Source organism: Lutra lutra, chromosome 8, assembly GCF_902655055.1.
Source record: "Lutra lutra chromosome 8, mLutLut1.2, whole genome shotgun sequence".
NCBI classification, from domain to species: domain Eukaryota; kingdom Metazoa; phylum Chordata; class Mammalia; order Carnivora; family Mustelidae; genus Lutra; species Lutra lutra.
The window spans coordinates 52,866,700-52,936,725 of record NC_062285.1 but is presented as its reverse complement, the minus strand read 5'-3'; the positions used below and the strand labels follow the sequence as shown (position 1 = coordinate 52,936,725).

At 36.1% G+C, this 70,026-nt stretch overlaps 3 protein-coding genes across 3 annotated transcripts; 1 reads left to right on the top strand and 2 right to left on the bottom strand.

Moving 5' to 3' along the window:
* Window positions 1–10,041: 10,041 nt before the first annotated feature.
* LOC125107197 (olfactory receptor 6C70-like) lies at window positions 10,042–10,980 on the top strand. The gene has a single exon (XM_047742027.1). The coding sequence runs from the start codon at window positions 10,042–10,044 to the stop codon at window positions 10,978–10,980; it is 939 nt and encodes a 312-aa protein (XP_047597983.1).
* Window positions 10,981–27,242: 16,262 nt separating this feature from the next.
* Window positions 27,243–28,190, bottom strand: LOC125106881 (olfactory receptor 6C2). Its single transcript, XM_047741481.1, has one exon. The coding sequence runs from the start codon at window positions 28,188–28,190 to the stop codon at window positions 27,243–27,245; it is 948 nt and encodes a 315-aa protein (XP_047597437.1).
* Window positions 28,191–61,997: 33,807 nt separating this feature from the next.
* LOC125106711 (olfactory receptor 6C76-like) lies at window positions 61,998–62,933 on the bottom strand. The gene has a single exon (XM_047741174.1). It carries the CDS (start codon window positions 62,931–62,933, stop codon window positions 61,998–62,000), a length of 936 nt encoding a protein of 311 aa, XP_047597130.1.
* Window positions 62,934–70,026: the final 7,093 nt, after the last annotated feature.

Below are 70,026 nucleotides of genomic sequence, written 5' to 3'. Positions count from 1 at the left end.
TGCTACTCTAACCTTGAGTTATTTCATCATTGTGTTTTCTTCCTAAAATTTTTCAAACTTAAAAATTTAAAGTGTCATACTTAGTTTTCTGATAGTAATTCATAGCTTCTGTCGACAATTTCACCAAAAATGTCTTTAGGTCCCTTGTGCAAGTAAAAGTCAAAATGGAAGGTTTTATTCCATTTTTTAAATTTAAATTCGATTAGCCAAGGTATAGTACATCATTAGTTCTTGACATAATGTTCAATGATTTATTAGTTGAATATAACACTCAGTGCTCATCATATCACATGCCCTTTTTAATTCCCATCATTTTTTAAAATTTCCTTTCAGCGTAACAGTATTCATTGTTTTTGCACCACAACCAGTGCTCCACGCAATACGTGCCCTCCCTAATAGCTAGCACCTTTTCCCCCCAACCTCCCACCCCCCGCCCCTTTAAGACCCTCAGGTTGTTTTTCAGAGTCCATAGTCTCTCATGGTTCACCTCCCCTTCCAATTTCCCTCAACTCCCTTCTCCTCTCCATCTCCCCATGTCCTCCATGTTATTTGTTATGCTCCACAAATAAGTGAAACCATAATAATTGAACCAAGATGCCCTTCAACGGATGAATGGATAAGGAAGATGTGGTCCATATACACTATGGAGTATTATGCCTCTATCAGAAAGGAAGAATACCCAACTTTTGTAGCAACATGGACGGGACTGGAAGAGATTATGCTGAGTGAAATAAGTCAAGCAGAGAGAGTCAATTCCCATTATTTTTAGTAGAGATGTATATAGTGACGATGTGTTTTCAGAAACCCACATTCACAAAAGCCCTGACAATGCAGAGATCTTAAAAATGTTTTATTCAGAGGCAATCACTAGATATTGTTTCCCATTGCAAAGTTGGGAAATAACTTCTTTGCATTTAGTAGTTTAAGGAAAAGTAAACACTGACACTGAGGCAAATGAATACCAAAAACGGATTATGGAAGAGTTGATGGCCTGATCTTTTCTAGACATGGAGATAGGGTGCCCTATAATTTTTAAACTATCAATGACTTCTATTATATTTGTTGAATATGCTATGGGTGCATAAGAATCAAGTGAAATAAAAAAAGGAAGAGGGTCCTTTGTGATTACTGTATAAAAGCTGGTAATGAATCTTTTAATGAACTCTGACACACACAAAAATACATACAGCAGTGGGACAATTTCCCTAGAGACACAGAAACATAAGTGTAGCATTAAATATATAAAGAAACACAACAGTGATATTAAAACAAAGCAAATGCCTGGATTCTCTTCTAAGGCAATTGGATGTAAGAGTTTGATTTTTAATTTTTGTTTTAATTTTTTACATTAAAAATTTAGAAGATTTTATGAAGAAACATCCATACATAAAAATGCACATATTTTAACTGCACATTACAATGAATTTTCATTAACTGAACTTATACAGATACCTAGCAACAACAGAACAGAACAGTACCATCACCTGGAATATTTCCCTAGTGCTTACTTAGTCAGATTATTATTACACAACCAACCACTCACTCTTTCTTTTTTTTTTTTTTAAGATTTTATTTATTTATTTGACAGAGAGAGATTACAAGTAGACAGAGAGGCAGGCAGAGAGAGAGAGAGAGAGAGAGAGGGAAGCAGGCTCCCCACTGAGCAGAGAGCCCAATGCGGGCCTTGATCCCAGGACCCTGAGATCATGACCTGAGCTGAAGGCAGCAGCTTAACCCACTGAGCCACCCAGGCACCCACCACTCACTCTTTCATATCCAATGCCAGGAAAATCACTGCCCTGATTTGTAATAATATAGATTATTCATGTTTTTGTATTTATATTAGTGGAGTCATGTAACATAAAACATTTTATGTCTGACTCTTTTCAGTCAGTATGAGATAGTGAGATCTTCCCATATTATTGCATGTGATTGTAGACCATTCATTCTTATTGCTTTATAATATTCTTTTATATAAATTAACTATATTTTATTTACCCATATTATACAGTTTTTCTGCCTTTGTATAGTTTTCAGTTTCATGCTATTATAAATGGTGTTTTTATGATCATTCAAGCACATATATTTTCTTCTCCTTGATTTTGGTATGATAGATTTTTTTCTTTTTTTTAATTAAAAGTTTTATTTGATATAACTATAGATACATATGCACTTGTAATAAGTAACAGAGACAGAACTCATGCATGCTTTACCCAGTTTCTTGCAATGGTCACATCTTATGAGACACAACCTCACAACCAGGACATTGGCAACCATGCAGCCTAAGTGCAGGAAAGTTTCATTATCACAGTATCCCTCATTTGCTCTTTTTTGGCCACTCAAGCCTCCATTCCCTTAGGTCTTCTATCACTGTCATTCATTAATTTTGTAATTCTGTAATTTATAATTACAATTAAGAAAATTACAATTTAAAAATTCTGTAATTTGTAAAATTCTGTAATTTTGTAATTTTGGTATCATATAAGCAAGTCAATAGTGTATATGACTGTTGGGATTGGCTTTTTGACTTGGCATAATTGCCTGGAGAAGTATGCAGTTCTATGAAGTTCAGTGGTTTTTTTTGTCCTTACATCTTCAGCTTTTTAATTTATTCTTTTTTTTTGTTTTATTTAAATTCAACTTAGTTAACATATACTGTTTATTTATTTCAGGGTAGAATTCAGTGCTTCATCAGTTGCAAATAACACTGAGTGCTCATTACATCAAGTGCCCTCCTTAATGCCTATCAACCCAGTTACCCCATCCCCCCCACCGACCTCCCATCCAGCAGCCCTCAGTTTGTTCTCTACAGTTAAGAGTCTCTTATGGTTTGTCTACCTCTCTGTTTTTAACCTATTTAATTTTTTCCCTTCCCCTATATTCATCATTTTTGTTTCTTAAATTCCACATATGAATGAGTGAAATCATATGATCAGTCAGAGTTCAGTGGTTTTTAAACCATATACATAGTTGTGCATTCATCAATGTAATAAACTTCAAAATGAAAGAGAATAAAACTATATAAGATAACTATCGTGAAAATATAGTTAAAGCATCATTAAAAGAATTAAAATGTTAAAACAGGAAATATTCACTTAATGCAAAAGGAAGCATTGAAAGAGGGATGGAATAGGAAAGAGCACATTATACATATAAAGAGCAAAAAGGAAAGTGGTAGAGGTATATCCAACTATATCAATAATAACATTATATGTGAATGGATCCAACTATCCAATTAAAAAGGCAGAGGATTTCAGTCTGGAGTAATAAAAAAAAAAAAAGAACCACTATATACTGTATACAGAAGATACATAATAGATTCAAAAACATAAATAAGTTGAAAGTGAAAGAGTGAAAAAGATAAATTTAAAACATATATGAACCTAACAACAGAGCTCCAAAATACATAAAGCAAAAACTGACAAATGAATAGAGGAATAGACACTTCAACAATAATAATTGGAGACTTCGGTACTCTATTTTCACAAATGGATAGAGCAACTAGGTTAAAGGTAAACAAGGATAAAAAAAAAAAAGCCTTATAAAGCAATCATACTTAATACTCAAATCTAGAACACTCAAACCCAAAACATCAGAATAAGAATTCTCAACCCCTTGGTATTAGTGATTTCCTTTACTGAAAAATTATTTCCATATATTTAGTTTTTGCTGTTATACACTCTTCCACATTTTTTGGTTTAATTTGTACTTTTTCTTATTTCTTGAAATGGATATTTATATCACTGATTTTAGTGTTTCTTCTTTTTAAAATACAAATACTTAAACTATATATTTCTTTCCAAGCACACATTTATCTGTATCATACAGGTTTTGGGATGTAATATTTTCATATAATAGAATACAAAATATTTTCTAATTTCCATTTTGAATTCCTTTTTTACAGAAAGCCTTTTTAGGTGTATGCTATTTAGTTTCTGAATATATTTGAGATTTTCAGTGTATCTTCATATTGATAGCTTACTCATAACTTCAATTTTATAAACACTTTTTCTTTTAAAATTAGTGTGCAGTTTTCAGGGTTTTTTGTACACTATTTCATTCTGATGATTAGGTCTACTTTGGTGCATGAGTTGTTTAGACTTCTGTATCATACTGATGCTTAGGTCAGTTTGCTCTATGCAATGCTGAGATAAAATGTTAAAATCACCCACTATGATTATGGATTTTTCCATTTTTCCTTTTTGTCCTATATGACTTTTATATTCTCAGGTTATATGATAAAGTGTACAAAATTCAGAAATATTATATCTTCTTAATGAATAGAAACATTTTTTTATCAACTGTTTTTAGCTCACCTTGCTAGTTCTATTTTCAAATGAATTGGAAACATAAATCCTAGGAGTGGGAAATATAATGTATTTTCAGATGAAGAGGATTTCTTTTCTTTTGAGGTAATAAATTGAAATACATTTATCCCCAATTATATAATTTGCCACTATATCTCTGTTCCAGTGTTTAAATCCTATTGCACTTATGCTTTAGATGTATAGCATCATTTTCTCCAGCTATTAATCAGGAATCCTACACTGTTTATAATAATAAATTGTTTTCCATAAAAATAATTGTATTTCTCTCTTTTCTTATTTTTTTGATATGATCTTATGACTTTTTTATGTGCCTAAATTGTCAGATCTTTTTATGAAGAATTATCTGATGGATTTCAATGGGTTTGGTGAATCTTAGGGTACCAGAAAAAACTAAGAATTTTACTCTTTGAACAAATCTTTATGTTATACTCTTCCTTCCTTCCTTCCTTCCTTCCTTCCTTCCTTCCTTCCTTTCTTTTTCTTTCTTTTTAGTTTTTATTTAAATTCCAATTAGTTAACATACAGTGTAATATTAGTTTCAGGTGTACAATTTAGTGATTTAACATTTTATATTCTTAATACTGCCAGTATGGTCTTGTATTAAATTCTACTTTAATTTGCATAGTACAAATTCCTCTATATTAAAAAAGAATGTCAGATTAATTTACAAACCAGAGAACAGGAATTTATCTGTAATTAGTTCCTCAGTCATTAGCAACCAAAAGTTCTAAACACCTACCTGTTTAAAAACAAGCAAAAATAAACCATGTGTAATAAATATAACCAGTCAATTCATATCTTCCAATCTGAACCTTTTTGATTAACAAAGTTTCCAAGTAGTCTTTATGAACAGATTAGTTGGTTATTCCCCTCTTTTTTAGTGTTCATACCATAAACTGGCTACTTTAAACCACTAAATAAAGGTCAATGTATATAACAAATATGTGCTATTGTCTATTTTGGTTTATAAAGTATAAAATTAGAAATGTTAATCAATGTATATAACAAATATGTGCTATTGTCTATTTTGGTTTATAAAGTATAAAATTAGAAATGTTAATATTTTGTTAAAGAGGGACAATCAAATGTCAGCTTTAAATAATCTTAATTTTCAGACTATAATATTGAATTTTATTTTAATTTTGAAACAGTTCCAATATCTAAATTCCTAGGATAAAACAGATTTTTTTATATATATGAGACAAGATACAACTTAAGGATTAGTAAATGTGCTCAATTTAAAAAACAGTTAAAACTTCCAGTAGTATTTAAGAAGAACTAGTCTCAATAATTTTTATCTTGGATGGTCTGTTCAATTAATGTGGCTTCAGCCACATTAGGCTACTTTTATATGGTTGCTGGGTAAGCTGTAGTTGGAATGATTCAGCCAAACAGCACTTGAGAGTCTATGCAAATTTAGCCAGGGTGCCTTACACTTACGGCACATACTTAAGCCAAATGATGGACAAATCACATGGATGGCCTTACTTCAAAATCAGTAGCCCTAGGAAATATACTACTGTGGCTTGATTTTGAATTGCACACATACAATTTTGGGATTTGGGAGTAAAGTATTTTTCCAACAGTTGAGGTGAGATTTGAGACTTATAGGAATTGGTAGGGTGAACAAAATTTTCTATTAAATGACAAGTGAATTCCCAATTTGTTATAAAACATTGATGTGGTTTTAACTTGAGTTAGTGTGAGATCTAGGTGGACAGAATAGACAGGCTTCCCCAAATTTTCATTCTTTCAAAATCTGTTTTGACGTATAGTCATGGACAAAAGAGAAGATTGTAGAGGGATGGACTAATTCAATTCTTCAGGCTGGCCAAGATTAAAAATTACTTTCTGGAGACATCTTGGTGGATGAAGACAATGTATTTGTTTAGCAACTTGCCTCTCATTATTTCTTCCTAAATGATACAAAACTGTAAAAATGTAAAAGTAAATTCTACACCAGAGATAAGAAAACTTTGTTGGTAAAAGGCTATATAGTAAATGTTTTTGGCTTTTTGGACCATGAGGTCTCTATTAAGCTACTCAACTCTGACATTAAAAGCAGCCATAGATGATATGGAGATGAGTGGGAACGGGCGTGTTTCAATAAAACTTTATTTACTTGAACCAATGGTAGATAGATTTTACCCTCAGACCTTAATTTTCTGACTTTTGTTCTATAATGTAGTCCTTACTCCTAAGGTACTCCTAAGGGTTTTCCTGCTGTTTAGCTAGAAGGCTGTGGTTTGAAGAGATGTTAACCAGGTCTCTTCTCTTTCTCTGCATCCAAATTGCAAGGCTGAAGATTGGTTGGCCTCTACTATCTCTGTTGAACTCTCAGCTTTCTCACTGGTAAACCTGCAAGTGTTCAGTCAATTCCTCAGCCAAGGCATAAATGAATAACGTCTGTGCAGATCCCAACTCAATACAGCACTGACCTGAGCTTACTGACCAGTGCAGCTGACTTGATCTTTGCCAACTCAAGTTGGAGAGACAATCATTTTGAGCTTAGTCTCTGTCTCATACTGTGGACTGAGCAAGTGCTAATTGTGGACATATTTTTTTGACTTTTCCTTTTATAGAAAGACCTGGTTTTGAACTTCTTGTTGTCAAATTTCTTCTTAAAGTTGATTCAGTTTTATGATTATTTAAAGCAGAAAACATGGGCTCAAATTAATTATGCTGACACAGCTGGAAGCAAAAGTCCTCTTTTTTTTTCTTTTTTAAAAAAGATTTTATTTATTTATTTGACAGACAGAGATCACAAGTAGGCAGAGAGGCATGCAGAGAGAGAGGGGGAAGCAGGCTCCACATCAAGCAGAGCCCAATGCGGGGCTCAATCCTATGACCCTCAGATCATGACCTGAGCCGAAGGCAGAGGCTTAACCCACTGAGCCACCCAGGTGCCCCATAAAAGTCCTCTTTTTTAAATCTTGTTTCATTCTTTGTGCTTGTGCATGCACGTATGAATGTTTGCATGTTATTTTTTTCTCTCTGCCAGTGCTTATGTTTACTTAGAAATACATTATTTATTTGGCAAATTGATAACAATTCCTCAGGTTAATAGGAAAATGAAGTACATGACTGATTTTTAAAATTCATTTTATTTTTTCAGTGTTCCAAGATTCATTGTGTATACATACACCCAGTGCTCCATGCAATGTGTGCCCTCCTTAATACCCACCACCAGACTCTACCCATTCCACCACCGCCTCTCTTCCAAAATCCTCAGTTTGTTTCTCAGAGTCCACAGTCTCTCATGCTTCACTCTCCCTTTCCAATTTACCCCAATTCACTTTTCCTTTCCTTCTAATGTCCTCCATGTTATTCCTTATGCTCCATAATTAAATGAAACCATATGATAATTGACTATCTCTGCTTGACTTATTTCACTCAGCATAATCTCCTCCAGTCCCATCCATGTTGATGCAAAAGCTGGGTATTCATCCCTTCTGATGGAGGCATAATATTCCATTGCATATATGGACCACATCTTCTTTTTCCATTCAACTGTTGAAGGGCATCTTGGCTATTTCTACAGTTTGGTTCTTGTGGACTTTGCTGCTATGAACATTGGGGTACAGATGGCCCTTCTTTTCACTACATCTGTATCTTTGGGGTAAATACCCAGTAGTGTAATTGCCAGGTCATAGGGTAGCTCTATTTTTAATTGTTTGAGGACTCTCTATACTGTTTTCCTAAGTGACTGCACCAACTTGCATTCCCACCAACAGTGTAAGATGGTTCCCCTTTTTCCACATATTCTCCAACATTTGTTGTTTCCTGTCTTGTTAATTTTGGCCATTGTAACTGGTGTTAAGTGGTATCTCAATGTGGTTTTAATTTGAATTTCCGTGATGGCTAATGATGATGAACATTTTTTCATGTGTCTGCTTGCCATTTGTATGTCTTCTTTGGAGAAATGTCTGTTCATCTCTGCTGCCCATTGTTTGACATGACTATCTGTTTTTTGGGAGTTGAGTTTGAGGAGATCTTTATAGATCTTCGATATCAGCCCTTTTCTTTAGTGTCACTTGCGAATATCTTCTCCCATTCCGTGGCTTGCCTCTTTGTTTTGTTGACTGTTTCCTTTGCTGTGCAGAAGCTTTTGATCTTGATGAAGTCCCAAAAGTTCATTTTTGCTTTTGTTTCATTTGCCTTTGGAGACTTATGTTGAAAGAAGTTGCTGTGACCAATGTTGAAGAGGTTACTGCCTATGTTCTCCTTTAGGATTTTGATAGATTCCTGCCTCAGATTGAGGTCTTTAATCCATTCTGGGTTTCTCTTTGTGTATGGTTTAAGAGAATGGTCGAGTTTCATTCTTCTATACGTAGCTGTCCAATTTTCCCAGCACCATTTATTGAAGAGACTGTCTTTTTTCCCACTGGATATTTTTTCCTGCTTTGTTGAAGATTATTTGACCATAGAGTTGTGGGTACATATCTGGGCTCTCTACTCTGTTCCACTGGTCTATGTGTCTGTTTTTGTGCCAGTACCATACTGTCTTGGTGATCACAGCCCTATAGTAAAGCTTGAAATAAGGCAACTAGATTTATTTTAATTGAAAATATGCCTCTAAAATATATAACCAATAAGGGTTATGAATTCACATTATTTTTATTTTGCTATTATAAAATAATGAATTAGAGAAATTAGAGAAAACATGTTCCACTGTGTAATTTCTTTGGTAGGATATTATTAAGAATGGCTAATTTAACAGCTCATTGAAAGTATTTTATTTTTAATTACTCTTATTTTTGTATATACTTATGGAAATCATACTTTCATGTATCAGATACAGACATTTATAAAATTGGGGTCAGTTTGTATAAACATTTTTGCAATTTTGTGTCTAAAATACATTTAGAATATTTTGAATCACATCAAATGTAATTATCTGAATGACTAAAATTATTTAAAGAATTGCATATTTTTAAATATTTAGATGATTTTCTACTCTTCACTCAAAACTATGCCATGACATATAGCTTGTATGTAATATGAAAATGTAATTGCCTTTTCAGAAGTGTAAATATCCCATTATATACTCTAAACAATTTTTTCCTTTGCAATGTAAAAACATTTTTTCACATTATTGAGCTAATTGTTACAATAGTTTCAATTTATTATTTGGATATTCTTTTTTGGGGGGTATATTCTTTATTTATTCTTAAACAATAAAAGACCTATAGAAACTTCAGTCTGAAAGCAGATTGTCCTTTTCCTCAGTAGCCATTAATATGTACTTCTTGCTCAGATCCAGACCACATTAATATGAAACCTAAAATTTCAGAATTTAACTGTAGGTCTTAATTCATTATACTGGCATATTCTATTTTGATGAAATTAATAATTAAAAATGAATGAATTATTTTTTAATCTGGAACCAAGATTTTATCTAATTTATTTAAGAAAGAACAAATTTAGAATTAGTTACAGTTGAGCTGGAAGTTTGTAAGTAATGGTGAAAAAGTAAACTATTATGGATTTTGCAGGTCAGTTTTCAAAACTGAGATGACTCCTATTGTGCATATACTGTCTGTTGCATGGTTCTAGATCATATCTTCAACCTCATAGAGTATTTCCTCATAAATGGGCATATATGTGAATATGGATGTCTTTATATATTATTTCCTGGATGTAAAGCTACTCATATAGTTTCTTATCAATGTACCTTTTATTTCTAGGATATTATTGAAATCACAAAAGAGAAATGAAAAATCATACAAAAGAGATAGAGTTTATCCTTCTGGGACTGACAGATAATTCTCTGTTACAGATCATAATTTTCTTATTTCTGTTTCTAAATTACATGCTAAGTATGATAGGAAACTTAACCATCATTGCCCTTACTCTATTGGATTCTCACCTCAAGACCCCAATGTATTTTTTCCTCCATAATTTCTCTTTCCTGGAAATTTCTTTCACAAGTGTTTGCATCCCCAGTTTCCTAATCACCATTGTAACCAGAGAAAAGTCCATTTCCTATAATGGCTGTATATCTCAGTTGTTTCTTTACATATTCTTGGGGGTTACAGAATTTTTCCTTCTGGCAGCTATGTCCTATGACCATTATGTTGCCATCTACAAACCTTTGCATTATACATCCATCATGAGCAACAGAATTTGTCATCAAATTGTACTCAGTTCCTGGGTAACTGGATTTCTGGTCGTTTTCCCTCCACTGATTTTTGCTCTTAACCTGGATTTCTGTGCTTCCAATATCATTGATTATTTCATTTATGACATTTCTCCTGTCCTGCAACTTTCTCGCTCAGACACATTTTTACTAGAACTGATTGCTTTTTCCTTAGCTGTGATGATCCTCATTGTCATGTTGTTATTAGTAATCCTTTCTTATTCTTACATGATCAAGACAATTCTAAAATTCCCTTCGGTTCAGCAAAAGAAAAAAGCCTTTTCGACCTGCTCTTCTCACATGATTGTTGTATCCATCAGTTTTGGTAGTTGTATATTCATGTACATAAAGCCATCTGCAAATGAAAGAGTCACTTCAAGCAAAGGAGTAGCGGTGCTCAATACCTCAGTTGCTCCTATGTTGAATCCACTCATTTATACTCTGAGAAACCAGCAAGTTAAACAAGCCTTCAGAGATGTGTTTAGTAAGATATTTTCTGCTTCGGATAAATAAAAACATAAAAAGAACAGTGTATAAAAATATCTTGACTCTTGTAGTTTAGTATTGATCTTTAAAATGTAATTATTTGGATCACTTTAGTTTACCTGAGCTTAGATACTCTTTCCACTGTATACATTCTGATTTTAACTTTTTGCAATGTGAAGAAATATTTTACAAAATTTTTTGTAATGTCAATTGTCAACATATTAAGAAAACATACCTTTTTTTGAAATGAATCATACATTTCATTTGTGTCATTTTATTATTTTTTTTAAGATTTTATTTACTTATTTGAGAGAGAGATAGTGAAAAGGGTATAGAGGAGAGAAAGAGAGACAAAGAATCTCCAGGAGACTCCCCCCTGAGCATAGAGCCCATGGCTATCTGGATCTCATGACCCTGACATCATGACCTGAGCTGAAATCAAGATGTGGACACATAACTGACTGAGACATCCAGTCACCTTTTATTTTAGTATTTATGTTGGGTAAATTTTTTAAATTGCAGTAGAAAATGAAATATGACTTAGTACACATTTAGTTTATTTTTCACACAATCATTTTAAAAAAGATAAAACAAAGTTAATCTCCTTTTTCAATATTTAAATTTATCTTTCCAGTGTTCCAAGATTCATTGTTTATGCATCACACCAAGTGCTCCATGCAATACCATCAGGGAAATTCAAATCGAAACCACAAGCTTAATCTCTTCAACATGTCAACGAATCTATTGAATAAATGACAATTTATGATGAATTTAATTCCTGGAATATAGGTTATTAGCATTTACTTCTGTACCAGTTTTCTATGGTAAATGATATCAAATATCAGTTTTTCCTAATTCAAATGACTTCTTGAAAGATAGAATTATGTTTTATTTTCTCTAAAACTAGGGTTACTCTAAGTGTCAGTTCTCAAAACACATAGATGCCACAACTCTATAATTCTCCTAATGTTTATGCCATTATGCCTGTTGGTTTATACCATAGAGGTGATTAAGTTGTTAGCTCAAGACTATCTTCCATATGTGCCAGTGGTATTTGATCTTGTCTATGCCTATAGTTACCATACACTTCTCTAGTCAATAGTCTTGAAAATATTGATTAATTTTAATGAAATCACACCAAAACTAATCTATAACTCAAAGTAGAAACCACAATTGGTAATTGATTGATCTTGACAGTTAATAAGAATATGACTTGGGGTGCCTGGGTGACTCAGTGGGTTGGGCCTCTGCTTTCAGCTCAGGTCATGATCTCGGGGTCCTGGGATTGAGCCCCACATTGGGCTCTACACTTAGTGGAGAGCCTGCTTCCCCCTCTCTCTCTGTTGGCTGCTCTGCTTACTTGTGATCTCTCCCTCTCTCTCTGTCAAATAAATAAATAAAATCTTTAAAAAATATATGGCTTATGTTTGTCAAAACTCTTCAAATTAGATATTTCAAATTCGTTCAGCAATCATAAATTTTAATAAAGGTTAAGAAAAGATTGAGTTCTGGATATCTGGTTTACTTTTTATAGTGTTATTATCAGTTTTGTAATTTCTTTGTGTATTCTAGGCTTATTCAACTCTGGCATTGGAGAAAAGGATACTGAGGCTTCTCACTGTAGGGGAAACAAGTTACAAGAAGTTTTTTCTTAAGTAACCTGTATAGTGTGTATCAGAATTGGAGGTATCAGTATGAATGCATAACACCCACACCCACACAGAGTCTTCTGAGGGCTAATAAGCAATAACACACTAACCAACACAACTAATGTCCACATTGGTTTTTAAATATCACTAACTAGGGGCGCCTGGGTGGCTCAGTGGGTTAAGCCACTGCCTTCGGCTCAGGTCATGATCCCAGGTCCTGGGTTCGAGCCCCACATTGGGCTTTCTGCTCAGCAGGGAGCCTGCTTCCTCCTCTCTCTCTGTCTGCCTCTCTGCTTACTTGTGATTTCTCTCTGTCAAATAAATAAATAAAATATTTTAAAATAAATAAATAAATAAATATCACTAACTAAAGGGAACCTTGGATCCCTGGAGAATGACAGTTTTATTTTGGGATTATCAAGGAAAATATAAGAAAGCTAAAATCACCTTGGTGTAAAGAACTCCTCAAAAAATGAAGAAGACATATAAGAAAAGTTTAGAATCCAATTAAAAGAAATTCCCATTCACCATATTTGTGTAATTTGGATATCAGATAATTGATAATATTAATAAATTAAACTTTTTGAGTAAAATGAGTATCCTTTGCCGCTTCCAGTTGGCGAATGGGAGAAGAAGTAGGCACAAACAGTCAGCTGCAAGAGAATGGGAGCAGGGGACAACAGCCAAAAAGACTGCTGCCCTGAGCAACTCCTCAGTCTCACTTTTATTAGATAGAAACAATAGCCCACAGAAGAGCCAATGAAGGTCAAACATTAGTTATATGCCTTGTAGCTAAACAAGAAGGAGGCCAAAATATGTCTGTACAAGTTGTATAAACTTTATAGTTGAACAAGCACATTCAAAGGACTTATCTAAGTAGCCACAGGTGCTCTCCAGGGGAGGGGGCGAGAAGGGTAGATAATGGAAAAATGAAGCAGGTGGCATTCCACCCTGATCGAGCTGGGCATCCCCAGCTGCTCAGCTTCAAGGCCGTATATTGTCCTCTCCCCCAGACGCCTATTGCAGTATCTGTTTTTCTAAGGCTGTATCTAAATGTGCTTGGTAACTAATAAAATTTCCCAGGGGTTATATTTTAAGTAATACATTGTTCTGAGGGGCAGTTGCAATTCTTGAATTAATATTGTTTTATAGTAAATGAATAATATGCCTGGGAGAAAAGAAAGACCATCTTTATAGTAAAATACACTTAACTACCCTTATAGAAGTAACGATTAAGGTAGCAAATCATCAATGAATGCTAAAACTAGTGGATGAAAGTTTCATGAGGAGCAGGATATTTACACAGCCTCAAAATATCTCTTAATAAATTACTTATTATTACATGAAGAAAATAGTAACTTCGCAGTCTACAGAGATTTGAAAGAGACCAACTTATCCAAGTGATCAGTTACCAAAACCAGTGGGAAATCAGCATTATATGGCTCTTGAAATGTGATTAGGAAGGATCTATCATCACTTCTGTTTTATTCCTGCAAAAAAACCCCACTACCACCACCAATAAAAACAATAAAAAACAAAACCCAAATCTCAGTTTAAATTTGAAGAAAAATAAGGTAAGAGCTATGCAGAAATGACAACTAAATGCAATGTATAATACTGCATTAGGCTGGATCTAGAGGGAACAGAAATATATAGAAAGATATAAAAGATATCACTTGGAAAAAATTATAAAATTTTAATATGGACTATGGATTAGATAACATATCAATGTCAGTTTTTCCAATTTTGATCATTACATTTTGGTTACATAACATAATGATCTAATTAAGAAATATAACCTGAGAAAGATAAAGAGGCACAATGTCCAACTTATCATCAAATGGTTTAGAAAGTATATATATATACATGTGTGCATACACATTTATGTTTATAGTACTATTATTTGTATATATAGAATATTAAGTGCATGTATATATATATATATGTAGAGAGAATGATGAAAAAACATACAAGATGTCAACAACTATGACTGAAAAAGGGCATATGTAGTACTTTGTACTATTTTTGGAACATGTCTTTAAATTTAAATTAGAAAAAAAGTTACAAAAACAGGCTCAGACTGAAACAATTATTCTCAATTTGAATCTTTATGGATTTGACTTACAAGGGGTGTCATGACAGAATATGGACTGTCCTAAAACAACCAAATCATTTCCTCATTTGAGAGTAGTTACAAATGGCTGAAAGCTATTAAATACCTTAATAATGGATTCATTAAGAGTTTCTAAAATTTAATATTAATACACAAGTGTTAGAATATTATTAGTTCATTGAAACCTAGTACTTGGTATTTATTAACTTAGGTGTTGTGCAACATATGGAATGACTTTACTTTGTGCTCCAACGTTTTCACAACTTTAGGAAATGATGCCTTGTTTTCCATTCCTCGACAGTATAATCTTACATTGATTGGTGTTTTCATTTATCATATTCTCTTATTAATGTGAAACTGTTATTAAATTCACTCTTAATAGTTTATTCCCTTTGGGATTCTGGGGTAATTTTAAGAGCACATAATGATGATAATGGCATGTAACAACAATACTGTAATTATGAATTTCCTTTTTAAGATTTCCAGTTATGGGGGGAGGAGTCAAGATGGCGGAGAAGTAGCAGGCTGAGATGACATCAAGTAGCAGGAGATCAGCTAGATAGCTTATCTAACCATTGTGAACACCTACAAATCCAATGGGAAATTGAAGAGAAGAAGAGCAACAATTCTAGAAACAGAAAATCGATCACTTTCTGAAAGGTAGGACCTGCAGAGAAGTGAATCCAAAGTGAAGGGAAGATAGACCAAGGTGGGAGGGGCTGGCTCCCGGCAAGAGGCGGAGCAACGGAGCACAAAATCAGGACTTTTAAAAGTCTGCTCCATGGAGGGACATCACTCCAGAGGCTAAACCGGGGGGGAAACCCACGTGGAGTTAGCATAACCCCAGGTCCCGCAGAGTCACAGAAGGATCAGGGGAGTCTAGATGTCACAGAGCTCGCAGGTATTAGAGTGGGGAAGCCAGCTACAGTGACAAAGCCTAGGAGTGAGCTCTCAGCTCAGGGTTAACTTGAACCGGTTGCAGGCTGGGTGAGCTCAGAGCACGGCCAGAGGCCACAGAGACAGAAGTGGCTGGACACTTTTCTCCAAGTGCAAGCGATTGAGCTCTTTCCTCCAAGCATGACCAGAGGCCACAGAGACGGGGGTGGTTGGGCGCTTTTCTCTGAGGGTGCACTGAGGAGTGGGACTCCGAGCTCTCAGCTCCTCCAGGCTGGAGATTGGGAGGCCACCATCTTCATTCCCGGCCTCTGGAACTCTACAGAAAGTGCTCAGGGAACAAAAGCTCCTGAAAGCAAACCCGAGCGGATTACTTAGCCCGGCCTCTGGTAAAGGTGGTGCAATTCCACCTGGGGCAAAGACACTTGAGAATTCTTACAATAGGCCCCTCTCCCAGAAGACCAATAAGAAACCCAGCCAAGAGCCAATTTCACTCACCAAGGAGAACAGCGGAATTCCAGAGGAGGAGAGAGCAAATCTTATCTGGACAAAATGACAAGGCAGAAAAGCTCACCACAAAAAAAAGAACAAGAGGCAGTACTAAAGGCTGGGGACCTAATCAATACAGACATTGATAATATGACAGGTCTAGAGTTCAGAATGATGATTCTCAAGGTTCTAGCCGGGCTCAAAAAAGGTATAGAATATAGTAGAGAAATCCTCTCTGGAGGGATAAAACCCCTTTCTGGAGAAATAAAAGAACTAAAATCTAACCAAGTTGAAATCAAAAAAGCTGTTAATGAGGTGCAATCAGATATGGAAGCTCTTACTGCTAGGATAAATGAGGCAGAAGAAAGAATTAGTGACATAGAAGACAAAATGACAAAGAATAAAGAAGCTGACCAAAAGAGAGACAAACAGCTACTGGAACACAAGGAGAGAATTTGAGAGATAAATGACACCATAAGACGACACAACATTAGAATAATTGGGATTAGAGAAGAAGAAGAAAGAGAGAGGGGAGCAGAAGGTATACTGGAAAGAATTATTGTAAAGAATTTCCCTAATAGGGAACAAACATTGAAATTGAGGAGATGCTAAGAATGCCCCTCAAAATCAATAAGAATATATCCACACCTCGTCACCTGATAGTAAAATTTACAAGTCTTAGTGACAAAGAGAAAATCCTGAAAGCAGCCCAGGAAAAGAAGTCTGCAACATACAATGGTAAAAATATTAGATTGGCAGCAGACCTATCCACAGACATGTGGCAGGCCAGAAAGAACTGGCATGATATATTCAGAGCACTAAACGAGAAAAACATGTAGCCATGAATACTATATCCAGCTAGGCTATCATAGAAAATAGAAGGAGAGATTAAAAGCTTCCAGGACAAAGAAAAACTGAAAGAATTTGCAAACACCAAACCATCTCTCCAGGAAATATTGAAAGGGGTCCTCTAAGCAAAGAGAGACCCTAAAAGTAGTAGATCAAAAAGAAACAGAGACAATATACAATAACAGTCACCTTATAGGCAATACAATGGCACTAAATTCATATCTCTCAATAGTTACCCTGAATGTTAATGGGCTAATTGCCCCAATCAAAAGACACAGGGTATCAGAATGGATAAAAAAACAATACCCATCTATATGTTGCCTACAAGAAACTCATCTTAAACCCGAAGACACCTCCAGGTTTAAAGTGAGGGGGTGGAAAAGAATTTACCATGCTAATGGACATCAGAAGAAAGCAGGAGTGGCAATCCTTATATCAGAAAATTAGATTTTAAGCCAAAGACTATAAAAAGAGATTAGGAAGGACACTATATCATACTCAAAGGGTCTGTCCAACAAGACAATCTAAGAATTTTAAATATATATGCCCCTAACATGGGAACAGCCAACTATATAAACCAATTAATAACAAAATCAAATACATTGATAATAATACAATAATAGTAGGGGACTTTAATGCCCACCTCACTGAAATGGACAGATCTTCTAAGCAAAAGATCAACAAGGAAATAAAGGCCTTAACGACACACTGGACCAGAAGGACATCACAGATATATTCAGAACATTCCATCCCAAGCAACAGAATATACATTCTTCTCTAGTGCACATGGAACATTCTCCAGAAGAGATCAAACCTGGGTCCTAAATCAGATCTCAACCAGTATCAAAAGATTGGGATCATTCCCTGCATTTTTTCAGACCACAGTGCTCTGAAGCCAGAACTCAATCACAAGAGGAAATTTGGAAAGAACCCAAATACATGGAGACTAAACAGCATCCTTCTAAAGAATGAATGGGTCAACCAGGAAATTAAAGAAGAATTGAAAAAATTCATGGAAACAAATGATAATGAAAACACAACGGTTCAAAATCTGTGGGACACAACAAAGGCAGTCCTGAGAAGAAAATATATAGCGGTACAAGCCTTTCTCAAGAAACAAGAAAGGTCTCAGGTACACAACCTAACCCTACACCTAAAGGAGCTGGAGAAAGAACAAGAAAGAAACCCTAAACCCAGCAGGAGAAGAGAAATCATAAAGATCAGAGCAGAAATCAATGAAATAGAAACCAAAAAAAAAAAAAAAAAAAAAAAAAAAAAAAAAAAAAAAAAAAAACAATAGAAAAAATCAACGAAACTAGGAGCTGGTTCTTTGAAAGAATTAATAAGATTGACAAACCTCTGGCCAGACTTATCAAAAAGAAAAGAGAAAGGACCCAAATAAATAAAATCATGAATGAAAGAGGAGAGATCACAACGAACACCAAAGAAATACAGACAATTATAAGAACATACTATGAGCAACTCTACGCCAACAAATTTGACAATCTGGAAGAAATGGATGCATTCCTAGAGACATATAAACTACCACAACTGAATCAGGAAGAGATAGAAAGCCTGAACAGACCCATAACCAATAAGGAGATTGAAACAGTCATCAAAAATCTCCAAACAAACAAAAGCCCAGGGCCAGACGGCTTCCCATGGGAATTCTACCAAACATTTAAAGAAGAATTAATTCCTATTCTCCTGAAACTGTTCCAAAAAATAGAAATGGAAGGAAAACTTCCAAACTCATTTTATGAGGCCAGCATCACCTTGATCCCAAAACCAGAAAAGGATCCCACCAAAAAAGAGAATTACAGATCAATATCCTTGATGAACACAGATGCAAAAATTCTCACCAAAATACTAACCAATAGGATTTAAGAGTACATTAAAAGGATTATTCACCACGACCAAGTGGGATTTATTCCAGGGCTGCAAGTTTGGTTCAACATCCACATATCAATTGATGTGATACAACACATTAATAAAAGAAAGAATAAGAACCATATGATACTCTCAATAGATGCTGAAAAAGCATTTGACAAAGTGCAGCATCCCTTCCTGATCAAAACTCTTCAAAGTGTAGGGATAGAGGTCATGTACCTCAATATCATCAAAGCCATCTATGAAAAACCCACTGCAAATATCATTCTCAATGGAGAAAAACTGAAAGCTTTTCTGCTAAGGTCAGGAACACGGCAAGGATGTCCGTTATCACCACTGTAGTTCAACATAGTACTAGAAGTCCTAGCCTCAGCAATCAGACAACAAAAAGAAATTAAAGGCATCCAAATTGGCAAAGAAGAAATCAAACTGTCACTCTTTGCAGATGATATGATACTATATATGGAAAACCCAAAAGACTCCACTCCAAAACTGCTAGAACTTGTATAGGAATTCAATAAATTGTCAGGATATAAAGTCAATGCACAGAAATCAGTTGCATTTCTTTACACTAACAACAAGACAGAAGAAAGAGAAATTAAGGAGTCAATCCCATTTACAATTGCACCCAAAACCATAAGATACCTTGGAATAAACCTAACCAAAGAGGCTAAGAATCTATACTCAGAAAACTATAAAGTACTCATGAAAGAAATTGAGGAAGACACAAAGAAAAGGAAAAATGTTCCATGCTCCTGGATTGGAAGAACAAATATTATGAAAAAGTCTATTCTACCTAAAGCAATCTACACATTTAATGCAATACCTGTCAAAATCCCAACCATTTTTTTCAAAGAAATAGAACAAACAATCCTAAAATTTATATGGAACCAGAAAAGACCTCGAATAGCCAAAGGAATATTGAAAAAGAAAGCCAAATTTGGTGGCATCATAATTCCAGACTTCAAGCTCAATTACAAAGCTGTCATTATCAAGACAGTATGGTACTGGTACAAAAACAGACACATAGATCAATGCAACAGAATAGAGAACCCTCATCTCTCTGGTCAACTAATCTTCGACAAAATAGGAAGGAATGTCAAATGGAAAAAAGACAGCCTCTTCAATAAATGATGCTGGGAAAATTGGACAGCCACATGCATAAAAATGAAATTGGACTATTTCCTTACACCACACACGAAAATAGACTCAAAATGGATGAAGAACCTCAATGTGATGGGGCGCCTGGGTGGCTCAGTGGGTTAAGCCGCTGCCTTCGGCTCAGGTCATGATCCCAGGTCCTGGGTTCGAGCCCCGCATCGGGCTTTCTGCTCAGCAGGGAGCCTGCTTCCTCCTCTCTCTCTGCCTGCCTCTCTGCCTACTTGTGATTTCTCTCTGTCAAATAAATAAATAAAATCTTTAAAAAAAAAAAAAAAAAAAAGAACCTCAATGTGAGAAAGGAATCCATCAAAATCCTTGAGGAGAACACGGGCAGCAGCCTCTTTGACCTCAACGCAGCAACTTCTTCCTAGAAACATCACCAAAGACAACAGAAGCAAGGGCAAAAATGAACTATTGGGAATTCATCAAGATCAAAAGCTTTTGCACAGCAAAGGAAACAGTTAACAAAACCAAAAGACAACTGAGAGAATGAGAGAAGATATTTGAAAATAACATATCAGATAAAGGGCTAGTATCTAAAAGCTATAAAGAGCTTAACAAACTCAACACCCAAAGAACAAATAATCCAATCAAGAAATGGGCAGAAGACATGAACAGACATTTCTGCAAAGAAGACATCCAGATGGCCAACAGACACATGAAAAAATGCTCCACATCACTCGGCATCAGGGAAATACAAATCAAAACCACAATGAGATACCACCTCACACTAGTCAGAATGGCTAAAATTAACAAGTCAAGAAATGACAGATGCTGGCGAGGATGCGGAGAGAGGGGAACCCTCCTTCACTGTTGGTGGGAATGCAAGCTGGTGCAACCACTCTGGAAAACAGTGTGGAAGTTCCTCAAAAAACTGAAAATAGAGCTACCCTATGACCCAGCGATTGCACTACTGGGTATATATACTAAAGATACAAACGTGGTGCTCTGAAGGGGCACATGCACCCAAATGTTTATAGCAGCAATGTCCACAATAGCCAAACTATGGAAAGAACCTAGATGTCCATCAACAGATGAATGGATAAAGAAGAAGTGGTATATATACACAATGGAATACTATGCAGCCATCAAAAGAAATGAAATCTTGCCATTTGCAACGACATGGATGGAACTAGAGGGTATTATGCTTAGCAAAATTAGTCAATCAGAGAAAGACAACTGTCATATTATCTCCCTGATATGAGGAAGTGGAGATGCAATGTGGTTGGGGGGTAGGAAAAGAAAAATGAAAGAAGATGGGATTGGGAGGGAGACAAACCATAAAAGACTCAAACTCAAAAAACAGACTGAGAGTTGCTGGGGGAGGGTGGACGGGAGAGGATGGTGGGTATATGGACTTTGGGGAGGGTATGTGCTATCATGAGTGCTGTGAAGTGTATAAACCTGGTGATTCACAGACCTGTACCCCTGGGGATAAAAATACATTATATGTTTATTAAGAAAAAAAAGATTTTCAGTTATTAGGCATATGACTGCATTTCAAATAAAATGTGATTCATTTATATTTTTAGTGCTAACTTGATACTGCTGACTCAGAAAACAATGTATATCATCATCCCTCCAATTTTTTATGCCCCTCTAATACCATCACCGGCTCTTTTAAATATTAAAAAGCACATGTAAATATGCTATGAATCAAACAAAAATTTTCACATGAATGTTCATGACAACCTTGTTCATAATAGTGCCCAAGTGGAAACAACCTAAATGTCCATCAGGTGAATAATGGATAAACAAAAGTGGTATATCTGTGCAATGGAATGTCATTTATCCATAGAAAAGAATGAAGTATTCATAGATTCAACCACATGTGTAAACCTTGAATATATTATGCTAAGTGAAAGAAGCTAGTCCCAAAAGGCAAATATCTAGAATCAGTAAATCTTAGAGACAGAAACATATTAATGGTTTCCAGGGGCTGGAGGAAGCAGGGAATCACTACTTGATAGATATGGAGTTTCTTGCTGAGGTGATGACAGTGCTATGAAAGTAGATAATGGTGATGATTGCACAACTGTGTGGGTGTACGACTAGCCACTGAATTGTACACAGTGAAATGGTTAAAATGGTGCCTTTTATGCTATGTAAATGTTACCTCAATAAAAAGTGCAGTTCTGGAGAGGAATATAAAAACTGGATTGGAGCACTACGTGTGCTGCATAAACAATGAATCTTGAAATCTTAAAAATAAAACAAAACAAAATTGGATTGGAAGACCCAATAGCCTTTAGAACTTTAACTTCATGATCACCAATCTACTTTATGGAAACCCTTGTCTTGTTAGCAGAAGAGATTGTAAGTTGAGATGACATGATAGAATGTGTTAACTAACTAACTAACTAACAACTAACTAACTAGCTTGCATAGCTGATGTACTTAGTGGCCGTGCTTTTTAATTTACAGGAATCACAGGGAATCAAATACTGAGAGGGCTCTGGGCATCTGGGTGACTTAGTTGGTTAACTGACTGTCTTCCACTCAGGTCATGATCCCAGAGTCCTGGGATTGAGTCCCTCACTGGGTTCCCTGCTCAGAGGGGAGCCTGCTTCTCCCTTTCCCTCTGCCTGCTACTCTGCCTGCTTGTGCTCTCTCACTCTCTGTCAAAAAGAAGAAAAAAAAAAAACCCACAACAACAACAACTGAGAGGGCTTATTCCAGTCACTGTGCTAGCTCTTCATCCAGAAACAGAGGGTGATAGGCTGTTAAGCAAAAAGCTGAGAAAAATCCAATGGTAGCATCTAAACTGACTGATTTCCCATTCATCTCTGACAAACAAGACTCAGAGCAGCCAGAATTGAAACTAGCAGAGAGAAAGCGATGGAAGTATAAGAACATTTCATGAAGGTCATGGGTAAGAGAGTGAATTAGCAAGCACGGTATTGCCTGCAAGAATTAAATACAATATTTGTAGGTAAAACAAGATAAAATAATTCTAGAAAAGTTGTGGTAAGCTTTAGATTTTAAATCTAGCTCCATATCAAAATCATTTGCTCAGATATTATAAAGAGATTTTCTTAATACATTTATTTCCTTTTTAAAAAGATTTTTATTTATTTATGTATTTGTTTGTCAGAGAGAAGGAGAGAGAGAGGTAGAGAGCACAGAGGGGAGCAGAGGCAGAGAGAGAAGCAGGCTGTTTGCTGTGCAAGGAGCCAGATGTGGGACTTGATCCCAGAACCCTGGGATCATGACCTGAGCTGAAGGCAGACACTTAACTGACTGAGCCACCCAGGTGTCCTCCAATACATTTATTTTCAATAAAATGTTTAACTAGAAGAGGAAAAGATTATGTTATAAGTAAATTTCCTAGGAAGAGGAGAAGTAAAATGAAATTTTATGTTACCATAGCTACTTAAGGCAATTATCTTTTTTTTTAAGATTTAACTTATTTACTTATTTTAGAGAGAGGAACATGCATGTGTACTCATGCCTGTAATAACACAAGTCAGGGGAGGAGCAGAGGAAGAAGGAATGGCACAGAATCTGAAACAGACTCTGTGCTAAGCACAGAGGTGTTGTGGGGTTCGATCTTACTATCCCAAGATCATGACCTCAACTGAAATCAAGAGTTGAAATTCCCACTGACTGAGCCACACAAGCTCCCTGATGATAAGTACATTCAAAACAACAAGGTTTTATTTTAAATAAGCCTCAAGTTTTTATCAGTGATATATAAGTATTTTAGAGAAGTGTAAGGAATATTCTATAAAACACAGATGAAGGAATTTTCCTCTTCTAAATCAGGAGGTAAAGGACATTTGCACTATGAAAATGCTCATAATCTTTGTTCAATAAATTTGAACTCAGAAAAGTTACCTTAACATTTAGGACTATGGTTTTAACCTTCCTATCTCAATATAGTTATATCAAGTTACAGATTAATAAGTGTGGAAAAAAATCAATATTTGAAAGTGACTTTGTTTCATATGCAAACAAGAGATGATTAAAAATAATCCTGATACAATGTTACCCTCACAGACTTCCTTACCACAATGGATTTTCTACTGGAAAGAAAGGATTAGAATAACTAACAGTAACATGGGATTTCAAAAACCACTATGATTTTTTCCATGAATAGCATAGAATTTAAAACCTATTACATAAATTTTGAAGTGTTTAGACAACTTAATTTTTTTCTCTGATGTCAGTAATGGAATTTAATCAACAGAGAAAAGCAGACACATCAATAAACTGAGTGTATGATTGCAGAGAGAGATCCCACCTAATATGTCAGCTTACATACTTTCCATGTCTTTTCTCATCCCTTCCCCAGAAAACTATACTACTGCTTGAAAGGTCCTGTGTTGTAGTGGACTGAACATGACTTGATATTAGAATATAGACTACTCTATTAACTACCTATGATGTATTGGTGACTGTACCCAATCTTCTTCTGTCTACATTTTGATACAACTTAAATGTATTTCCAGGACTGGTAAGGGCTTTGATGATGTTTGAAAAGAGTTTGACATATCACTGGAGTTCAAAATAAGCAGTTATTTTAAAAATTATGTCAGCAGAAATTATTTATTTATTTAAAATATTTTTTAAAAATTGTATTTATTTATTTGACTGAGAGAAAGACAGAGCACAGCAGGGAGAGTGGCAGGCAGAGGGAGAGGGAGAAGCAGGCCCCCAAGGAGCAAGGAACCCTATGTGGAGTTCCATCCCAGGACCCTGGGGTCATGACCTGAACTGAATGCAGATACTTAACAGACTGAGCCACCCAGGTGCACTGCTGGTAGAAGTAATTTAATTCAATTTTTAAGTTAGTATATAATGTATTATTTGTTTCAGGGGTACAGGTCTGTGAATCATCAGTCTTACACAATTCATAGCACTCACTATAGCACAACCATCCCCAGTGTCCATCACCCAGACACTGTAGCCCTCCCAACCCCTCCAGCAGCCCTCAGTTTGTTTTCTGAGATTAAGAGTCTCTTATGGTTTGTCTCTCTTTCCAGTCCCATCTTGTTTCATTTTTCCCTCCCTTCCCCCACGAACCCCACCCTGCCTCTCAACTTCCTCATATCAGAGAGATCGTATGATAATTGTCTTTCTCTGATTGACTTACTTCGCTTAACATAATACCCTTTAGAAGTAATTTAAAAGAGGGGCACTGGGTGCCTCAGTTGGTTAAGCATCTGCCTTTGTTTCAGGTCATGATCTTGAGCTCCTGGGATTGACCCTTTGTTGAGCTCCCTGCTCAGTGGTGAAGTCTGCTTCTCCCTCTCCCTTTACCCCTCTCTCACTCATCCTCTCTCTCTCTATCTCTCATAAATAAATAAAATCTTAAAAGAAAAAGAGTGTTTAGGTGTTGTTTCAGGCCCCCTTTTATTTTTATTGTTTTTTTTTTAAAGATTATTTGTTTATTTGAGAGAGAGAGAAAGAAAGAGGGTAAGCACGGGAAGGGGTAGAGGATGTGGGAGAGGGAGAAGGAGAGAATCTCAAGCGGTTTTCCTGCTCCGTGAGGAGTCCCAAGTGGGACTCTGTCTCACAACCCTGAGATCATGACCTGAACAGAAATCAAGAGTTGGCCACTTACCTGACTGAGCTATGCAAGAGCCCCTCAAAGCCCACTTTGAATTAATTGTTAGTTATTAGTTTTATTTTCCTTTATTTAATTTATTATTATTTTTAAAATTTCAATTTAAATTCAATTAGCCAAGTTTTACTACATCATTAGTTTCAGATGTAGTGTTCGATAATTTTTTTAAATTTTTATTTATTTTTTAAATTTCTTTTCATTGTTCTGGAATTCATTGTTTATGTACCACACTCAGTGTTCCATGCAATACGTGCCCTCCATAATACCTACCACCAGGCTCACCCAAACTCCTACCCACTGCCCCTCCAAAAACCTCAGATTGTTTTTCAGAGTCCATAGTCTCTCATGGTTTGTCTCCCCCTCCAATTTGCCCCAACTCCCTTCTCTTCTCCATCTCCCCACGTCCTCCTCGTTATTTGTTATGCTCCACAAATAAGTGAAACCATATGAAAATTGACTCTCTCTGGTTGACTTATTTCACTCAGCATCATCTCTTCCAGTCCCACCCATGTTGCTACAAAAGTTGGGTATTCATCCTTTCTGATTTATCATTTGCATAACACCCAGTGCTCATCAAATTATATGCTCTCCTTAACCTCACTTTTAAAATTTAAAATTTATCTGTCTTGTATTTTCTTATTTTTTCCTATTTCTACTACTTAGATATCCTTGATATCTTCTTAAATCATTCACTTAGCTTTGTGTTGATGTGAATAATGGTCTTATTTCATCATCATTTAAAATTGGGTGTTTTAATTTGCTCTTATGCATTTATTCTAATTTTGTAACCTATAGTAAGTGACATAATGTTTACATTTTTATTTTTAATTTATTTATGTTTTAAAGATTTATTTACTTGAGAGAGAGTGAGGGAGAGACAGAGACAGAGCATGTGCAAGTGGGGGGAGGGGCAGAGGGAGAGAATCAACAAGCATAATCCCCCCTGAACACTAAGCTCATGATGGGGCTTGATCTCACCACCATGAGATGATGACCTGAGCTAAAACCAAGATTTGGACGCTTAACACACTGAGCCATCCAGGTGCCCCTGTTTACATTTGTTTTACATGAAATATATGCCTTTTAAGTGAAGTTCTTCATAAATTTAAGTAAATAATTGAAAGTCTTATCAGTGTTCGTGAAGCTGTTTCCATCTCTTCAATTCTGATTATTCCCAAATTCCCTTTGGTATCTCTGTTTCCATTTGTTGTTTTCATTATTTTAATTAGCCTAGAATGCCTTCTTTGGTTTCTTTTGAGGCATCTTTGCTGTTTCTGTTTTCTATATTGTATTTGGGTCTTAGATTATGTTATTAATTTTGATGACATTGATTAGGGGAAGAAACTAGTTTGTTACTATGTTGTGTGTCTTCTGTAGAATTTATATAGTTTTAAATATTATTGCTTTCCTTCCTTCCCTAGAACATTGAAGAAAAGACAAAGTCAGAAGTGGAGATATGTTTAATTACTTGGAAATATATTTTATAGTTTTACAGTGAGGGAAGCCACTATATATGAGTTTGGTTTGAAAGAAAAAGGAGTTTGATTAAGGTGAGATTAGGATGTATTCTTAAATGTCTTTAAGAGGGTCAATATGACTAGGCACAAAGCAATGAAACAAGTCAGAAGCTGTAGTTAAATATTCAGAGGACTTTCTTTGATTTTACACTGATTCGTCAAAACTTCAGGTTCTTTGAGAGAAATGTCATCTTCTTTAGGAAATCATTAAAAGCTTGTTGCACTTGCTTATTCCTCAAGGTGTAAATGAAGGGGTTCAACAGGGGTGCAACAGAAGTGGTGAGCACCGAAACACCTTTATTTGTGGCTACCTCTTCTTTTGCTGATGGCTTGATATAGATGAAGATGCAGCTGCCATAGGTGATGGAAACTACAATCATGTGTGATGAGCAGGTAGAAAAGGCCTTTTTTCTTTGTTGGACAGAGGGGAATCTCAGAATTGTCCTGATGATGTATGTGTAGGACAGAAATACACACACTAGGGTGATAATGAGTGCAAATATGGCCACAAGGATAACCATTTGTTCTAGTACCCATGTATCTGAACATGAGATCTTCAGGAGGGGACCTGCATCACAGCCAAAATGATCAATGGCATTGGAGTCACAGAATTCAAGCTGGAGGCCCAAGCTCAGGGGTGGGAGAATGATCATCAAGCCAGACACCCAGCAGCAGAGGATTAATAAGGTGCACACCCTATCGTTCATGATGGTCATGTAATGAAGGGGTTTACAGATAGCAACATAGCGATCATAGGACATGGCTGCCAGGAGAAAAAATTCTGTTGCTCCAAAGAGAAAAATAAAAAATATTTGACTTGCACAAGCATTGTAGGTAATAGTATTGTCCCCAGTTGATATACTATATAGGAATCTAGGAATACAGACAGTGGTAAATGAGACTTCTAAGAAAGAGAAATTTCTGAGAAAAAAGTACATAGGCGTTTTAAGATGAGAGTCTACCAATGTGAGGGTTATAATTGTCAGGTTCCCTGTTACACTCAAGATATAGGTGAGCAATAGAAAGATAAAAAGCAGGATTTGCAGTTGTGGGTCATCAGTCAGTCCCAGCAGGATAAAAGTTGTTATTGTGGTGTAGTTTCTCATCACTGACTTTTGATATCTATCCATCAGCATGTGAAAATAAAAGAGATTTTTATAAGGAGATCAATATTTGAATTCTGTAGCAAAAGACTGAATATAAAAGCCCAGCAAACCAAGTCTACGTTTATTTCTCATTTCACATCATAATCAATATTACCACTATTCCAGTTAGCCTTCCTGAATATTCCACATCTGAGCAGTAAATATTATTCCTTCAGAGTTCATGTTTCTGTAAAACAATGCAACATTTTCTCAGATCATTCATTGCCCCTCAAAATTTGCAGATGTACAGGTTGATTGTTTGTAATTCATCACATGGATTGGATTTACAAATAAGTTAGAGCAAAAAAAAAGGTGATTTTACTTAATGTGTACTTAAATGTTGTTTAGCCAAGAAAAATCTTGGATATATATGATATCCAGATAACAAAGACCATGACTTCTCTTCAGTTGTTATTATCAAGGATTGTTTCAAGGGTAAGATGCATTTCTGCTGGAAAATAAACAACAATGACAACAAAACACAACACTGGACCCTGAGATTTTCCCTTATTTCTTTATTCTTATCTGCTTGTATTCCTTATCTTAACTCAAAGATGGTTTGATATACAACTGTTTTATCTATCGTGTCAGAAAAGGAATACCTTCACTATGCATACATGTTATTTTTCAGTTGGCTGTGGCTCCGTATCTCTCAAAAGCCCTGAAATGCAATCTATGTTTAATACCAATAAATACAGTCTTCCAGAGGCTATGCACCTTTATATTTTTTAATTATTTTTTTATTTTTAGAGAGAGAGGCACAAGGGTAAGGAGAGGGAGGGAGAGAATCTTAACCAAGTTCCATGCCCAGTGCAGAGCCCTACTTGGGGCTCAGTCTCACTAACCTGAGATCATAACCTGAGCTGAAAGCAAGATTGGTGCATTTAACCAACTGAGCTACTCAGGCTCCCCGCAGGCTATGCATCTTTAATTGTGTTTTTAATTTCTTCAAAAAGATACTAGCATCTCCACCTTCTCATCTTACCCCTACTTTGTTTAGGTCTTAAGGCTCTGCAAACTTTCATGTCCAACCTCCCACTGCTCTAACATCCACAGGAATTTTATTACTATTAAAGTCATTGGCATATTTTTTGTAGTTCCTTTGCCTGACATCCCCACAATATTTTTTTAAGTTAAGATTCTGTCATGCTTCAAATTGATTCCATGCCATCATCCTGACTTTCTTCCTGACTTTCTCTCTCTTTTTAAAGATTTTATTTATTCATTTGACAGAAAGAAAGAGAACACAAGCAGGGGGAGTAGCAGGCCCAGGGAGAGGGAGAAACAAGTCTTGTAGAGTGGGGGAGCCCAATGTGGGATTCGACCCCAGGACTCTGGGATCATGACCTGAGCCAAAAGCAATTGTCCAATCAACTGAGCCAGCCAGGCACCCTATATCTCTCTTTTTACTGATCTACAGTCTCCTCATTCTCTATTCACCTATGAAGTATTTCTGTTCCCCGATGTTCTGTCTTGAGACCCATCTTTTCTTGTTTGCTCTTTTTTCTTCTTCTTACCGCATGCTCTCCAAGAGGATTTCTCATCAGGCAATTGATTTTATTCTCATTTATATGCATTCCAAAGGCCAGAACTTTTCCAAATAAAACAATTGCTAAGTGCACATTTCTAGTTGTCTGTTCCACAGACTCTTCGTATACCATGAATTCAAAGTGAAATCATGGTCCTTCTGCAAGCCTTATTCTCTTCTCGTGTTAACTATTTATTGAGGAAGATTAGTCTCTTGTGTGTAGCCTGCAAGGGTCTTCATGGACAGGACCTTCCTTATTCTCTCATTTTATCACTTATATATTCCTTACCTTTCTTTCTGCTAACTTAAATTCCACAAACATTGACTGCTTGTATTCTTCATGTTTTTCAAAGTCTCTCTCCTCTCCCTTCCCTTTCCTTCCTTTCTCTTCTCTTCTCTTCTCTTGAATGGCTGTCTTTTTTTTTTCATTCTTTTTTTTCCTTAAGGGCTGTCTTCTCTTCCAGGGCTACCCTTTGATTAAGTCAATTGGTCCTTCAGAATTCTCCTTATGTATCAGTTTTCCAAGGAAATTTTCATTCACCCTCCCAGAGTATGTAAGATTAGGATACCATGTTATTTCTAAACACCTGTTGTTTACTCTTCCTTGGAATAAATCACATGGTATACTTCCATATGGTTATATGTCTCCTCTCTGTTTCTGTACACTTTTCCAAAATAGAGGTTATGTTTTTTATATAATTGTGAACTGGAGAAAAAAAAAGAGTCATCTATATACTTAGACTAAGCTATCTTCTTTAACGCCTAGTTTGGTCAGGTGGCTCAGCATTCTTATTTTTCTTTATGGTGATCAAGAATTTCATATGACGTTTAATGTCTGAGCTCCACCCAGACAATTAAGGAAGTTTGTTGCCCAGCCTCATCACTCATATCCACAACTCCATTCCAATCAGTGCTGTTATAGAATGTACAGTTACCTTATTTATATATTTACATTATAATTGGAGATACACATGAAGGATGAGTAAAATATTAACTGGCTCCCTTTTCTTATATCACAGGTCTCTTTTTTTCATATTATATGTACCATTATGTATATTATTCAACAACAGGAAAGGACTCTATTTCTGTTTGTGGAGTTGTAACCACTTCTAGTCCTCAATAAACATTAGTTATTTATAATGGTAACTATGAGAATATGTCCTATATGAAAACACAGTCTCTAGGGTTTCTGCTATTGCTCCGTTACTAAAGGACATAGTATCTTCCCAGGAGACATCAATTAGTTTGCTATATGAATGATTTTTCACTAGATTAGTTTTAAAATAATACCTGCAAATGAAAGAGCCCTCTGAGTGTGGCAATATTAATTCTCTCTTCCTATGGACATGTGCCTTCTAAAGGCTTAGGAGGTATTTAAGGCAAAGCAAGCTTCATTTTAAAGGAATCATCACAGGAAAATGGGCACTCCTGAAGGGACTCTAATTAAAAACTCTGGTAAAGGAAATAATGTGGACCTGATACAACTAAAGTGAAGACACTAGCACAGCTATCTGCCAACATTAAAGGCACCTGGGGGGCCCAGTCAGTTATGTGTCTGCCTTTGGCTCAGGTCATGGTGCTAGGGTCCTGGGACTGAGCTCTGAGTTGGGCTCCTTGCTTGGTAGGCAGTCTGGTTCTCTCTCTGTCAATCACACCCCTGCCTCCTGACCCAATCATGTGGTCTCTCAAGTAAATAAATAAAATCTTAAAAAAAAAAAAGCTACTGGCCAACTTTATGTAAGTAGAGCCTGTCACATGCATTTCCATCATCCTTAAACTCTCAAGATTTTTCAAATCAATGAAACTGTTTCTTTGATGACTCTTCCACTGCTGAAGAGTGATATCTTTGTGAGCCTCTCTTACCAATCAATGGCTTATACAGGAAAGAAAAACAGAGTTTTTTGTTTTCAAACTTTCCGAGATTTTTCGTTTCCTCTCGATCTTTTTTCTTTGGGAAATTCTATTTTTTCTTATATTAGAAAGTTCAATTTATTAATGTTTTTTTTTCATGCAAGTGAATAGTGTACTAATAATTTACTATGGCTTATTCTTTGCCTTGTCCTTTGATTTGGTTTATGTCAGAACTGATTCGTTCTAAAAACTTCAGGGCTCCAAAAAGGGCACTAAGTAGAACTAACTACAAAGGAACTAAAAGTTGACATCCTGCTCTCATCTCCTTTTTCATACTTCCCTCTGGATATACAGCAAGCAGAAGTTGTCCTGGTAGAAATACTCTTCTCAACCTTGCTATCCTGAACAGTGCTCCATGAATAATAAAAATGGCCTCTCTCTCTTCACTCATCAAATTACTCAAATTATTTTTATTGAAGAATTAGATTTTAAGAGAACATTTCTATTTAAGTAATAGATGTTTAGGAAGGATTGCATTAGCTCTGTTTAAATTTTTCATCATAAAAGAATATTTACAAATTAGAAAATGTTAACATTTTAAGTAATGTAATATTCTTTCTGGGTACAAATCCCCAGGCATATTTCTATATGTTTTTGAAACTACACTGTGTGGGTGATTACTTACGGATACAAAGTATAGCTCTGGCTACTTACGAAGGGCTACTGAATAGTTCATAACATGTCTACTACAATTTTTCACATTAAAAGTTGAAACAAGCTTAAGTAACCGTATTACAGAAGAAAATGTCAACAGATATTACTCTCTATTATCTCTTAAAAGAGAAAATAATTCTCATGTCTACCTACAGTACTTACTCTTTAGGTAATTATTTGTGGTTTTAGCTGGCAGCCATTTCCTGTTTCTCTGTGTTGTGGGGAAAGAGATGTACCTCAGCTCAGGTTTAATGGGATCAAGTCACAGTCACTCTTCAGGCATTTTCTGGAGGAAATTGAGTTCTTTAAGTTTCCTGTTTTCACTCTCATTAGAGACTCTTATTTTACACCTTGGAAGCATTTTCTTTGGTCTCTGTCATGAAGGGAAGAAACTTAATGTAAGGGAGGAGAACAAACACATTTGTGTTTTTTCTCCTGGGTTTTGGAAGAGCTCTGATTGTTCTGAGCCAGGATTTGGCTTTCCTCCTCTAAAAATAATGATATTTATGTTCCTCTGCTCTATCTTCTGGGGTGCACTGGGATCATGTGTATGAATAAAGTAACGGATCCTTGGTGACCTGGGGTCTAATGTCACTAAGGAATCTTTTGCTTAATGAACTTTGGCAAACAACTAAAATAGATAGCAGCAGGGATGTTGTCCTTTGAGACAGTAAGACAGAACAACAGCATCAGACAGAGAGGCCAGGTGCCCATCACATTAATGAGAAAAGGTGTGCAAGCCTGATTCAATTCTCTATTATACTTTCTAAAGATATGGTATAAGAGACTTTAATAATCAAAATATTTTGCCTTCCATAATCTCCCAAATCAGTTTTTGTTTGTAAATATTTAATATGAAAATATGTATTGAAAAAATTACTATGTTCAATGGTATTGCAGAATGAATTTATTTTTTTTAATCACAGGAGTATTTACCTACATTTGAAAAACAGGGAAAAATATATATGGCAGACATATTTTTTATTCTGCCTACAGATGATGCTTGATAAGACAATGGTTACATGGATGACTCAAAAACATTTCACTCAAGTAAAAACCATGGCTCTAATAATTTCTGCTGTGAAATATCTGCCCCCAAGAATTTGCAATATGTATTAAAAGGGACCCATCTGAAAATATTTTAAAACATAAACTAAGGTTTGAAGGACTGGCTAAGAAATGCTGCTTGTGATCCTTTATAAAAGGGTAATAGAAATTACAGTAGTTTGGAGAAGACTGTTTAGAATCTGGAAAAACCTTGTATGGTTACATATTAGTTACTTTAGGAGTTATAGTTTGATGATGGTAGAATAGGGCTCATGATGAATACATTTGTCATGATTAAAAAAGAAAGCTCCTACATTAAAGGAAGGAGAAAATGCCCTTGTTGCAAAATGCTTGAATAAATTATGCTAATATCTCTTTATTATTACTTTTTATTATACCAGCATCACTTCTATGGCTTTCTTTCCCTAATTTTCTTTTTTTCTCTTCTTTCTTTCTTTCTTCCTTTCTTCTTTTTGTTATGCTCCATTAGCCACCATATAGTACACCATTAGTTTCTGATGTAGTGTTCAATGATTCAATAGTTGCATATAACACCCTGTGCTTATCACAACACATGCTCTCCTTAATACCCATCACCTGGGTACTCCATCCCCGTAACCCCTTTCCCTCTGAAACCCTCAGTTTGTTTCTGAGTCCAGAGTCTTTCATGGTTTGTCTCCCTCAGATTCTTTCCCTAATTTTCATTTTATATTTTAATTAAGACAGGTATTTTTTATTTAAGTCCTTCTTCTTAATAATTTTTTACACAATAAAGTTTTATTTGTTATTAGGATTTATATTATGGGAGACAATATATTATATGAGTAGGTCCTTTTTTTAAGATTTTATTTATTTATGTGGGAGAGAGAGAGAGAGAGCGCATGTGAACCCGCACATGAGTGTGGGGAAGGGGCAGAGGGAGAAGGAGACTCCCCGCTGAAGTGGGTGCCAGACTCAGGGCTCAATCCCAAGACGCTGGGACCATGACCAGAGCGAAAGGCAGACACTTAGCCACCCAGGCACCCTGGAATAGGTTCTTACTATGCCAATAAGTATTTAAATTTTTGGTGTGGGTAATAGAAAGAGGATAAACAGTGAATTTAAGATTTATAAAAACTATGATTTTATATGTTGGATTGTAAATAGTAAGAACGAATCATATCATGCATGTAATATTGTGCAACTTCAAAAAGGCTTAGTCCTAGATACTTTTAAATTTTCTTTTCATCCCTTTATCCTTTTTTTACTAATGTATGTAATACATTGATATATGGAATATATCTTTTTTTTAAAGATTTTATTTGTTTATTTGACAGACAGAGATCACAAGTAGGCAGAGAGGCAGGCAAGAGCGAGGAGGGAGCAGGCTCCCTGCTGAGCAGAGAGCTCAATGTGGGGCTCGATCCCAGGACCGTGGAATCATGAACCAAGCCAAAGGCAGAGGCTTTAACTCACTGAGCCACCCAGGAGCCGCTATAATATATGTAATTAATGTTTTTGCCTCTAGAAAGACCTTGATCTTAATAAATATATCTTATAATAAGTCCTTTTTTTCCACAGAGGATTCTCTTAGATTTTGCAAACATATAATCACATTATCAGTATATTATAATATTTTTTTCCTGGATTCACCGATGAAATTTACAATACCATAGAGTTGTACTGTTGAACAATTGTTAAATAAGACTTATTTTTTTTTTAAATATACCATGCATACAAAACAGTGCATCATTTATAGAGGTATCCACAAGCTAGGTTAAGGAACAGAACATTACCTGTATCTTAGAAACCTCCTGTTTGTCCATCTCCGATCACATTCCTCTTTATCCCTAATAGATGAATTCAAGGACACTTAGTTTCTGTTTGTGCTCTTCACCCTGCTGTTTGTCTGAGAAGGCTGGCCAGGATACACTGCATGCAGGAGCTCCTTTTTCTGTGGATTTGATTTTCGGCTCAGCCATTGAGAACCCCTTATAATATCATCATCAACTATTGTATCAAGATTGTGCAATTCTCATTTTTTACAACGTGTAGATACTCCCTTATCTATGCCCTGAAATGTCTGTGTAGAACTCATATACATTTTTTTAAATATTTGAACGAGTTGTGGTAGGTTGTATTTTTTTTTGTAGAAATTTCAACACTATTTACGAGTTTATTGGCAGAATTGTAATTATTTTGGTTTTATGACTGCATTTTGTGTAGTTATGTGTACTATATGTCCTAATATAATGGTTGACTACCTCTCTTCTTTTTTTTTTTTTTTTTTGGTTACCCTTGGGAAAGATTTAATGATCTCATTAGTCCATTTAGATATTCCTCTTTTGGCATTGCAGGTTTTTTACAAAAATTTTTGCTCATTCTCTATTTGCTTTTTCTCTATTTCGATAATATCTGCTTTAATATTTATTACTTTCTTCTTTCCAATTTACTTAGGTATAACGTTATGCCTTTTAAAAACTTCTTTGGATTAATGCTTAGATCATTGATTTCAAGTTTTTGTCATTTATTTTCTAATGCATTTGGATCTAAATATGCTGCTAATCACCACTTTATGTTTACCCCACAAATTTGTTATTTCATATCTTTGTGTGACATAAAATGTTTCTTCTAATATTTGTTGTGATTTATTCTTTGACCACAGTCATACTTAGATGCTATTTCATAATTTCCAAATGTATGGTGATTTTCAATAGTTTTTTTCTTCTTTAATACAATTCTGTTCAGAATTTATCCTGTGGGTTATTTCACTCCTTGGTAATATTTAATATTTGTTTCATGGCTCAGTTTATGGCTAGTCTCAGCAAATAGTCTATAACTACCTGCATAAAATACTGATTCTGGAGTAGATGGGTGTAGTATTTTATATATGTCAATTAGTTCAAATTTGCATGTTATACTATACTTGCCAAGTGTTGTATCCTTAAAGATATGTTATATATTCTTTACACATTTACTATTGTCTATTATCTTTATCAGTTAGTGAGAGTAGTTTGTTAAAATACTTCGGATTTGTCTATTTCTCTTGAAAGTTCTAATGATTTTGCTGTGTATATTTTGATTCTATGTTATTAAAAACATATGAATTTATAATTACATTAACTGTGAAAATTTTGTCATTATGCAATCTTTATCTTTAGTGATTTTTAAATTTGATCTTGTAGGATACATGGCCTTATTATTAACATAGGTATACACACATTCTTTTTTTCAGTGTTTGTATTATGTATATCTTCCATGCTTTTACTTGTTATCTATCCTTATATTTTAGATGCATCCCTTGTAAGGAAATATAATGCTTTGAAAAAAAAGCTGTTCAAAATTATGTATGCTTAGTTGGGGGAATATAGATTATTACCCTTTTTTTAAACAACAGATTCCAGAGTTCATATTTATGCTGTGTACATTCTAGGAGTTGTGACAAATGTATAATGACATGTATGTAGCACTACAGTATCATACAGAATAATTTCTCTGGCATAAAAATCCGCTATGCTCCACCAACTCATTGCTTCCTTCCTCACTCTCCTAGCCCCTGGTAACCTCTGACCTTTTTGCTATCCCCACGGTTTGCCTTTTCCAGAATGTTAGAGAGTTGGAATGTTACAGTATGTAGCCTTTTCAGATTGTCCTCTTTCACTTAGTAATATGTGTTTAAGGTTTCTCCATGATAGTGCATTTCTTTTTTATTGGTGATAAATATTCCACTGTCTAGATGTACCACACTTTATCAATTCACCTACTGAGAGATATCTTAGTTGCCTTCTTTTTTTGGCAATTATGAACAAAGCTGCTATAAACTGTGTAGAGTTTTGTGTGAATGTAAGTTTTCAATCATTTGGGTAAATACTAAGAAGTACAATTGCTGGACTGTATGGGAAAGAGTATGTTCTGTTTTCTGAGAAATTGCCAAGCTTTTTTTCCAAAGGGACTACACCATTTTGCATTTGTACCAGCAGTAAATGAGATTTTCCATTGATACTCATCCTTACAAGCATTTGGTATTGTCAGTGTTTGGATTTTAACCCTTTTAGGAGGTTTTTAGCAGCACCCCATTGTTGTTTTAATTTCTAATTCCTTAGTGATATATGATATTGAATATTTTTTGGCATGCTTATATGCCATCTGTGTATCACTTTTGGTGAAGTGTCTGTTCAGATCTTTGTCCATTGTTTAATTGAGTTGTGCATTTCTTATTGTTGAATTGGAGTATTAGGAGATGTCCCAATGGAAAACTAGCCTTAAATGATGACAATCTTAATGTGAGGAACAATATTGATAGTGTTCCAATTATTTAACCATACTTTGAAATATATTTTTCCATCTTTCTTTTAATTCAGAGTATACATGTTGATAATAAACCACTTAGTCCAGCACTGTCAGAAATGGAATACACATTTATTTAATTCAACTTTTTCTTGACTTTATTTTTAGAGTAAGCTAAATTTCCAGCATAATTAGATGCCACATTCTTAACCTATCTATTAGTTGACTTTCTCATCCTTCCCCAGGTGAAACTGTACTCAGTGTCTTCTGAAATTCACAAGCATAACTTGCTTATGACAAATGGCATGGTACTGAATGGAGAAATGGTATGTTTTTCAGAATCCTGAAGGAAGAGCACAGTAAGATAAAGGGTAAGAGTAGTTAAGTTCAGTAATGTAATGCCCTTTGAATTTGTTGCAGTTTTTGTTTAATAGTTTTCCATTAACAGAAGAAATCATTTGGCTGTGAAAAAGCACAAAACAAGTAAATAATATTCCACCAACTTATGCTTAAGCATATTGACAAAATAAAAACAAAGTAATGAGGCCTGAGGTTCTAACACATTGAAACCTGGAGCCACAATGTGGAGGTTGTAGAATTTGAAAGCAGAGACAAAAATGAAGAAAAGACACACTGACTGAACAAAGATTTTTAACCTACCATGTGTTCAAGGGGTAGAAACACTTTGTGAAATCTCCAGTGAAAACATTTGGACCTAGATATTTCTCTGGGGAAGTTTTATTTTTAATCATGAGCCCAATTTACCTAATAATTACAAAGATATTAAAATTATTTATTTTTACTGGGTAAGCTATGGCAGTTTGTGTTTCTTGAAGAATTAGTCTACTGCACCTGTCAAATTTGTGTGCATAGATTTGTCCATAATATTCTCATATTATCACATAATATCATAATATTTGTCCATAATATTCTCATATAATCACTTGGACATCTGCATTGTCTCTAGGGATATACCTTGTTTCCATTTGATATTGGTAATTTGAGCCTTTCTTTTATTTGTCTCTCTTTCATTCTTACTAGATGCTTGCCAATTTTATTGATATTTACAAAATAAGAGCTTTTTTGTTTCATTGATCTTCTTTATTGTTTTTCTGGTTTTGATTTGTTGTATTTCTGCCTTTCTCTTTGTTCTTTCTTTCTGCCTGCTTTAAGTTTATTTGCTCCTCCTTTCTATGTTGAATGAGGAGAGCTTAGATTATTGATTCAAGACTTTTTTCTTTTCTTTTTATGTATATATTATTCTTTTAAAAAATTTTATTTTTCAGTACGTTATTCTTTAAATTATAGGTACATGTGTATATATTTAAATGTTTCAAGTTTTTATTTAAATTTATTACTTAATATATAGTGTAATATTGGTTTCAGGAGTAGAATTTAGTGAATCATCATCTACAAATAACACCCGGTGCTCATCATAGCAAGTGCCCTCCTTAATACCCATCACCTGTTTAGCCCATCCCCCACCTGCCTCCCCACTTTTCCTATTTTTTTTCCTTTTTTTCCTTTTTAACATTTTTCTTTTTTTTAATTTAATTTTATTTTTTCAGTGTTCCAAGATTCATCGTTTATGCACCACATCCAGTGCTCCATGCAATACATGCCCTCCTTAATACCCACCACCAGGCTCACCCAACCCCCCACCCCGCTTCCCTCCAAAACCCTCTGTTTCTCAGAGTCCACAGTCTCTCATGGTCCTATTTTCTAATTAAGTATTTCATGCTATTAACTCTTATCTCAGCAGCACTTTTGCACTGTCCCAAATTTTTTGATATTTTGTATTTTCATTTTAGAGTTTTCATAATAATTTTTCTGTCCCACCCTCTTTTCCCTCTCCTTCAGAGAAGAGGCTGATAAGAATGTTAGATCTTTTGTTATTGTCTGAGGGATCCCTCTGGCTCTGTTTATTATTATTATTATTATTATTATTATTGTTATACTTATTAATATTCAGTGTATTTTCTCCCTAATTCAGATTGTATATGTATTTTTTTTTGTCAAGTTCTGAATCTATTCTCTGTGGCTTCCATTCTTATGTTGAGCCTGTTTATTGAATTTGTTTCTATAACTAAATCTTTCATGCATATTCTTCCCTGCACCTACCTGGCTTTTCTTCACACCAGCACACAACACCTCAGTCTTTCTAGAAATGTTTGTTTTTTCTACCTTATATCTTCAGATCTTCACACTTTCTGCTTTTCTGAGAGCTTTATGAATTGTTTGGGAAGGAAGACAGCTGTCAGCATTTGCTCACAATCTTATCGGAACTTCCTCAGATTTTCAATGTCCATTTTTGCAGTAATTTCAGTTTTGGCATCACCAGAAAATAATCCTTAAGGTACTTCTTTTCCTTCATCTGATTAATACTTTTAATTTATTGTGTTCCCATTTGTTGTTTTCGTAAAATGCCCAAATAAATCCAAGTCAATGTTTAAAAATTTGAAACTTCTCCAAGTATTTTTTCATTTCAGTGATTTTTTTTTCAGTCATAAAATTTCCAGTTGATTGTTCTTTATGTCTTTTATTCTTTGCTGAGGATTTCTTTCTATCTCTTTCTTTCTTCTATCTTCTTTTTTTCTTTACTTCCTTCCTTTCTTTTTTTCTTTTTCTCTTTCCCTCTCTCTCTCTTTCTTCCTCTTTATTGGCTTTCTAATTTTTCTTTTTGGCCAGTGTCTTCATAATTGTTCGCTGAAGTACTTTTACGATAGTTGCTTTAAGATATTTATTAGGTAATTCTAACACATCTTTCATTGCAGTGTTGCTTTCGATTGATTCTCTTTTTTTCACTTAATTTAAGATTTCCCTAGTTATTGGTATTACAGGTGATTCTTTTTATTGAAATCTGGATAGATTTGCTATTATGTTAGGAGTCTCTGGATCTTACTTAGACTTTCTGTTGTAGCTGGTTTCCTTTTTAGACTGGTCCAGCAGTAGAAGGCAAGAACTCAGCCCTGTTACTGCCAGATGTGGGTCCCTTACTTGGCCCCTTTCTCATCAAGGTGAAGGGGGCTCCTCATTAACAGCTGTTCAGAATAGGATTTTTAGGTGCCCACTGACCTCTGCTGGTAGGAAGGAGAAGAGGACACTTTCAACTCTTGAACCCTGATTTTGATGTGTTTTCAGATATCCATGTATAAAAGTAGATGGGATCCTTGCATATTGGCAGTACCAGACATGCTCTATAGAAGAGATGGCTTATGGGAGCCAACTCCTTATCTGGTTTATCACTAGGACAATTATATCTTAGATGATTTTATATAGCAAAGATGTTGTTTTTTCTTAGCATACTTTTTTTTGAGGTTGTAGGTCAGAAAATGTGTGGATAAATCCACTACTCAAACACTTAAACATGGCAAAAATTAGGAGGTCAGATATTTAGGCCTTGACTTAGGAGTGGGTTAACCATTGGTTTAGATGTCATTATCTCAGAATACAAGATTAAACTCTGTGATAAAATTTTTAAAAGGGGGGAACAGAGAATGAGAGACAAAATACTATCAACAGTTAATTACAGAAGACAGATAGTTGCTGGTAAACTTGGGAATGAAAGCAAAACAAGGGAAAAGAGAGGAAGAGTATATTCCTCAAATCCAGGGATGAAGAGTATTCTATAAAAGAGAGATTATATGACAAAGTAGTACCAAATATTCATTGAGATCTTGAAATAAACACTTTAAATGACCTGATTTATCTTCAACAAACAAAAAAATCAATAAAAAATCTGGCTATGGATTATTAATCACCCAATTTGATAGTTAATAAAACCAAGACACTGAGTGGTTAAATAAAGCTGGTACAAGTCATTTAAAGGGAGTTAAACATACCATAAAAACACACACAAAATAACCATAGTCAGAATTTAACAGTATTGACTTAGTGTAATCTAGTAGAAATACATTTGTTCTATAGCATATAGACTTGTCACGGATGCTTTTAGGTGAAGGGATGATTCATCATGTATCTTTATGTCTATGTCTAGGTAAGAAGAAAAAACAAACAAACAATGGAGAAAAGAACAGTGGTATTTATTATCTATATCATCCTGTTTTTTTCAGTGTCTTAGTATGCTCATGATAAGAGTGTGGCTCCTCATAAAAAACCTGGCAGTCTCAGGCACTAGTAATGACTTTTAAGTGATGGTATATGCACACACACACACACACACATATAAGTACATACATATGTATGATCAATCATGTATGTATATAACTGAACAACTAAAAAATACTAGTGCCATATGCTTTTTTTTGCTTTTTGAATAGATTTGTAATGATAAACATCAACACAATATATTTGAAGCACATTTATGTAAGAAGTGATTTAGTAATTTCTTTGTTATATCATGGGAAAAATACTACAAATCATTCCATAATGATTTTGTTGTTAAATTCATTGAAGGAGAACTTATAATATAAAAACATTGAATCCAAAATAACAAATAACTTTATTCCCGAGAATTGATAAAAGTAAGGAGAGAGAAGAAATAAAACAATGAACTATCTATTGGCTCTCTCATGAAGTGTTGTGTGTATATTGTTAACCTTAGAAACAAAAATGGTTGGTTATCTTACCAGAAAAAAAAAAAAAGTTTATTTGGGAATAATGAGTGACAGAATTGCAGTTTGGGTCATGAAGGCTATAGGCAAATCCAACAAAGAAGAAGGATGTTATTTTATGGAGAAGAAGGTGGAATCTGGGAGAAGTTGTTTTGAGCAAAAGTTCATTGGAGGGGCGCCTGGGTGGCTCAGTGGGTTAAGCCGCTGCCTTAAGCTCAGGTCATGATCTCAGGGTCCTGGGATCCAGTCCCGCATCAGGCTCTGTGCTCAGCAGGGACCCTGCTTCCCTCTCTCTGCCTGCCTCTCTGTCTACTTGTGATCTCTCTGTCAAATAAATAAATAAAATCTTTTAAAAAAAAAGTTCATTGGAGAACAGCAAGAATTTACGGTGATGATGATTTCTCATTGGCCGAGTTGCAGGGGTAGTCAGTTTATTGTAGGAGATGCAGTGTACATCTTTCTGTTTTGGGGCTTGTAATTAATAATTCTTTTCTGCCCTCTGTTTTTCTGGTGAGGTCTATAATTGACAATTCTTCCTATAACTGACATTGAGTGGTAAGGCTCCTCCCTTTCAGCTTCCTCTTCTAGCATCCCAAGTCCACTTCAGTGAGGTTTCCCACTTTTAATTTTCACAATATTTTAGCTATAAATATTTTATTTTATTTTATTTTTTAAAAAATTTCTTTATTATTATTTTTTTAATTTTAAATGATTTTATTGATCATATAATAAGTGTCAGTCAAATAGATACATTTTAAAAAATAGATTATCTTAAAATACAGTATATTGTGGTATAATTGACATCATAAAATACTGTAGATCTTTAATATACAAAACTTATGGATTTAATACACCTGTGAAACAATTATCACAGTAAAATTCATTGATTATCCATCATATCCCAAAATTTCCAACATCTTATATTTTTAATATAATTCAATTAGCCAACATATATAACATAATTAGATCACACGTGGGGTTCAGTAATTCATCAGTTGCATATAACACCCAGCATTCATCACATCACGTGACTTCCCTAATGCCCATCACACCATTACCCCATATCCCCACCCACCCTCCCTCCAGAAATCCTCAGTTTCTTTCCCATACTCATGGCTTGTCTCCCTTTCTCATTTCTTTCCATTCAATTTTTCCCCTCCTTCCCCTATGATAGTCTGCACTGTTTCTTATATTCCTAATATGAGTTAAACCATATAATTGTCCTTTTTTTTTTTTGGACTGACTTATTTCAGTCAGCATAGTACCCTCGAGTTCCATCTATGTTGATGTAAAGTGTAAGTATTCATCATTTCTGATGACTGAGTAATATTCCATTTTGTATATGAACCACATCTTTATCCATTCTTCTGTAAAAGGACATCTCAGCTCCTTCTACAAGTTGGCTACTGTGGACATTGTTGCCATGAACACTAAGGGTGCAGGTAAAGTTTTTCTTTAAAATTCCACAGTAAAGTCGAAGTATCAAACAGACATAAGATCAAGAAGGAGATCCTCAAGGCAGTGTTCTTGGATATTTTACATTAAAGTGTATAGTTCAGGAATTACATAAAATTCAACATCAATGACAAGTATATAGAACAAGAAATGTGTATAGCAATGTAATTTCTTTATTTTTTAAATAAACATATAATGTATTATTACCCCCAGGGGTATAGGTCTCTGAATTGCCAGGTTTACACACTTCACAGCACTCAACATATCACATACCTCCCCAATGTCCATAAACCCACCCCTCTCTCCATATCCCCCTCTCCCTGGTCACCCTGAGTTTGTTTTGTGAGATTAAGAGTCTCTTATTCCATTGTATATATATACCACATCTTCTTTATCCATTCGTCTGTTGATGGACATATAGGTTCTTTCCATAGTTTGGCTATTATGGACATTGCTGCTATAAACATTCGGGTGCACATGCCCCTTCAGATCACTATGTTTTTAGGGTAAATACTTTAGGATAAATACCCAGTAGTGCAATTGCTGGATCATAGGGTTGTTCTATTTTCAACTTTTTTGAGGAACCTCCATGCTGCTTTCCAGAGTGGTTACAACAGCTTGCATTCCCACCCACAGTGTAGGAGGGTTCCCCTTTCTCCGCATCCTCACCAGCATCTGTCATTTCCTGACTTGTTAATTTCACCCATTCTGACTGGTGTGAGGTGGTATCTCATTGTGGTTTTATTTTGTATTTCCCTGATGCCGAGTGATGTGGAGCACTTTTTCATGTGTCTGTTGGCCATCTGGATGTCTTCTTTGAAGAAATGTCTGTTCATGTCCTTTGCCCATTTCTTGATTGGATTATTTGTTCTTTGGGTGTTGAGTTTGCTAAGCTCTTTATAGATTTTGGATACTAGTCCTTTATCTGATACGTCATTTGCAAATATCTTCTCCCATTCTGTCAGCTGTCCTTTGGTTTTGTTAACTGTTTCCTTTGCTGTGCAGAAGCTTTTCATCTTGATGAAATCCCAAAAGTTCATTTTTGCCCTTGCTTCCCTTGCCTTTGGTGATGTTCCTAGGAAGATGTTGCTGTGGCTGAGGTCGAAGAGGTTGTTGCCTGTGTTCTCCTCAAGGATTTTGATGGATTCCTTACTCGCATTGAGGTCCTTCATCCATTTTGAGTCTATTTTCGTGTGTGGTGTAAGGAAATGGTCCAATTTCATTTTTCTGCATTTGGCTGTCCAATTCTCCAAACACCATTTATTGAAGAGGCTGTCTTTTTTCCATTGGACATCCTTTCCTGCTTTGTCGAAGATGAGTTGACCATAGAGTTGAGGGTCTATTTCTGGGCTCTCTATTCTGTTCCATTGATCTATGTGTCTGTTTTTGTGCCAGTACCATGCTGTCTTGATGATGACAGCTTTGTAATAGAGCTTAGAGTCCGGAATTCTGATACCACCAACTTTGGCTTTCTTTTTCAATATTCCTTTGGCTATTCCAGGTCTTTTCTGGTTCCATATAAATTGTAGAATTATTTGTTCCATTTCTTTGAAAAAAATGGATGGGATTTTGATAGGAATTACATTAAATGTGTAGATTGCTTTAGGTAGCATAGACATTTTCACAATATTTATTCTTCCAATTCAGGAGCATGGAACATTTTTCCATTTCTTTGTGTCTTCCTCAATTTCTTTCATGAGTACTTTATAGTTTTCTGAGTATAGATTCTTAGCCTCTTTGGTTAGGTTTATACATAGGTATCTTATAGTTTTGGGTGCAATTCTAAATGGGATTGACTCCTTCATTTCTCTTTCTTCTGTCTTGTTGTTGGTGTAGAGAAATGCAACTGATTTCTGTGCATTGATTTTATATCCTGACACTTTACTGAATTCCTGTATAAGTTCTAGTAGTTTTGGAGTGGAGTTTTTTGGGTTTTCCACACATAGTATCATATCATCTGCGAAGAGTGATAGTTTGACTTCTTCTTTGCTGATTTGAATGCCTTTAATTTCCTTTTGTTGTCTGCTTGCTGAGGCTAGGACTTCTAGACTATGTTGAAGAGCAGTGGTGATAAAGGACATCCCTGCCGTGTTCCTGACCTTAGCGGAAAAGCTTTCAGTTTTTCTCCATTGAGAATAATATTTGCAGTGGGTTTTTCATAGACGGCTTTGATAATATTGAGGTATATGCCCTCCATCCCTACACATTGAAGAGTTCTGATCAGGAAGGGATGCTGTACTTTGTCAAATGCTTTTTCAGCATCTATTGAGAGTATCATCTAGTTCTTGTTCTTCTTTTTATTAATGTGTTCTATCACATTGATTGGTTTGCGGATGTTGAACCAAACTTGCAGCCCTGGAATAAATCCCACTTGGTCGTGGTGAATAATCCTTTTAATGTACTGTTGAATCCTATTGGCTAGTATTTTGGTGAGAATTTTTGCATCTGTGTTCATCAAGGATATTGGTCTGTAGTTCTCTTTTTTGATGGGATCCTGTCTGGTTTTGGGATCAAGGTGATGCTGACCTCATAAAATGAGTTTGGAAGTTTTCCTTCCATTTCTATTTTTTGGAACAGATTCAGGAGAATAGGAATTAGTACTTCTTTAAATGTTTGGAAGAATTCCCCTGGGAAGCCGTCTGGCCCTGGGCTTTTGTTTGTTTGGAGATTTCTGATGAATGTTTCAATCTCTTTACTGGTTATGGGTCTGTTTAGGCTTTCTATTTCTTCCTGGTTCAGTTGTGGTAGTTTATATGTCTCTAGGAATGCATCCATTTCTTCCAGATTGTCAAATTTGTTGGCGTAGAGTTGCTCAAGTATGTTCTTATAATTGTTTGTATTTCTTTGGTGTTGGTTGTGATCTTTCCTGTTTCATTCATGATTTTATTTATTTGGGTCCTTTCTCTTTTCTTTTTGATAATCTGGCCAGGGGTTTATCAATCTTACTAATTCTTTCAAAGAACCAGCTCCTAGTTTCGTTGATTTGCTCTATTGTTTTTTTGGTTTCTCTTTCATTGATTTCTACTCTGATCTTTATGATTTCTCTTCTCCTGCTGGGATAGGGTTCCTTTCTTGTTCTTTCTCCAGCTTCTTTAGGTGTAGGGTTAAGGTTGTGTACCTGAGACCTTTCTTGTTTCTTGAGAAAGGCTTGTACCGTTATATATTTTCCTCTCAGGACTGCCTTTGTTGTGTCCCACAGATTTTGAACCATTGTGTTTTCATTATCATTTGTTTCCATAAATTTTTTCAATTCTTCTTTAATTTCCTGGTTGACCCATTCATTCTTTAGAAGGATGCTGTTTAGTCTCCATGTATTTGGGTTCTTTCCAAATTTCCTCTTGTGATTGAGTTCTAGCTTCAGAGCATTGTGGTCTGAAAATATGCAGGGAATGATCCCAATCTCTTGATACTGGTTGAGACCTGATTTAGGACCGAGGATGTGATCTATTCTGGAGAATGTTCCATGTGCACTAGAGAAGAATGCATATTCTGTTGCTTTGGGATGAAATGTTCTGAATATATCTGTGATGTCCATCTGGTCCAGTGTGTCATTTAAGACCTTTATTTCCTTGTTGATCTTTTGCTTGGATGATCTGTCCATTTCATTGAGGGGAGTGTTAAATCCCCCACTATTATTGTATTATTGTCGATGTGTTTCTTTGATTTTGTTATTAATTGGTTTATATAGTTGGCTGCTCCCACGTTAGGGGCATAGATATTTAAAATTGTTAGATCTTCTTGTTGGACAGATCCTTTGAGTATGATATAGTGTCCTTCCTCATCTCTTTTTATAGTATTTGGCTTAAAATCTAATTGACTGATATAAGGATTGCCACCCCTGGTTTCTTCTCATGTCCATTAGCATGGTAAATTGTTTTCCACCCCCTCACTCTAAATCTGGAGGTGTGTTCGGGTCTAAAATGAGTTTCTTGTAGGCAACATATAGATGGGTTTTGTTTTTTTATCCATTCTGATACCCTGTGTCTTTTGATTGGGGCATTTAGCCCTTAACATTCAGGGTAACTATTAAGAGATATGAATTTAGTCCCATTGTATTGCCTGTAAGGTGACTGTTACTGTCTATTGTCTCTGTTCCTTTCTGATCTACCTTTTAGGTTCTCTCTTTGCTTAGAGGACCCCTTTCAATATTTCCTGTAGAGCTCGTTTGGTGTTTGCAAATTCTTTCAGTTTTTGTTTGTCCTGGAAGATTTTAATCTCTCCTTCTATTTTCAATGATAGCCTAGCTGGATATTGTATTCTGGGCTGCATGTTTTTCTCGTTTGTGCTCTGAATATATCATGCCAGCTCTTTCTGGCCTGTCAGGTCTCTGTGGATAAGTCTGCTGCCAATCTAATATTTTTACCATTGTATATTACAGACTTCTTGTCCCGGGCTGCTTTCAGGATTTTCTCTTTGTCACTAAGACTTGTAAATTTTACTATTAGGTGATGTGGTGTGGTCCTATTCTTTTTGATTTGGAGGGGGGTTCTCTGTACCTCCTGGATTTTGATGCTTGTTCCATTTGCCATATTGGGGAAATTCTCTCCAATAATTCTCTCCAATATACCTTCTGCTCCCCTCTCTCTTTCTTCTTCTTCTGGAATCCCAATTATTCTAATGTTGTTTCGTCTTATGGTGTCACTTATCCCTCGAATTCTCCCCTCATGGTCCAGTAGCTGTTTGTCCCTCTTTTGCCCAGTTTCTTTATTCTCTGTCATTTGGGCTTCTATATCACTAATTCTTTCTTCTGACTCATTTATGCTAGCAGTGAGAGCCTCCATTTTTTATTGCACCTCATTAATAGCTTTTTTGATTTCAACTTGCTTAGATTTTCTTCTTTTATTTCTCCCAAGAGGGAGAGGGCTTTTATATCTCCCAAGAGGGTTTCTCTAAAATCTTCCATGCCTTTTTCGAGCCCAGCTAGAACCTTGAGAATCATCATTCTGAACTCTAGTTCTGACATATTACCAATGTCAGTATTGATTAAGTCCCTAGCCTTCAGTACTGCCTCTTGTTTTTTTTTTTGTGTGTGTGTGTGGTGAATTTTTCCTCCTTGTCATTTTTCCAGATAAGAGTATATGAAGGAGCAAGTAAAATACTAAAAGGGTGGCAAAGACCCTAGGAAAATACGCTTTAACCAAAGCAGAAGAGATCCTAAATCGTGGGGGTGAGAAAGGGGATAAAAAGAGGTTCAGAAAAAAAAAAGAACAATTAAAAAAGAAAATGAATAAGGATAATATATATATATATATATGTATATACATATATATATATTAGATGAACTAGTTAAAAAACGTTAAAAAAGAAAAGGGTAAAAGTTTAAAAAAATTAGCAGAAGAGGAAAAAATAAATATAAAGAAAAAGAAAAAAAAAATAAATTAACTGCAAGCCTAAAGAATCATGGGGAGAAAGCCATGAGTTCTGTGCTTTGCTTTCTCCTCCTCTGGAATTCCTCAGCTTCCTTGGTTTTGTACCTGAACTCCTTGGTAGGTGAACTTCATCCTGGCTGGAGTTCTTGATCTTCTGGGGGAGGGGCCTGTTGTAGTGATTCTCAGGTGTCTTTGCCCCAGGCAGAATTGCACCGCCCTTACCACGGGCCGGGCTGAGTAATCAGCTCGGGTTCCCTTTGGAGCCTTTGTTCCCTGAGCACTTTCCATAGAGTTCCGGAGGACCGGAATGAAAATGGCGGCCTTGCAGTCTCCGGCCTGAAGGAGCCGAGAGCTCAGGGCCCCACTCCTCAGTGCGCCCTCAGGGAATAGTGCCCAATTACTCCCTTCTCCCTGGCCTGTGGCTGCTCTCCAAGCTCACCGAGCCTGCAACCAGTTCAAGGTAACCCCAAGCTGAGAGCTCACTCCTCGGCGCTGTCTCTGTAGCTGGCTTCCCTGTTCTAATACCTGCAAGCTCTGCAATACTCAGACACCCCCGATCCTTCTGTGACCCTGCGGGACCTGAGGCCATGCTGACCCCGTGTGGCTTCACCCCGGTTTAGCCCCTGGAGTGATGTCCCTCAGCGGAACAGACTTTTAAAAGTCCTGATTTTTTGCTCCATTGCTCTTCCACTTGCTGGGACCCGGCCCCTTCCCCCGAGGTCTATCTTCCCATCGCTTTGGACTCACATCTCCGCCAGTCCTACCTTTCAGAAAGTGGTTGATTTTCTGTTTCTAGAATTGCTGTTCTTCTCTTCGATCTCCCTTTGAATTTGTGGGTGTTTGTAATCTTTAGATAAGCTATCTAGCTGATCTCCTGCTACCTGAAGTAGTCTCAGCTTCCTACTTCTCTGCCATCTTGAGTCCTCCCTCTTGGAAGCTTTTTATCTCTCCTTCTATTTTCCTTGATAGCCTAGCTGGATATAGTATTCTGGGCTGCATGTTTTTCCCATTTACTGCTCTGAATATATCATGCCAGTTTTTTCTGGCCTACCAGGTCTCTGTGGATACATCTGTTGCCAGTCGAATATTTTTACCATTGTATGTTACAGACTTATTGTCCCGGACTACTTTCAGGATTTTCTCTTTGTCACTAAGACTTGTAAATTTTTCTATTAGATGACCGGTTTTGGACGTATTCTTATTAATTTTGAGGGGGAGTCTCTGCATTTCCTGGATTTTGATGCTTGTTCCCTTTGCCATATTAGGGAAATTCTCTACAGTAATTCTCTCCAATATAGTTTCAGGTCCCCTCTCTTTCTTCTTCTTGAATCCCTATTACTCTGATGTTTCTTCTTATGGTATCACTTATCTCTCAAATTCTCCCTTCGTGGTCCAGTAGTTGTTTGTCTCTCTTTTGCCCAGCTTCTTTTTCTCTGTCATTTGGTCTTCTATATCACTAATTCATTCTTCTGCCTCATTTATCCTAGCAGTAAGAGCATCCATTTTTTTATTGTACCTCATTAATAGCTTTTTTAATTTCAAGTTGGTTAGATTTTAGTTCTTTTATTTCTCCAGAAGGGGCTTTTATTCCTTTTTTTTTTAATTTTTATTTTTTCAGCATAACAATATTCATTATTTTTGCACCACACCCAGTGTTCTATGCAATCCGTGCCCTCTACAATACCCACCAACTGGTGCCCCCAACCTCCCACCCCCCACCCCTTCAAAATTCTCAGATCGTTTTTCAGAGTCCCTAGTCTCTCATGGTTCACCTCCCCTTCCAATTTCCCTCAACTCCCTTCTCCTCTCCATCTCCCCTTGTCCTCCATGCTATTTGTTATGCTCCACAAATAAGTGAAACCATATGATAATTGACTCTCTCTGCTTGACTTATTTCACTCAGCATAATCTCTTCCAGTCCCGTCCATGTTGCTACAAAACTTGGGTATTCGTCCTTTCTTTTTTCTTTTTTTCTTTTCTTTTTTTTTTTTTTTACAGCTTTATAAACATATATTTTTATCCCCAGGGGTACAGGTCTGCGAATCGCCAGGTTTACACACTTCAAAACACTCACCATAGCACATACCCTCCCCAGTGTCCATAACCCCACCCCCTCTCCCAACCCCCACCCCCATCAACCCTCAGTTTGTTTTGTGAGATTAAGAATCACTTATGGTTTGTCTCCCTCCCAATTCCATCTTGTTTCATTTACTCTTCTCCTACCCCCTTAACCCCCCATGTTGCATCTCCTCTCCCTCATATCAGGGAGATCATATGATAGTTGTCTTTCTCCGATTGACTTATTTCGCTAAGCATGATACCCTCTAGTACCATCCACGTCGTCGCAAATGGCAAGATTTCATTTCTTTTGATGGCTGCATAGTATTCCATTGTATATATATACCACATCTTCTTTATCCATTCGTCTGTAGATGGACATCTAGGTTCTTTCCATAGTTTGGCTATTGTAGACATTGCTGCTATAAACATTCGGGTGCACGTGCCACTTCGGATCACTACGTTTGTATTTTTAGGGTAAATACCCAGCAGTGCAATTGCAGGGTCATAGGGTAGTTCTATTTTCAACATTTTGAGGAACCTCCATGCTGTTTTCCAGAGTGGTTGCACCAGCTTGCATTCCCACCAACAGTGTAGGAGGGTTCCCCTTTCTCCGCATACTCGCCAGCCTCTGTCATTTCCTGACTTGTTAATTTTAGCCATTCTGACTGGTGTGAGATGATATCTCATGGTGGTTTTGATTTGTATTTCCCTGATGCCGAGTGATATGGAGCACTTTTTCATGTGTCTGTTGGCCATCTGGATGTCTTCTTTGCAGAAATGTCTGTTCATGTCCTCTGCCCATTTCTTGATTGGATTATTTGTTCTTTGGGTGTTGAGTTTGCTAAGTTCTTTATAGATTTTGGACACTAGCCCTTTATCTGATATGTCATTTGCAAATATCTTCTCCCATTCTGTCACTTGTCTTTTGGTTTTGTTCACTGTTTCCTTGGCTGTGCAAAAGCTTTTGATCTTGATAAAATCCCAAAAGTTCATTTTTGCCCTTGCTTCCCTTGCCTTTGGTGATGTTCCTAGGAAGATGTTGCTGCGGCTGAGGTCAAAGAGGTTGCTGCCTGTGTTCTCCTCGAGGATTTGGATGGATTCCTTTCTCACATTGAGATCCTTCATCCATTTTGAGTCTATTTTCGTGTGTGGTGTAAGAAAATGATCCAATTTCATTTTTCTGCATGGGGCTGTCCAATTTTCCCAACACCATTTATTGAAGAGGCTGTCTTTTTTCCATTGGACATTCTTTCCTGCTTTGTCGAAGATGAGTTGACCATAGAGTTGAGGGTCCATTTCTGGGCTCTCTATTCTGTTCCATTGATCTATGTGTCTGTTTTTGTGCCAGTACCATGCTGTCTTGATGATGACAGCTTTGTAATAGAGCTTGAAGTCCGGAATTGTGATGCCACCAACTTTGGCTTTCTTTTTCAATATTCCTTTGGCTATTCGAGGTCTTTTCTGGTTCCATATGAATTTTAGGATTATTTGTTCCATTTCTTTGAAAAAAATGGATGGTACTTTGATAGGAATTGCATTAAATGTGTAGATTGCTTTAGGTAGCATAGACATTTTCACAATATTTATTCTTCCAATCCAGGAGCATGGAACATTTTTCCATTTCTTTGTGTCTTCCTCAATTTCTTTCATGAGTACTTTATAGTTTTCTGAGTATAGATGCTTAGTCTCTTTGGTTAGGTTTATTCCTAGGTATCTTATAGTTTTGGGTGCAATTGTAAATGGAATGGACTCCTTAATTTCTCTTTCTTCTGTCTTGTTGTTGGTGTAGAGAAATGCAACTGATTTCTGTGCATTGATTTTATATCCTGACACTTTACTGAATTCCTGTACAAGTTCTAGCAGTTTTGGAGTGGAGTCTTTTGGGTTTTCCACATATAGTATCATATCATCTGCAAAGAGTGATAGTTTGACTTCTTCTTTGCTGATTTGGATGCCTTTAATTTCCTTTTGTTGTCTGATTGCTGAGGTTAGGACTTCTAGCACTATGTTGAATAGCAGTGGTGATAACGGACATCCCTGCCGTGTTCCTGACCTTAGCGGAAAAGCTTTCAGTTTTTCTCCATTGAGAATGATATTTGCGGTGGGTTTTTCATAGATGGCTTTGATAATATTGAGGTATGTGCCGTCTATCCTTACACTTTGAAGAGTTTTGATCAGGAAGGGATGCTGTACTTTGTCAAATGCTTTTTCAGCATCTATGGAGAGTATCATGTGGTTCTTGTTCTTTCTTTTATAAATGTGTTATATCACATTGACTGATTTGCGGATGTTGAACCAACCTTGCAGCTTTGGAATAAATCCTACTTGGTCGTGGTGAATAATCCTTTTAATGTACTGTTGAATCCTATTGGCTAGTATTTTGGCGAGAATTTTTGCATCTGTGTTCATCAAGGATATTGGTCTGTAGTTCTTTTTTTTGTTGGGATCCTTGTCTGGTTTTGGGATCAAGGTGATGTTGGCCTCATAAAATGAGTTTGGAAGTTTTCCTTCCATTTCTATTTTTTGGAACAGTTTCAGGAGAATAGGAATTAGTTCTTCTTTAAATGTTTGGTAGAATTCCCCCGGGAAGCCGTCTGGCCCTGGGCTTTTGTTTGTTTGGAGATTTTTGATGACTCTTTCAATCTCCTTACTGGTTATGGGTCTGTTCAGGCTTTCTATTTCTTCCTGGTTCAGTTGTGGTAGTTTATATGTCTCTAGGAATGCATCCATTTCTTCCAGATTGTCAAATTTGTTGGCGTAGAGTTGCTCATAGTATGTTCTTATAATTGTCTGTATTTTTGGTGTTCGTTGTGATCTCTCCTCTTTCATTCATGATTTTATTTATTTGGGTCCTTTCTCTTTTCTTTTTGATAACTCTGGCCAGGGGTTTATCAATCTTATTAATTCTTTCAAAGAACCAGCTCCTAATTTCGTTGATTTGTTCTATTGTTTTTTTGGTTTCTATTTCATTGATTTCTGCTCTCATCTTTATGATTTCTCTTCTCCTGCTGGGTTTAGGGTTTCTTTCTTGTTCTTTCTCCAGCTTCTTTAGGTGTAGGGTTAGGTTGTGTACCTGAGACCTTTCTTGTTTCTTGAGAAAGGCTTGTACCGCTATATATTTTCCTCTCAGGACTGCCTTTGTTGTGTCCCACAGATTCTGAACCGTTGTGTTTTCATTATCATTTGTTTCCATGAATTTTTTCAATTCTTCTTTAATTTCCTGGTTGACCCATTCATTCTTTAGAAGGATGCTGTTTAGTCTCCATATATTTGTGTTCTTTCCAAATTTCCTCTTGTGATTGAGTTCTAGCTTTAGAGCATTGTGGTCTGAAAATATGCAGGGAATGATCCCAATCTTTTGATACCGGTTGAGACTTGATTTAGGACCAAGAATGTGATCTATTCTGGAGAATGTTCCATGTGCACTAGAGAAGAATGTGTATTCTGTTGCTTTGGGATGAAATGTTCTGAATATATCTGTGATGTCCATCTGGTCCAGTGTGTCATTTAAGGCCTTGATTTCCTTGTTGATCTTTTGCTTGGATGATCTGTCCATTTCAGTGAGGGGAGTATTAAAATCCCCTACTATTATTGTATTCTTGTCGATGTGTTTCTTTGATTTTGTTATTAATTGGTTTATATAGTTGGTTGCTCCCACGTTAGGGGCATAGATATTTAAAATTGTTAGAACTTCTTGTTGGACAGTTCCTTTGAGTATGATATAGTGTCCTTCCTCATCTCTTATTATAGTCTTTGGCTTAAAATCTAATTGATCTGATATAAGGATTGCCACTCCTGCTTTCTTCTGATGTCCATTAGCATGGTAAATTCTTTTCCACCCCCTCACTTTAAATCTGGAGGTGTCTTCAGGTTTAAGATGAGTTTCTTGTAGGCAACATATAAATGGGTTTTGTTTTTTTATCCATTCTGATACCCTGTGTCTTTTGATTGGGGCATTTAGCCCATTCACATTCAGGGTAAGTATTGAGAGATATGAATTTAGTGCCATCGTATTGCCTGTAAGGTGACTGTTATTGTATATTGTCTCTGTTTCTTTCTGATCTACTACTTTGAGGGTCTCTCTTTGCTTAGAGGACCCCTTTCAATATTGCCTGTAGAGCTGGATTGGTATTTGCAAATTGTTTCAGTTTTTGTTTGTCCTAGAAGCTTTTAATCTCTCCTTCTATTTTCAATGATAGCCTAGCTGGATATAGTATTCTTGGCTGCATGTTTTTCTCAGTTAGTGCCCTGAATATATCATGCCAGCTCTTTCTGGCCTGCCAGGTCTCTTGGATAAGTCTGCTGCCAATCTAATATTTTTACCATTGTATGTTACAGACTTCTTTTCCCGGGCAGCTTTCAGGATCTTTTCTTTGTCACTAAGACTTGTAAATTTTACTATTAGGTGACGGGGTGTGGACCTATTCTTATTGATTTTGAGGGGAGTTCTCTGAACCTCCTGAATTTTGATGCTTGCTTCCTTTGCCATATTTGGGAAATTCTCTCCAATAATTCTCTCCAATATACCTTCTGCTCCCCTCTCTGTTTCCTCTTCTTCTGGAATCCCAATTATTCTAATGTTGTTTTGTCTTATGGTGTCACTTATCTCTCGAATTCTCCCCTCGTGGTCCAGTAGCTGTTTGTCCCTCTTTTGCTCATCTTCTTTATTCTCTGTCATTTGGTCTTCTATATCGCTAATTCTTTCTTCTGCCTCATTTATCCTAGCAGTGAGAGCCTCCATTTTTTATTGCACCTCATTAATAGCTTTTTTGATTTCAACTTGGTTAGATTTTAGTTCTTTTATTTCTCCAGAAAGGGCTTTTATATCTCCCGAGAGGGTTGCTTCAATATCTTCCATGCCTTTTTCAAGCCCGGCTAGAACCTTGAGAATCGTCATTCTGAACTCTATATCTGACATATTACCAATGTCTGTATTGATTAGGTCCCTAGCCTTTGGTACTGCCTCTTGTTCTTTTTTTTGTTGTGAATTTTTCCGCCTTGTCATTTTGTCCAGATAAGAGTTTATGAAGGAGCAAGTAAAATACTAAAAGGGTGGCAACAACCCCAGGAAAATATGCTTTAGCCAAATCAGAAGAGATCCCGAATTGTGAGGGGGAGAAAGGGGATAAAAAGGGTTTCAGAAAGAAAGAAAAAAAAAAAAAGAAAAAAAAAAGAAAAAAAAGAAACTATTAAAAAAAAGAAAGCCGATAAAGAAAAAATATAAAAAGAGGAAAAAATATATATATATTAGATAAACTATTTAAAAAACGTTAAAAAAAGAAAACGGAAAAAGTTAAAAAAAATTTAGCAGAAGAAGAGAAAAAGAAAAAAAATTGAAAAAGAGAAAAAAAATTAAATTAACTGCAAGGCTAAAAAATCATGGGGAGAAAGCCATGAGTTCCGTGCTTTGCTTTCTTCTCTTCTGGAATTCCGCCGCTCTCCTTGGTAGGTGAACTTGGTCCTGGCTGGGTTTCCCGTTGATCTTCTGGGGGAGGGGCCTGTTGTAGTGATTCTCAAGCGTCTTTGCCCCAGGCGGAGTTGCACTGCCCTTACCCGGGGCCGTGCTGCGTAATCCGCTCGGGTTTGCTGGGTTTGCTTTCGGGAGCTTTTGTTCCCTGAGCGCTTTCCGTAGAGTCCGGAGGACGGGAATGAAGATGGCGGCCTCCCGGTCTCCGGCCCGGAGGAGCCAAGAGCCTGGGGCCCCACTCCTCAGTGCGCCCTCAGAGAACACGCCCAATGACTCCCGCCACCCTGGCCTCCGGCCGCGCTCAGAGCTGACCGAGCCTGCGACCGGTTCAAGGCGACCCCGAGCTGAGAGTCACTCCTCGGCTCTGTCTCTGTAGCCGGCTTCCCCGTCTAATACCGGTAAGCTCTGCGACACTCAGACACCCCTGATCCTTCTGCGACCCTGCGGGAGCTGAGGCCGCACTGACCCCGCCTGGGCTTCACCCCAGTTAAGCCTCTGGAGCGATGTCCCTCAGCGGAACAGACTTTTAAAAGTCCTGATTTTGCTCCGTTGCTCCGCCGCTCGCCGGGAGTCGGCCCCTCCCCCCGCGGTCTATCTTCCCGTCGCTTTGGATTCACTTTTCCGCCAGTCCTACCTTTCAGATAGTGGTTGATTTTCTGTTTCTGTAATTGCTGTTCTTCTTCTCTTCAATCTCCCGTTGGATTTGTAGGTGTTTGCAATCTTTAGATAAGCTATTTAGCTGACCTCCCGCTACCCGAAGTAGTCTCAGCCTGCTACTTCTCCGCCATCTTGACTCCTCCCCCCGGGGCTTTTATTTCTTTGGAGAGCCTTTCTCTAATATCTTCCATGCCTTTTTTGACCCTGGTTAGCACCTTGAGAATCGTCATTCTGAACTCTAGTTCTGACCAATGTCCCTATTGATTAGGCCCCTAGCCTTCAGTACTGCCTCTTGTTCTTTTTTTTTTTCATGGTGAGTTTTTCCACCTTGTCATTTTATCCAGATAAGAATATATGAAGGAGCAAATAAAATACTAAAAGGGTTGCAAAGACCCCAGGAAAATGTGCTTTAACCAAATCAGAAGAGACCCCAAATCGTGGGAGGGAGAAAGAGGGTAAAACAAAGTTCAAGAAAAGAAAAAATTTTAAAAATGAAATAAATAAAGAAAATATATAAAAAAGAAAAAAATATATAAATTTGAGTGGTGACTAGTACAGGGTCACCCACTTAATTTTGGGAGTATTTTGGTCTCTTAGAAGAAACTACGTCCCAAAATTTTAAAGAATGAAAAACATATATGTGGGTAAACACAATGAATGGATGGAATATGACTATAAAGATGAAAAAAATTTTTTTTTAATTTTTAAAAAAGGAATTGGTAAGAGAAGTTGGTTGGTAGAATAAAGAAAAAGAGAGTGGAGAGAATTTGCTCGGGCTGGAGACTAAAACAAGCCCAGTGTTAGACTTAGGGTGTATTTTGATCTATTAGAAGAAGTTGTACCCCAAATTTTTTAGAAGAAAAAACCCTATGTGTATACAAAAAATAAAGGTAGATACAATGAAGAATAAAATATGACTATAATAATGAAAGTTCAAAAAATATTTTTAATGAAAGTTATTGTTAAGATAAACTAGTTAAAAATGTTACAACAGGAAAGGATAAAAATTTTTAAAAAATTTAACAGAAGAAAAAACTAAAATTAAAAAAATTAATTAACTTTGCAAACTAAAGAATCATGGGGAGAAAGCTATGAATTCCATGCTTTGCTTTCTCATCCTCTGGAATTCCTCTGTTCTCCTTGGTAAGTGAACTTGGTCTTGGCTGGATTTCTTGTTGATCTTCTGCAGGAAGGGCCTGTGTAGTGATTCTCAAGTGTCTTTGCTTGAGGCAGAATTACACTGCCTTTACCAGGGGCCAGGCTAAGTAATCCGCTTAGGTTTGCTTTTGGGAGCTTTTGTTCCCTGAACACTTTCCATAGTGTTCTGGAGGACAAGAATGAAAATGGCCTCCCAATCTCTGGCCTGGAGGGGCTGAGAGCTCGGGGCCCCACTCTTCAGTGCACCCTTGGAGAAAAGCACTCAATCACTCCTGTCTCCCTGGCCTCTGGCCAAGCTCCGAGCTCACCCAGCCTGTGACCAAGCGTCTCATCTCAGGTACACAGCTCCACCTGGAATCTCTGAAACCCGCAGATCCCTGAGCTACTCCAGGGGCGTCTCCCTGGATCTTGTGGGGTCCCCACTCACAGAGCAATGTCCTGTGCCACAGATTACAGTTCAAGGTAACCCCGAGTTGAGAGCTCACTTCTTGGCTCCATCTCTGTAGCTGGCTTCCCGCTCTAATACCTGTGAGCTCTGTCACACTCAGACACCCCCAATTCTCCTGTGACCCCATGGGACCTGAGGCCACGCTGTCCCTGTGTGGGCATCACCCCAGTTTAGCCTCTGGAGTGATGTCCTTCAGAGGAACAGACTTTTAAAACTTCTGATTTTTGTGGTCCATTGCTCCGCCATTTGCTGGGTGCCGTCCCCCTCACCCCCTCCAACTCAGTCTATCTTCCCATAGCTTTGGATTCACTTTGCCGGTTCTACCTTTCAGAAAGTGGTCGATTTTCTGTTTTTAGAATTGTTGCTCTTCTTCTCTTTGATCTCATGTTGGATTTGTAGTGTTTGGAATGGTTTGATAAGCTATCTAGCTGATCTCCTGTTTCCTGATGTCTCAGCCTGCTACTTCTCTGCCATCTTGACTCCTCCCCTCTGGTTTTGAATCTTGCCTCAGCTACTGGCGAAAACTGATTCTTTAAGATTCATGTGCGACAGTTCCACTGTTGGTTCTACAAGAGAAGTATTCCTCAGAGGCTACTTGGTATAATTTTACTTGACGCTCTAAGATAGAGAATTATTTAACAGTGCCCTTCAAACCTGTGAGCTAGTCAGAAATAAAGTCGCTGTGATGGCTATGTAATTTAAACTCTCTCTCATCAATAAGGATACAATGGACATGTCTGAATAAGAAGGAGATTGTGTAGCCATAGCATGTACCATTTTATGAGGTTGTACATGGCTAGTAGGATGGTTTCTTGTATTTTGGAAGATGGGATTAGATAAAGGGTTTTAAAATATCTGTATTTTGCAATAATTTTAGATTGAGAAATCTTGCAAAATAATACAGAGTTTGTTTATATATTTTGCTCAGCTCTAAGTCCAATATCTTATACAACCATAGAATATTATCAAAATTAAGGAAATAGCTTTGGTACAACACAAATAATTAAAGGACAGACCTTATTTGGATTCTCATCAGTTTTTCTGTCCATGGTTTTTACTTGCTGACGATCAAATCCCAAATCTTCCTTGTATTAGAAATCATGTTCCTTATTTTTCTCCAATGTGTGAAAATTCTGAAGTCTTCCCTTATTTTCATGACCTTAATGTAGTTGAAGAGTGCTGACCAGGATTTTATAGAACGCCTCCCAATTTTGTTTTTCCACTGTTTTCTCAGGGTTATATTAAGGTAATACATTGTGTGGAGAATGCCACAGACATGGTATGCCCTTTTCAGTGTATTGTATTGTATCAGGGAGTATATAATATCTACATCTTATTACTAAAGTTAATTTGTTAACTTAGTTAATGGGTGTCTTCCGGGTCTCTCTATCATAAAGTTCTTCTTTGAAATTACAAAGTATCTTGGTGGAGATACCTTGTTATATGTTGGTATGGTTGTAAATTTTGGCAGAGGGGTAGTATTCTATAATCTTATACTTAAATCTGTCTTTAGTGAGCTTCTGTTCCTCAGCCTTCAAAAGTGTTTCTGGTAAAATCTTTTCCCTTAGAGTGTAGGCCTTTGTGTGAAGAATGTTCTGGGATTTTTTTTTTTCAGAATAGTTACTCCTCCATATCCTTGCCTGAGTCAAGAGAAGTTCTTTCTTGGTTCTTCAGCTTGAGGAATTGGTGGGACTAATGGAGGCAAAATCTAGATGGGTGTGGGGACCCTCTCTTACAACAATCCTCAGTCTCTTCTCATTCTCATGGTGGTAAGCACTCAGTGTCCAGGAATAGGACAAAATTGCTATTAGCATTCCTACCTATACGGTTCCTCTGGCTTATGCTCTGTAAAATTAGATATCAACAGGAACTCTGGATTTTCCTGTATCTCTAGATTTCAGGGTGCCATTTCTCTGCAGTTTCACTTCTACCACAGATTCAAGTAAAGTTATTTACCTTTATAAGGCAGAATGGATGGCTTTGAAACTCTAAACAATAGAGCTGAAACAGGAAGTCAAGAGGATTTTTTCTAAAGGTACTTATGTTGTCTGCATAATTAAAAGGAGTTTTGCTTCTTCCTTTTTAGTATGCATGCTTTTCCCTTTCTTTAACTTTATTACAGAAATTATTACATTCTTGTAAGTGTAGAGCAGTAATTAAGAACTTCTTATAGGAAAGATTTAGGTCAAGTTTTGGAGAGTGCAAACATGCTTAAATCCACACCCTCCAACCTCCAATGTCCATAAAAATTCTGAAAGAGATATTTTTCATTTTTAAGATAATGAAACCCCATGAACACTGGAAAACATTTTAAGGTACCATCATCATGTCAGAAATTTTGAGAACTACCTGGGAGATAGAAAACATATAGTTTTAAGTTCCAAGAAAAAAAAAAGAAAAAAGAAAAAAAGAAAGAAAAAAGAAAAGTAAAAAGTAGAGGATATTGGATCATAGGAAACCAGGTTCCTTCCAAGGGAGTGTCTGATAAGCTCAAGGCTCAGCATCAGCACATTAAAAGAAAGTAATGGGCTGTGGAATAATCATCAGTGTAGTTCACTCAAAATGCTTTGTGTTAAAAATATTGGGATTTTACAGAAATGGCAATGCCATGCTTGTAGTAACTTTGGAATTTAGCCCAAAAAAGACATTAAGCAAGCTTTGTTATAATATTAAAGGATTAAATTCATGATGAAGATTTAATGCCTATGCCCCAAATAGCATTGACCAACATTTATAATATAAAAACCCCAGGAGATACAAGGACAAATAATGCACACTAGATATAGGAAACTTTACCTCACAGATGAAATTACTTTAATACTGAATGCTTACACACTGGGAGAAATAGCTTTTTAGGATTGTTTAGGATTTTACCTAGCTTTGATTGGTGTATAAAGAGAAAGTTCTTCCAATGATTGTTAAAAGTAAATTCTGGAATTCTTGTTAAGTGTTATCCTCATTTATGTGACATCAAATCATTCATGCTTAGAAATTTTTTAGGGCCTGTAAATGGGAAGGGATAGTTGAACTAAGTGAGGCCAAAATAGAATAAATGGAGAATAAGAGTTGAAGGAAAGGAAATTGAATATCACAGTGATTGGAGAATATAACAATGTTAATATTGTGTTAGACATAGGTTCTATTTAAAATTGAGGTCATGAATTTCTTTATGATTACAGTTTATTTGAGAAGCATTTGTTGGTTAAGTTCTTAAAAGACTGCTTTACCTGCTGGTTCCTTAAGGAGTAAATAAAAGGATTTAGCATTGGGGCAACAGAGGTGTTGAGCACAGCTATACCCTTGGTCAAACCCACTCCTTCTTTTGCTGACGTTTTGACATACATGAAAATGCAACTTCCATAAGAAATAGAGACAACAATCATGTGTGAGGAACAAGTGGAAAAGGCCTTTCTCCTTTGTTCAGCAGAGGGGATTCTCAGAATCGTTTTAAGGATGAATACATAGGAAAGAACCACTAATATTAAGGTTACCATGAGCGTGAATACTGCCAGGATGAACACCATGAGCTCTAGGAATGTTGTGTCTGTACAGGAGATCGACAGTATAGGAGAAGAGTCACAAGTGAAGTGGTCAATGATGTTGGAGTGGCAGAAATCCAGTTGAAGTCCCATGATCACAGGTGGAAAGATAATGAGAAATCCAGCTAGCCAGGAGCTAATTACAAGCTGGTTGCAGACTCTGCTGTTCATTATTGTTGTGTAATGCAGTGGCTTGCAGATAGCTACGTACCGATCATAAGACATAGCAGTCAAAAGAAAAAATTCTGTGGAGCCAAGGAGTATGAAGAAAAACTCCTGTGCCATGCAGGAATTATAGGAAATGGTCATATCTCCTGTTATAATGCTGACCAGAAATCTAGGAATACAAACTGTTGTGAATGAGATTTCTAGAAAAGAGAAATTCCTAAGGAAGAAATACATGGGAGTTTTAAGGTGAGGATCTACCAGAGTGAGGGTTATAATTGTCAGGTTTCCAGCTAAACTCAGTATATATGTGAAAAATAGAAATAGAAAAATTAAAATATTTAGTTTTGGGTCATTTGTTAATCCCAGAAGAATGAACTCTGTCACAGATGTTTGATTTTTCATTTCTTATTGCTGACTTCTTCCAAGTCTATAAATCCAAACAAAAAACAATTATTTTGTGAGTTCAGGATTTTTTTTTTTTTTTGGCACTTCTGCTGGTTTAAAAAATATGTAAAACAATAATGGAGCAACGAATTGTCCATCAAATTTTATTGAATTTTGAAAATATATATGAGCCAGCACAAAGAAACTTATGCCTAGTATCTTCCTTTTAGACCACTAGCCATTTAACATTGAGTAAATCACTTGGTAGGTCTCATGAACACATCTGTATATGAAAAATATGCTTATCAAATGTTTTACGTTCTTTTAAAAATTTGATCATATGTGTTTGAAAATTATAATACATAAAATATTATTTTATTTCTATTAAAATATTTTACTATGACCTCATGTTATAAAGAATTTTCTTAAAAAAGAACATTTGAAATTTGCTTTTAAAATAGTTTCTACAATTTATTCGAGATGTTTCATATCAGTCCTGCCTAAATAATTAATCACGTAAGAAAAGAATCAAGACTATAAAATCTGAAATTTACATAATCCTAAACAAACCAATAATTAAAACTTTTCCTTTCTGAATTAAATAGCAATCTGATACTTTTTAGAAGATATTGAAAGAGAAACATTTAAGTGATTTAAGTTACAAATTGATTAGAAAATGGAAAAAAGTAAATGAGGTAAGAAATGAAAAATATACTTACAGTTGAATAATCTTCTGTGGTAAAAGTTTGGCTTCTCAAATCCAAATGTTCTGTTGCCTTAGTTTAATTGAGTGTCAGTGTTTGAGTCTTTCCTTCTGGAGCTTTTTATAGACTTCACAATTTGCTTCTGCCTTTAATTTCATTATGCAAGAAGCTGTTTATGTAGTGTGTAGGTGGAATTTGGCAGGATGATCCTGGTCACATAGAGAAAGATGAAACATATTGAAGAATAAGTTTAGGAAAAAGTTTATTCCTGATGTTGGGGAGACCCTCATAGAAAGTTGACACAGCCCCAGTTGCTGGTAGAAATTGCAAGCCAAGTATTCAAGAGGTTCCATAACTGGTTATCCAGGAAGCAGTTGGTGACACAGTGGAAACAGGTTTACATACTGTTTCATGTAGTCAATCCATGTTGAGTTTGAAAGGCTGAGATCCAAATGGTCTTGCAAAAGTTTTTCATTGGGTAGCAGTATCTCTGGCACTAAGCCGTTGTTTAGGAGTAAAGCCAGAGGGATGGAGAAGGGAGGCCAGCAGCAAAATGGACCTCTGCTCTAAATTTCTGCCTGGTAACATGGAGAACTAGAGACTGAGCTTTCCTGGAATATGGGTAAGACTCTCAAAATAAATAAAAAGTAAGAGAAGGAGAAAAATGTGGATCGAGGCAGTAGTTACAGTGAAATAGGCAAACAGAGATGACAAAGTTGTATATTTTGCTGGTTAATTAAGTGAAGCTCTTCATTCAAAAGAAGGAGAAGCTCAAGCCATGAGTGATAATCAAGAAATGACAGGTATAAGAAAGAGGTGATCTGCATAGGAATGAAAAAAATTTTTGAGAGAGAAAATCCCTGAAATGTAGGGAACTATCCTAAGTTACAGTCCAAGAGCCCGCATTTAGTATCCCTTATTTTCCAAAATTTCCATAAAAATAAAAATATCCTAACTCTAGATGCTAGAAAGACCTACTAATATAACATTTTACCTGGCTCCCAGTAACTTTTGTAAAATAAAGATGAGTTGTAATTTTGTAAAAACTTGTTCTTCCTTTTCAGTGGGAAAAGTTGGTTTTCCAACTCTTGTTACCAAAACAGACTGGTTTTATCTGCCCTCCCCCCCCCTCAAAATAGTCACAGGAGATTCTTGCAAGAAAGCAATTAAATGTCTCTGGAAAGAGATGTCCCTGAGGAATGTATTCTAAAGTTTTGTTGAATAATTTTAATTAGGTAGCCTTGGGAAATGTTTTAAAAAACAAAACAAAACACTAAATGTCAGAGAGGTGTAGAGGTACAGAGAATAACAGTGAGGTAAAAAGCAGTCTTGGAATTTTCATATTGTCAATGTTGTATTTTTTTTTAAAAGATTTTATTTATTTATTTGAGAGAGAGAGAGTGAGAGAGAGCATGAGAGGGTAGAAAGTCAGAGGGAGAAGCAGACTCCCTATGGAGCTGGGAACCTGATGTGGGACTTGATCTTGGGACTCTGGGATCATGACCTGAACCAAAGGCAGTTGCTTAACCAACTGAGCCACCCAGGTGCTCAATGTTGTTGTTTTTACCTGAGATAAATGTCTGCTGAGGCACTCTAATCCAATTACATGTAAACTTGTGAAGAAGCAGAAAACTACAAGAAGAAGGGGCCACAAGTGTATAAAATATTCAAATATTTTGTTCATAAAAATGTATTGACAATAAACAAACAAACAATCTATTGGGATTACACACAAACAAAAAACCCACAACTTTTGCACAGTGAAGGAAACCATTAACAAAATGGAAAGGCAACCTCCTGAATAGGAGAAGATATTTACAAATGATATATCCATAAGGAGTTAATATCCTAATACATAAAGAAATTATACAATTCAACATAGAAAACCCCCAAATAACCCAAATAAAAATTGGACAGAGATTCTGAATAGGTGATTTTCCCAAGAGGATGTACAGATGGCTAACAGACACATGAAAATGTGTTCAACTTCATTAATCATCAGGAAAATACAAATCAATACCACAATGAGATATCACCTTACAACTGTCAGAATGGCTAGAATCAACAAGGCAAGAAACTCTGCTGGTAAGAATGTGCAGGAAAAGAGAATCCTCTCATGCCCTTTGATAGGAATCTAAATTGTGGCAGCCACTGTGGAAAAATGCATGGGATTTCCTCAAAGAATTAAAAATAAAAATACCATAAGATTCAGTCATCTAACTACTGCATGTTTATCCAAAGAAAACAAAAACACTGATTCCGAAAGATATATGCATCTTTCACTTATTGGAGCATTATTCACTATAGCTAAGATATGGAAGCAACTCAGTGTCCATTGATAGATGAATGGAAAAAGTAGATGTGATATATATACAATGGAATACTACTCAGCCAAAAACAAACAAACAAACAAACAAACAAACAAAAATGAACAAAAAAAGGAAAAATGAGATCTTGCCATCTGCAACCACATAGATGGACCTAGAGGGTATTACGATAAATGAAAGAAGTCAGAGAAAGACAAATACCATTTATATATGCAATCTAAAAAACAAAACAAGTTCTTAAACAGAAAAAACAGACTTCTAACTACAGGAAACAAACTAGTGGTTTTCCAGTCACAGTGGGGAGATGGATGGGGGGATGGGTGAAGTAAATAAAGGGGACAAAAGGTATAAATTTCCAGTTATAAAATAAATAATTCATGGAGATGAAAGCTACATCATAGGGAGTATAGTCAATATTATTGTGCTAATATATAGTATACTGCTTATAGTGATGAACACTGTGTAGAATTGTTGGATATGTTGTATACCTGAAACTAATATAACACGTATGTTAGTTATGTTTCAATAAAAAACAAGTAAACCAATTCTTTGTGATGTAGAATTTTAAAAATCAGCTTATAATTAAGTAGAAAGTTATGAAATCCTCATGTTTTAGAAAGCTCAATATTTTTAAGGTATCAATATTTAACAAATGTATTGATAGATTCAACAAAATTCCAATTAAGATATCATCAAGTTTTTTTTCTTCTTTTTCAAATAAATTTTTCATTTAGGACAGTTTTAGAACTATGGAAAAAATGTGAAGGTAGAGTTCCTATATGTCCTCAACACAATTTCTCCTATTATCATGTTAATATTTTAGACTCATTACAATTAGTGAACTGACACATTTATTGATACGTTGTTGGATTGATACATTATTATTAACTCTAAAGAACCTAATTTATTCAGATTTCCTTGATTTTTACCTACTGTTTCTGTTTTGTTCCTGGATCTCTTCCAGGGTACTACAATACATTAATCATCTCTTTAAGAGGCTTCTTTGGATGGGGCACTCTCTCAGAATTTTGATAATCTTGAGAATTTGAAGAACTCTGATCTAGTAGTTTGTATAATTGACCTTCATGGGGATTTATATGATGTTATGCTCAGATTAAATTAGGTTTATGTGTTTTGGGAAAGAAACCCATGAGGTTAAATTTGCCACTTACTCATCCATATCATGAATTTTTACTATCAGAATAATTTATCATTTTTCATGGGAACTTTGATCACCTGATAAAGGCACTAATTGTTAGGGCCCTCCACAAATTTGCTGTCCTCCCATCCTGCACTTTCCACATTGTACTCTGTGGAAGGAAGTCACTATGAACAGCTGACATTGACGGAATGGGAATTATGCTCTGCCTAGAAGATGGGGTATCTGTATAAATTATTTGGAATTCTTTTATATGGGAAATTTGTGTTCTTCTCCATTTATTAATTTACTCATAAATCTCCATTTATTTATATCCAGTATGGGCTAATGGATCCTTATTTTATACTTCTGAGTTATAGCCAATACAATTTATTTTGTTGCTAAATTTTTCTAGCTTTGGCCATTGGGAGGCCTTTTAATTGGCTACTCTTCCATTTGATATCCAACCATCATAGTGTGTTTTTTAAAAATCACATCCTTGTTTTCTGGTACTATAAGATGTTTCAGGGTCATCTTATATATCACTTACCAGATCCCACTAAGCAGACACTTGTGCAATAATACTTGGTTACTCTTATTGGAACAGGATGGTATTAGAAACCAAGATCGGGGATCTAGGTGTGTTCATTGCTACCATGGTGTTATATCTTCTAGACCCTCTAAGAAGACAGAGCCAGGAAATATATAGGATCCTAATAACTTGTATATAAATACATAAGTATTACTATATGCAACCTTCCTCCCCTTCTTCTCTGTAAACTCCCACTCCAAAAGTGAGAATCCTGGTTCCACTGATCACCACCCATTTACTTATTGTTGAAGTTCTGTAGTAGGTCTATGATCCATTTTGAGTTAAATTTTGTGAAAGGTCTGTGTCTAGATTTATTTTTTTATATGAATGTCCAATTCTACATTTGTGGAAAAGATTTTCTCTGTTGAATTGCCTTTGCTCTTTGTCAAAGATCAACTGTATGTGTGTTGTCCTACCTGTGGAATTTCTATTCTGCTTCATTGATCTTTATGTATATTCTATTGTCAATACCCTGCTGTCTTCATTAATTTATCTTTATAGTGAGCATATTGTATTTTACCTTTAATTATTTCTTCTTCCATGTTCATCCTTTCTTTGTGTATGTAGAGTAAGTTTTCTGATAGGTATAATTTTCTTCTGCCTGAAGAACTTTTGAAGAATTCCTTGAAGTTCAGGCCTGCTGATAATGAATTCCTTCATTTTGGTTGTCTGACAAAGTCTTTATTTCTCCTTGACCTTTGAAGTATAACTTAACTGTGTGTGGGTTAGTGGTTTTTCTCTTTAAACACTTGAAATATTTAATTCTATTCCCCTCTTGCGTGCATATTTTCTGATTAAAAGTGGGCTGTAATTTCACTTTTGTTTTTCTCTAGATAAGCTATATTTTTCCCATCTTTTATTTAAGGATTTTCTCTCTTTTTTCTACATTTTTCTCTAGATAAACTGTATTTTTCCCATGTTTTATTTGAAGATTTTCTTGTGTTTTCTGAATTTGAATATTATATGGGTAGTTGAATTTTTGTGCACGTAGTTTATCTAATTTTCCTGTGTCCATGTTTTAGTTTCTGTCATTAATTTTGGAAAGTTCTGCAACCACTATTTTTTCAAATATTTCTTTTTCTCATTTCTATCTTCTTTTTCTGGTGTTCCAATGATACTATGTTACAAGTTTGGATTTGTCCCAAATTCTTGGATGCTGTTTTGTTAATTTTTTTTTCTCTTGCATTTAGTTTGGTAGGTTTTTATAAGCTGTCTTCAGGAATCACTGGTTCTTTCCTCTGCCTTGTTCAGTCTACTAACATGCCTATCAAAGGCTTTCTTCATTTTAGTTGTAAGTGGTTCTTTTTTTTTAAGCTCGAATTTCCTTTGACTCTTTCTTATAGGTTTCATTTCTACACTTAATTTTGTCATCTGTCACTGCATGCTTTCTACTTTTTCTTTTAGAGCCCTTACCATATTAATCATAGTTGTTTTCAACTCCTTGCTAGATATCTTTAACATCTCTGTTATATTTGTTCTAATTCTGTAGCTTGCTTTATCGTCAGATGGTAGGTAGGGTATTTTTGTTTGTTTTATTTTTTTTCCTTTGCTATGCATTGCAATTTTTTATTGTTGAAATATAAACTGATGTAAACAGGCCATTAGTATGAGGATTTAGAATAATCTTGCTAAGATAATTTTGCTGGGATGTGTTTAATATTTGCTGCAGCTGAAGCTATAGGTTGAAGATGTTTTCATATCCTTTAGTGTCTTTGTTTTTTGTCTCCCTTTCTGTAAGTATTCTTTCCAAGAAAGAGAAGAGCTCTACAGCTGTAATCCACTGTTACATTGTATATTGTGTGGTAGTAGTTGTGGGAAAAGGATAGTGTTTGGGAATCTTATGATTGCCTTGAACATTTTAAGCTTGTGTCTCTATGATGTGATTTTCACAACCGTTTCTCTAGAGTATAATTGTCCCAAACATCTGCCTTTGAGTTGAGACCTAAGGTTTAGAGAGGATTAGATTGTGAGTAATGTGCTTTGCCCAGTTAGGATAATGATATAGTAAAGTTCACTGAAAAATAGGCTTTTGTAATGGAGAACAATTTTGGTGTGTCTAGAAATGGTTATTTTTCCTTCAGCAGGAAGGGGTTTCTCTGTTTTTCACAAAAATGTCTGCAGGTAACCTCCATGAAAGTGTGAGGTCATTCTGAATTCTCTAATGCTAGTCCACACTTATTCTCAACAATTTGTCAATACCACTTAAGTATTCCTACCATTTTATGGCTCCAGCAGTTGTATTCCAGGTAAGCAGATCTCACCCATGACTCTGAATTTGTTCCACTTTTCAGTTTGCAAGGTAGCCGTTTACCCTATGACCTCAGTTCTCTGAAAAGTCAAAGACATGTTA

Excerpts from the sequence above, each read along its gene's own strand:
- LOC125106711 (XM_047741174.1), bottom strand. The coding sequence starts at position 62,933 with ATGAAAAATCAAACATCTGTGACAGAGTTCATTCTTCTGGGATTAACA.
- LOC125107197 (XM_047742027.1), top strand. The coding sequence starts at position 10,042 with ATGAAAAATCATACAAAAGAGATAGAGTTTATCCTTCTGGGACTGACA.
- LOC125106881 (XM_047741481.1), bottom strand. The coding sequence starts at position 28,190 with ATGAGAAACTACACCACAATAACAACTTTTATCCTGCTGGGACTGACT.